The 60948-nt window shown below is 45.8% G+C and overlaps 1 protein-coding gene across 1 annotated transcript; it reads right to left on the bottom strand.

Annotated features, from left to right (window-relative positions):
* Positions 1-11898: 11898 nt before the first annotated feature.
* C18H16orf78 (chromosome 18 C16orf78 homolog) lies at positions 11899-33011 on the bottom strand. Its single transcript, XM_011759272.3, has 5 exons — positions 32717-33011; positions 28930-29049; positions 28173-28302; positions 14634-14889; positions 11899-12182 (listed from the first exon to the last, which is right to left on the bottom strand). Exons 1-5 carry the CDS (start codon positions 32864-32866, stop codon positions 12035-12037), a joined length of 804 nt encoding a protein of 267 aa, XP_011757574.2. The 5' UTR covers positions 32867-33011; the 3' UTR covers positions 11899-12034.
* Positions 33012-60948: the final 27937 nt, after the last annotated feature.

The raw sequence follows: 60948 nt of genomic DNA, 5'->3' as shown, positions 1-60948 counted from the left end.
GGGGCCGCTGTGTGCTGCACCCCTTTGTTGCTTCTACAGCTGGGGCCGGGTAGCCCCTTCCCTTTGGGGATTTGAACCCCTGGAGCCTGTTTCCCTACAGGCTGATCCTTCTTTGGCCAGTGAAGCCTGCCTAATGCACCCTGGGGAGGGTGATGCCTTAAGCAAAGTGTCTCGAGCTGGCCCTGCTGAAGCTGATCCCAGCTGGCCTGGAGCAAGTGGGAATTCATGTGTGTGTTGTAGCAGCAGGTGGGGAGAGCTCGGGAATGGCCAAGTGCAATGGCAGGACCCTGACTGGCTGTTATCAATCCCAGAAAGGGGCATGGAATGGTGGGGCTGGCCAGGGCCCAGTGACTCCGGGAAGCAAAGAGCTCCACTCCCCTGTCCCCTGCCTCTCAGCTGGGGTGGGTGGCAGGACCCAGCAGGAGTCAGGTCTTTCTCCCAGAAGGGCAGGGCCTGTAACTTGTCCTCCTAGAGGGCCACTTCACTGGGGGAAATGGGTCCTGGCTGCAGAGAAACCAGGCCCGTTCTCCCTTGGCAGTCAGAGATCTTGAGTTCTGGGGGCAGGAAGCAGAGGAGGGCCTGGGAGCAGGTCTCGCACAGGCAGATGGGGCTTGGGAGGCTTGAAAGTCTTTTTCTGCCCACTCTCCTGTGCTAGCCCCATTCAACCACTCAGCAAAGCTAGACTTCACCCACTTCCCATCTCCTGCCTTTGCCTGGGGTGCCCTCATCCCATCTTCTATTTCCCTACAAGGTCCAATGCAAATGTCACCACCTCTGCAAGGACCCCCGTGACTCCTCCAGACAAGGTCAGTTGCTGCCCCTTCTTAGGTCTTACCCTCTTTTTTCTTTTTCCCATTACTAGGGTGTTCTCAGCTGAGTAATTATGAATTACTGATGGCAGTGTTATCTTCTGTCTTCCTCTAGACTGTGAGCTCCAAAGACATCATCATTGTGGTCAGCATCTGTCATTCCTGCCTGCCTTGCCTCCAGATCCACTTCCTTCTGTAATAGCACCTGTGGTCTCCAGTCCCCACCATGGCCCCCAGTGATGCTTGGCTCCTGGTCTCCATACCCTTGTGTTGTTCCCTCCCACACTGACCTGGGCTGAGTTGTGTCACCAATAGGACATTACAGAAGAGATGCAATGCAGCAGGGTGTGTGACTTCCCAGGGGACAGCAGCAAGGGCCCTCTAGCTTCTGCCCTGTTCCCTTTTGGGCTGGTTGCTTGGATGAAGCCAACCGCCATGTTGTCAGGACACTCAAGGAGCCCCGTGAAGAGGCCCATGTGGAGAGGTGCTGAAACCTCCAGCCAACAGCCAGCATCAGCTGGCCAGCTGTGAGATTAAGCTACCTGGAAAATGGATCATCCAGCCCAGCCAGGCCTTCGGATGACTGCAGCTTGGCTGACAGCTTGATGCCAACCTCATCACAGGCCCAGCTATACCACTGTGTTCCTGATCCACAGGAACCATGTGGGATGATATGTATTTGTTATTGTTTGGGGAGAAATTATTAACCAGCAAAAGAACCAATAAGTATCTCAGTTCCCCTTAGGAACTATCCTTCTTCCACTGTGTGTGGCCTTGGTGGAACTGGCACTTTTGGTGTTCCATCTTCCTTGGGCCAAGGGATGGGAGCCTTGACCCTAGAGAGGACAATGAGACCCTCTCTCTGGAATTTGTATCTTGAGCCAGAGAGACTAGATCAGGAAATGATTGGACTGATTTCCAGAAGCTACTTGACATCACGCACACACATGTAGAAACGCACATGCATATATATGTATAGACACGTATACATATATACATATAAACACATACAAATATTTATGTACACCACATGCACATGCACCCATACATATATAAACATACATATGTATACACATGAACATATATTTTCCTTTTTCTGCCAAAGTTAGGTACAGCCATCGCTAGCATCATCTTCACAGTGTCATCAGCAACCACACCACTCATATTAGGCCCTGGAACACGTGTCATTCAGTAAGTGCCCAACCAGTGCATGTCGGATAAATTAAAATCCTAGAAATATGAATGAAGTCAGGGCTGCTTCTTGTGATTTTAACTTATGTTTTGTTCATCGTCTTGGAGAAGATTTTGAAAGCCTGAGAATTGATGACCTTTGTTCTCTGTCTCCCTCCCTTGCCCACCTTACCAGAGGAGAGTAGCTTTGCGCTCGGTTACCTGCCACAGAAAGGTTCTGCTGCCAGGCAGGGAGTTGAAGGGGTCCACAGACAGCCTGCCTGCATTGGTCTGGAAGCCCATACTCCTTGAGCTGAGAACTGGGGTGAGAGGAAGGCATAAGCCTCAGAAGATAATGTGGCAGCGGCGGGATTAGAGGGTAGAGAAGTGGTTGTTGTGAGTGGAGACTTTTTGAGCTTTTTGGGCTGTGACCTGCAGTAATTCAGCAGTGACCAGTGTAGGTTGGCACCAGACTCTGGGAATCCTACACACCCCAAGGTATTGCTCTGTCCAGGACCTTGGGAGTATAAGAGAGGGAGCCCCACTAAGGGATGGAAATTGAATTTCCACCAGTCCAGCTCAGCAGGGACCTGAAATCAGATTTTTAGTGATTTGATTTAGGGGGTATGCCTTTTCTCCTATACTCAAGTTTGTGGAATAAGTCTCAAAGTTACTACAAGGGCAGGAATTTTCATTTTTTTGGTCTTTGTTCATTACTGTTTTACAAAGCCTGGTACATTGCCTAAAACACAGTAGGCACTCAATAAATGTTAGTGCTTAAAGGCACATGTAGAAAATGAAAATTTCCTGGGTGCCTGCTAAGTGCTAGAGACTCTCGAAACTTCATTTGGATTCTTCTTTTCACACCAACACTTGAAACTTGGTATTTTCTTTCACATTTTATTTCTCCTCCTTTCCTTCCTTCATTTCTTCCTTCTTCCCTTCCTAATCCTTTTCCAGTTGTCTGAATGTATTTGCATGTGTTCTTGTAAGCAGTGTATTGTTATATGTGTGTATTTTCCATTTGTATTAAGACTAGAGTGTCACTTCTCATCCTGTTTCCCATCTTTTTCACTCACCTCGTTTTGCCATCCACCAGCACCCAGACACTCCTGCCAGTGCTGAGGTCCTTAAATAGATCTCCTGGATTAGAACTTTGGAATATACGTCCAGGAGTGGGGCTGCTTGCTAGGTCCCTGCAGTGTCCATGTGTAATTTAACCCAGAGCGACTCCAGTGGCTCACACTCCCTACCGCAAGGCATGAAGCTTCCTTCGTTTCCACATCTGTGCCAACATTGGCCTTCCCTAGCTTTCTAACATGTTTCAGTTTTATAGAATGATACCTCGTGGTTATTTTAACTTGTATTTCTTGCCCTGATTTGGAGGAAAAGAATTGAAGTCTCAGAAAAGTGATGTTAGTGAGTAGCTGGGTTTGTGTCCACCCACCCGAGGCTTAGGATGGAGGGCCTGGATGGGCTGATGGCTCGCCAGCAGCCGGGCCAGACTGTGTGGGCACCGTCAGGAGAGTAGCCTTCTGCTGTGATCGAGCCCCACCTGGTGGCGCGGGAAGGGAAGGGGACGGGGAAGAGGAGGGAAAGAAATGGAAGGGGAGAAATTTACCCCAGCAGCTGCACAAGGCCACGCCCAGCCAGTCATTGCACACATGGAGGACATGGGCCAGGCCTTAAGGGACTTAGGTTTAGCCTTTGCCTCTGGAAGGTGAAAGGAACTAGAATAGCTTCACCATTGAGGAGCCTATTGTTTTTAGCAAATGAAACCAGAACTTTTTTTTAAACAAAAAACACTTAGTATATTTCTTTTTAAAATGTACTTTAAACTAAAGTACAATATACACATCTAAAGGGCATAAATCCCAAGTGCACAGCTCAATGAATTTTCTAAGCTAACTGGCCTCCAGTCGGTCACATACCGCCTTTTCCAAGGATAGCCACCATCCTGACTTCCAACACTATAGATTAGGTCTAGGTCTTTTTGTTTGGCCTGGGTTGAAGGTTGTATAAATGGAACTCTACAGGTGTTCTGTTTTGTATTTTGCTGCTTTTGCACAATATGATGTGTATAATTCATCCATATTGTTTGGTCATTCTTGTTTTTATGCGGTATTCCATTGTATGATTATACTGCAAGATATGCTTTCTACTGTTGCCTGATGGATATTTGGGTTGATTCCAGTTCTTGGTTATATAGAATAAAATTGCTGCAAAATTTAGCACATGTCTGTTGGTGCACATGTCTATTGGTGCACACATCCACTGGCACACACATCTATTGGTGCACATGTCCATTGGTGCATATGTCTATTGATGCACACGCCCATTGCTGCACACGTCCATTGGCACACATGTCCATTGGTGCATACATCCATTGGTGCACACGTCCTTGGTGCATATGTCTATTGCTGCACACGTCCATTGGTGCACACGTCCATTGGTGCATACGTCCATTGGCGCACAAATCTATTGGCACACACGTCCATTGGCACACATGTCCATTGGTGCACACTTCTATTGGTGCACACGTCTATTGGTGCACACGTCCACTGGCGCACACGTTTATTGGTGCACACATCCATTGGTGCATACGTCTATTGTTGCACACATCTATTGGTGCACGTGTGCATGCAGTTCTGTTCAGCATGTATGCATAGGAAATACCAGACCATAGAGGAGTGTATATTCAACTTTACTGGATGCTCCCAGTTTTCCTAAGTGGTTGTGCCAACCTGCAGGGGCAATGGCAGAGTGTGAGAGTTCTGATTGCTCCAGATTCTCACCAGTGGGCGTTGCCATTGCCAGTCTTTAGCCATTCTACTGTGTGGGTAGTGATTCTGCATCGTGTTTTATAACTTGCATGTCCTGATGATTAATGACTTTTTTTTATGTTTATTGGTCACTTGGCTATCCTCTTTTGTGAAGTTTCTATACTAATAGAAGACTTCTGCCTGTTTTTTTCCCACTGAGTGACCTGCCTTTTTCTTACCAATATATAGGAGTTAAAAATATATCACCTGGATAGGAGTCCTTTGTCAGATATGTTGTCAGAAGACATATCTTCTCTTGCTTGTGTTGCTGGCCTTTTCACTCTCTTAGTGATGTCTTGGATAAGCAGAAATTCTTTTCTTTTATTGAGATAGGGTCTTGCTCTGTTGTCCAGGCTGGAGTGCAGTGGCATGATCATGGCTCACTGCAGCCTTAACCTCCTGGGCTCAAGTGATCCTCCCACCTCAGCCTCCTGAGCAGCTGGGACTACATGCATCCACCACCATCCCTGGCTAATTAAATACAGTTTTCTTTTGTGTAGACAGGATCTCTCTATGTTGCCCAGGCTGGTCTTGAACTCCTGGCCTCAAGCATTCCTTCCACTTCAACCTCCTAAAGCGCTGGGATTACAAGTGTGAGTCACTGCACCTGGCCAGAAATAATTCTGAATTCTAATATAATACAATTTATTAAATTTTTCTTTTATTATTGGAGCTTGTTGTGTTGTGTTCAAAATCTTTTTGCCTACCCCAAGGTCATGGAGATTGTCATCTACCAGTCTTCTAAAAACTTCCACAGTCTGCATCCATCTGGAATTGATTTTTGCATATGGTGGGAAGCAGAGGGTCAATATTTTTTCCATATGGATATTTAATTGACCAGCCTGATTTATTGGAAAGACCATCATTTCTCCACTGCACCACAGTGTCACCTTTGCCATAAACCAGGGGATAGTACACGCATGAATCTGTTCCTGGTGTATGTGTTTGTCTGTTTCTGTATCTGGTGGTAACTGTTTTAGAGAGGGCAATAGAATTATACTATTCATAAGGCAATTTCAGAGTCTGTAAAACACCAGTTTAGAGTGTGCTGCAGGTGGTGCTGTCTGCTGATGGACGCTGGCTTGGGGTTGTCTGATAAAAATTCCTTTCTCAATGTGACCTGTGACTCTTAGGGCTCACTGTGGGCTCGCCTAGCCAGGATGTCAGGAACATGAATCTGAGGCTTCTTATGTTTGTGCTGTCCAAGAATGAAAGGACTCTGCACCCACAGAGGGAGCTGTGTAGCCTCAGCTGTTTTGTGCGGGGAAAGGTCTCTTCTCTGCTTTCATTTTCTTTCCCTTTTCCAGTTCATGCCGAACCCCAGAAAAGCCTTCAGTCCGGTGCTACAGGTGCATCTGGCATCTGAGAGGTGGGCTTCCCACAGCAGTTCCTCCTTGGAGGTTCTGGAGGCACGAGTCAGTCTCTTGAGGATGTGGCATTCAGCTCTGCAGGGGCTGGGCTAGATCTCTTGCTAACATTACTTCATGACCAGGGTTTTCATGTTGATGTACAGGTCCCCAAACAGGGGCCTTGAAGTTGCAGGGGGAGAAGCTCCCCAGGCCTGGCTCTCAATGTACCACTGGAGGGGCAGTGGGATGGACCTGCCTCGCAGGGCCATCAGCCTGGGGCTCAAGCTCTGGCACTTTCACTGGGCACAGATGGGCAGCAGGGTGTGGCTCTGGGGGCAGGTCGAGGACAGTGTTAAGCATGTGGCTTCCAGCAGTGACTCTACCATGAACTCAGGGAATCACAAGGGGATGCTCCACCCGTCTCTGGGCCTCTAACTCCACCTTTGGTCTCTGTATTATGGGTTGGGTTGTGTTCTTCCAATTGATATGTGGAAGTTCTATCCCCTGATACCTGGGAATAATCTTATCTGGAAACAGGGCCTTTACAGATATAATCATGTTAATAGAGTGGGCTTTAATGTAATAGGACTGGTGCCCTTAAAAAGAGACAGAGGCACATGGAGAAGAGGGACTTGTGAAGATGGGGGCAGAGACTGGAGTTGTGCTGCCACAAGCCAAGGAATGCTTAGGGCTGCAATAAGCTAAAAAGATAAGAAAGACTCTCCCTGAGAGCTTTTGGAGGGAGCATAGTCCTGCCAACACCTGGACTTTGGACTTCTACTCTCCAGAACTGTGAGAAAAATGCCTGGGCTGGGTGTGGCGGCTCACACCTGTAATTCCAGCACTTTGAGAGGCCAGAGCTGGAGGATTGCTTGAGTCCAGGGGTTTGAGACCAACCTGGGCAATATGGTGAAACCCTGTCTCTACAAAAAATAGCTGGGTGTGGTGGTACATGCCTGTAGTATCAGCTACTTGGGAGGTGGAGGTTGGAGGATTGCATAAACCCAGGAAGTCAAGGCTGCAGTAAGCCATGATAATGCCACTGCACTCCAGCCTGGTGACAGAGTGAGACCTTATCTCATAAAAAAAAAAAAAAAAAAAGAAGAAACATCTGTTGTGTTAAGCTACCCAGTTGTCGTACTTCATTCTAGCAGCTCTGAGAAATGAATGTACCCTGTCTCCGGGCTTGCTTCTCCAATCTGTCCTTCACCACATCATTTCCTGCTCCAAACCCATTAGTGGTTCTTCACTAACCCCTGGAACATCATGGATGCTGGCAGCATCTCCCATCTAACCAATTCTAACCCAAATCCCAACTCATGCCTTTCTCTCTTTTGCTCTTTCCCACCGCATCTCATGGCACACCCGACAGTCATTCAGGCCAAACGATGGCTCAAGGGTCATTCCTGAGTCCTCTCCCTCATGTCCACACTCAACCCAGTGACAAATTCTTCCAGCTCTACCTCCAAAATATATTCTCAGTAATTTGCTTCTACCATGGTCATCCTACTTTAAGCCTCCAACCTTCTCTTTCTTGAACTGCACGCTAGCCTCTTGTGGTAGGCTGATTGCAGAATTGCCCACAGTCTTGGACTACTTCCTGCATCCAAGTTATTTGAAACTCTTTCCTTCTATAGGTACAGGTTATTTCTCCATCCTTGAATTTGACCTGACCTTGGGACTTGTGTTGGGCACTGAAGACTAGAGTGAGGTGAGAGTGATTGTGTGCCATTTCTGAGCCTAGTACTCAAGAGACCTTGTGCACTTCTTGGAATGCTGCTACCATGAGCACAAGCCCAGGCTAGCCTATTAGAGGAAGATCTGCATGGAAGAGAGGCCAGCCATCCCAGACAAGGCCACACTAGATCAGCCAGACCCAGTTAACCCACTAGCTGACTGCAGACGTGTAACTCCAGCCTTGCTCAGTTAAGCCTGGCCAACCAAGATCAGTAGAGATGCTCAAATGACCAGTGGAATCACGAGAATTTGTGTTGTTTTAAACTATATTTTGGAGGTTATTTGTTACATAGCTGTAGCTGACTGATATACCTCCACAATCATCTCCAGGCTTTCTCTTTCTTTCTCACAGAATATTTTCTTCTCTCAGAAGCCAGAGGGGCCTCTCCTGTACTTTTGCCCTCCAACATGATTTTCTGTTGCAACTAGAATTATCTCCAAACTCAGGGCCATAGCCTCCAAGGCCTGACTCGATCAGTTCTCCCAACTCTCTCCTTTGTTCACTCTGCTTCCACCACACTGACCTTCCTGCAAGTCCCATGAACATGTCTTGGCTTTTGCCATCCCCTCTGCTGCGGCTGTCCCTTCAGGTCTGCTCATAGTGGCTCCTTCTCATCTTTCAGGTACCAACCCAATTACTTCGTCCAGGAGGCCTGGCCTGACTACATTGACTAAAGCCATCCTCTCCTACCCTCCTCCCAGTCACTTTTCTTGCATCCCACCCTGTTTTTATTTTCTCATTACTTGCTAAAATCTTTGTCATTACTTGCACAAAAAAAAAAAAAAAAAAAAAAGGCCTTTGCTGAAGTGCGTATTATTTGTGTCCCCAACTAGAATGTAAGCTCAAATCAAAGCACTGCTTTGATTCACTGCTGTGTCCTTAGCAGTTATAACAGTTTCTGGCACATAGTAGGTGTTCAATAAATATTTGCTAAATGAATGGATAACAAATGAATAACCTTCAGCGGTGAGGGGAGCCTTTGTCGTGAAGCTTGCAAACCCTTTGAGCATGTTAGCTCCTGCCACTGTGCTTTCTGTTAATCGTCTACTCCATTCAGACTGACCTACCTGCAGTTTTCCCGCCATGCCACACTGTCTCTGGCCTCTGAGCCTTCGTACATTCTGTTCCCTCTGTCTGCTCTTCCCTCCTATACAAAGATCCTGGAAACTCCTATTTATCCGTAAAAGTGTTATGTTATACATCTCCTCCTTCAAGAAGCTTTTCCATCATCTGCTGCTCCCAGCCCATGGTGAAGGACCTCCTCCCCCTGTTCTCTGAGGACATTGGATTCCCTTCACCTCACTCATCACACGGTGCTCTTAAATAGCTGGTTATTCCTCTGTCTTCAGGACTATAAACCCCATGTGGGCAGGACCAGGTCTTCTTAATATCGGCATCCCTGGACTCCCATAGGGGCAGGGATGACACACCCATAGGTGGGTGCTTAGTAGCTATGTAATGGCTGAGTGTCAGGATTGAGGAATATGACTGGAGGCCAATGGACTAGAGGAGCTCAAGGTTTGCCCTCTTTCTCTGACCGCACATGAATCGAAATCTGTGAAAATTCAGGAACAATGTGGGCCCTGGGTGGATTTGGAGAAGTGGAGAGTGGATGCAGTGTTTGGGATCACATACATCCTCCTGCTACTACCAACCTCAACACAGTGAGGAGAGCTCCTGATTGAGGCCAGAATGCTGGCATCTCCCTCAGCTTCTCTGTGACATCAGAAGGGCTGGGCTTCCCTTTTTTCTGAATACCTTTCTACACATTGGGGCTCCTAGTGAGTTGTGGAGGAATGGAACTGATGTATGACTCCGGCTCTTCAGTAAATGATCCAGGGGTCTTAGTGGACCATAAGGGAAGTATAGCACATCAGCCATATAATACAGCTGGTAGAGGAGAAAAATGAATACATAAAATCTACATGTCATCTTGAAGTCAGTCCTTATTACAAAAAAGGAATCCAGCCACTGGCTTCATGCCTTATTCTGGCTCCATTTTTGGCTATTGAATTTTTAAAAGGGACACACTAAGGATACTGCAGAGATAATCAAACTGAATTGTGTCACAGAAAACTGTGGAAAAAACAAGTCTGAAGATGAAATGGTTAAATGGTCACTGTCATATTACATCACTATGGTTAATATATCTGACATTTAACTTTTTAGGGCCATTTTATCTGTTGTTTAATTTGTTCCTCATCACTAGTCCTGCCTGAATGTGAATATTTACCAGACAATCAAGGCTAGGGTCCTCAATGCAGGATAGTGGTTGGCATTGCTTTCCCTGGCTGCCAGATCTGTGATACTGAAGTGAAGGCTTCTGAGGATGCTTTCAGGTTTGATTTTGGTTGAGGTAATATTGACAAAGTGCCTGACACTTGTGATGCTCAGAAAATTCGTTTCCTTTCCCCTTTTTGCAGCGCCATTTCTACCCAAGGGACTGGTATTTGCTGGAGAGAGGGAGTATCTCTTAATCCTTTGCAGCTGTTTCCTTGGATTCTGGCTTGGGTCTCACTGTAGTTCTGTCTAAACATGGCTTGCTGGATCCCAAGTGTCCTACTTAGTAGCTGTGTGACTTTAGGCAAGTTACACGGGCTCACGCTTCTCTGGCCTGCTCGCTCCTTGGAGGGGGGTTGTATTCCTTAGTGGTGACAGCAACCCTAGGGTGGGCTGGCATGGGGTGGGGGAGGATTGGTCTGGCAACCTCCAGGGCCTCTCTCTGAGCCCCAGTGGCAATGACTTTCAGTGGAGAGAACTACTTACCTTCAAGGGATCACTTTAGAACCTCAGAGTAGGATATGGAAATTTAAAAGTACATGGAAGGAAAATCCCTGCTATTTTAGTACACGGAGTCAAGGAGTAAAACCTGCTCACAAGACTGGCTGGAGTAGTGGCTGCCCAGCGGAGATTCTGTATGGGAGTCTCTCTGGGGTGTGTCCTAGCTCATGGAGACCCAGAGATCATTAGATGTTTAGGTTTGCCATGAGCAGATATGGACTTGGTATTAGTAGCTTTTCCATGGGGATTGACGTGCCTAGTTTTGGGGATCCCTCTCAGAAAAGCAGCAGCTGGAAAATCAGCTCCTCGTCTACCCCAGCGAACTAGGAAACAGCCCATATTTGTATGGAGTTCTCGGTTGTCACTGACTGTGCTCCCTGCTTCACATGCAAGCTCTCATGTGCTGTTCACAGCACCCCTGCTCAGCACATACTGTCATTAACCCCATTCTACAGGCGAGGAAACAGAGGCACAGAAAGGTAAAGGAACTTTCCTAAAGTCACACAGCGATTAAGTAGAACACTTGGGATTCAGACTTGCTTGAAACACTTGCAGGGACTGGAAGGGCCTGAGTTTGTGACCTTGGTTGGCCAGCATACCCAGATGGGAAGGCTCTGTCTCAAAAGATTTCTGCAGGATTGGCCACAATCATGCAAAACAGCAGGGCAGGAGACTTGGGGAAGATACTGTTTTCATCTCAACCCTGCCATTTCTCATCTATGTGACTCTGAGCAAGTTTCTTGCCCTCTGCAGCTTCTTTTCTTGAAATGAATAAGGTCCTGGACTTGCTGATATTGAGGCACCTACCAGTTCTGAAAGGTTTCGGGCCTCTTTTGGGGTCTGTGGTTGTAAGCACCCAAAGGTCTCCTTCCTTGCCTCCATATGTTGAGAGCATTTCCCTCTCTCACTGCCCCTGATCAGTCCCCCACTCTGCACACAAGGAGGCCAGGTCCCCACAAAGCCAAGTCCTGCACATGGGCGTGGGGCATGTGTGTGTGTTCTCAACCAGCCCCTTTACACTTTGTCCTTTCTAATTTCCCTCTGAGGACCCTGGATCCCCCCCCAACTTTTTTTTTTTTTTTTTTTAATTCCTAAGCCTGCCTTCCTAAGAAGCCCTTTCTAAGGATTCTTCTTTTGGTCAGGAGAAAAACTACAGTTTCTCCTAAGCTGGTTCTGACTTGGATGTCAAGGACCAGTCTTACCGCAGCACAATGATCACACAACTGAGGCTTGTTTTCTGATTGCTTATTTTCTAAAGGGATGCACTAGGTTGGAAGGACCACTTGTAGTGTGCCAGAGGATGGCATCTGGAGACGAAGGGTCCCATGACAGAAGGAGCCTGAAGGTGGCGGCGAGAGGAGCTTTTTAGAGTGCCACACTGCATATTCCGGTGAACACCTTTTTCGCGTCTATGTCCCCTTCGACCATGTGGGGGTGGATATCCACATTCATTCCTGCATCCTTGCACAGCTTGAGCAAGGTCCGAATGTTCTCCTTGGACAACCTCAGGTATCTGTTCAAGAGAAGGCAAAAGAGGTCAGTTGAAGGTGGAGTCACAGCAGCTTCTAACTTTATTGAAAAGAGCTTAGATTTAAGCAGCAGTAAGTGTGGGTGCTCTGCAAGGGGCTGGCTCTCCCAGTCATCCGTGGAGCTGATAGAGACTTTATAAGACAGTGGGACACCCCACAAAGGAGGTGGGAGTTTGCATTGGTGTAACTCTTTTGGCAGTCAGTTGCCTCCAAAGAAAAAAACATTCATTATCTTTGACTCAGTAACCCCACTCAGGTTCTCGATGTATCCTAAGAAGAGAAGTCAATGGAAAGAAAAGCTATATAAATAAAAGATGTTCATTTTGGGATTGTCAACAACAGGAAAATGAGTAAATCCACTAACAGAGAAATAGTCAATCTGATAATGGACTACCTCATGTCAAGGAGCTTAATTAAAAAGCCATAGTTAGAATGGCATTAAGAAGAAGATGATGTCACATGGCTGTGACAGTACCAAGTGGTGAGAAAAGGCAGAATGTGAATTGTTACGTGATTTGTCACTGTCATGTGCACATACACTGAGAGAGGCCACGGGCCGAGAAAGATACAGACAGTGGAAATAACCGCTGAGCAAAGTTGCAGGCATAGCGGAGAGCATTTGTTTTTAAATAATATCTACACAATTTAAAAATCAGACCATTGATCTAGAATATTAGCTAGAGCCCCAAAATTCTGATTGATACTGAAGAATGGGATCAATCCCATTTATACTGTGTGATCCAGAGAGCTTCTTATTCTACCAGCAACCCTGACCTTGGTCCCAGCTTTAGTACAGAGTGTAGGCCCCTACTCAGGCTGCCTGCTGGTTGCTTACTTTGCCACAGACTATGGGAGAGGCACTGTGTGTTGATATAATGTGATTTTCTGCCTGTTAGGAATGGCCACTGTTCTTTAAGGTCTTCCCAGAGCCTATCTGTTCTTATGGCCAGCTCAGACTCCCTCACGAGTGCCCACACTTGGACTACTTTTTCCCTGATCAGCCTCTGAGGGTCTCATGCATAAGTATATGGGGACACTCGTTAAGATCTCATCCTGGCCAAGCACTGTGGCTCACACCTGTAATCTAGCGCTTTGGGAGGCCAAGGCAGGCGAACCACTTGAGAAGAGGAGTTCAAGACCAGCCTGGGAAACATGGCAAAACTCCATCTCTACTAAAAATACAAAAATTAGCTGGGTTTGTTGGTGCACGCTTATAATCCCAGCTACTCGGGAGGCTGAGGCATGAGAGTTGCTTGAACCTGGGAGCTGGAGGTTGCAGTGAGCCGAGATCGCATTACTGCACTCTAGCCTGGGCGACAGAGAGAGACTGTCTCAATAATAATAACAATAATAATAAATCTCACTCTGAACCACTCCATTCTTTTCTTGGTTGTTTCTTGAATGGTTTTGTATGCTATCTCTTCAAATATTCTTTCCGTCTCTTTGGAGGGCAGGAGTCCTGTCCAAATCTCTTTTCCCCCACCATGGAACCCAGGTAGGCTGCCTGTTGCCCAGAGTCAATTAGAACCACATGGTCCATCTGAAAGCCATGGCCAAAGTCATCCAGTCATGGAACTAACTAGCAAGGGCAGTCTGCTGAGGTCTCTGCCTGTTCATCTTGAAGCGTTAACCTTCTGCCAGTCAGTGAGCAGAGCAGGACTTTGTGATGGGGTTATTAGATTACCAGACATTTAAGGCCATCTTAAACCTACAGATGAGTTTACTGATGTCAACCTTACAAGGATGATAACAACTACATTACTTTGTTGTCTTGTTTCCTTCTTTGCTAAAGTTTCCGAACTTTGTCAGTTACAACTTTAGAGTAAAGGAAAACACTGGGCTAGGGAGAAGGATGCTTGTTTTTGGAAGGAGTGGGGGAATCTGGGCTCCACTGCTAAAACCCAGAAAGCCCTGATAAACAGGACAGAGAGCAAGTGAGAAGGGAGACTCTTTGGGAAGAGCAGTAAATAGCAAATGGTTTCACACTTTGTTCATGATCCCTTAGACAGTCTAAAAGCCCAAACATACAGCAGATAGGTCACTGGGGATGGTGGCTACCATCACCAGCAACTCAACCCCACAGTGCAAAGGATTGTAGGGAAATCTTCCTGTTAAGACAAAGCCACATCCTTTCCTTTTTGAGTAATATTGAAACAAATGGAAATATTGGGAGGGTTGTTGAAAGGTGTGGCATCAAAATGGCAGCACCTAAATGACATGCCCATTCAGGCGATGGTCTACCAGCAGGTGAGCTGCTGAAGACCCATTGGCTTGAGCCCCGGAGCAGTCCTTTGGGACCAAAGGGCAGAGCTCAGCCACGCCAAGCCCCTACTCCTAGATCTTCAGATTAAGCCAAGGTGTTTGAGCCAGAGACAGGAGTAAGCAAAGTCTGTTCTGGGATCCCACCCCCCTGCCCAGGGGGTGGCAGCTCTCACCGGCAGCTCAGCACCTCCTCTGGCTTCAGCATCCTTATGGTTTCCATCTTAGGCTCGGTGCTTTTCTCCATGAGGCTCTTTAGCTTGCGTTCGTAAGCCGTGTCAGGCATCTTGTTGGACCAGTCTCTCATGAAGGTTGCCCTCCGGCTGCTAAAGGTACCGTCCTGTAACATGGGATCTAAGACAACGCTTTGTCGACGGAATGGGTTTGGCCGCTGAGTAGACTCTGGGTCGACTGCATCCTTGATATCTGTAACTGAAATTGGACAGATGTCATCAAAGAGTTAGATAATGGTAGACTTGAGGCAGGAAGGGGATGAATGCTGGAGGAATGCATGGACTTCAAACAATACCTGTTCTGAGATATGAGGTCTTTTCATGGCTTTCACAGGTTCTCTACACCCCTTCCCTACTATCTTTTTTTGAGACTGAGTTTCCTCACTCTGTGGCCCAGGCTGGAACGCAGTAGCACAATCATACCTCACCTCAGCCTCTATCTCACAGGCTCAGTGATCCTCATGCTTCATCCTCCCGTGTAGCTAGGCCTATAGGCACATGCCTCCACTCCTGATAAACTTTTATATTTTTGTAGAGATAGGGTTTTGCCATGTTGCCCAGGCTGGTCTTGAACTCCTGGGCTCAAATGGTCCACCTGCTTTAGCCTCCCAAAGTGTTGGGATTACAGGCGTGAGCCACCGCGCCTAACCCAGGTTCTCCTTCTTTGTTTGTTCAATCCTTTTTCCCCTCCCTCCTTTCTCCTTGCCTTGTTCCAACTCCCTTCCTTTCCCTCCTTCCCTCTTTCTGCTTCTTTCTGTCTGTTCTCTCCATCCTTCCCAGTGGGAGTTCCCCTAAGTGGAATGAGCATAGAGGAGGTAGCCTAGAGGATATCTTCTGATATCCCAGGGAAGGTATCAGAAGAGAAAAGCTTTGAGCTGGGTTTGAAAGGGTGAATAGTTGATCAGTTAGAAAAGGAAGGAAAGGATCACAGGCAGAGGAACAGAATCTGTGAAGGCACAAATACACGAAATGAAATGGTGAGTGTCTGATGTGACCCAAATATGGGGTTTCTACCAAACAAAATGTTGTTGGACTTGCAGGGGTGCCCAACATTTTGACTTCCCTGGGCCACATTAGAAGAAGAAGAATTTTCTTGGGCCACACCTAAAATACACTAACACTAATGATAGCTGATGAGAAAAAAAAAACGCAAAAAAAATCTCGTGATGTTTTAAGAAAGTTTACAAATTTATGTTGAGCCACATTCAAATCCGTCCTGGGTCCCATGTGGCCAGTGTGAAGGTTGGACTAGAGCTTGGACACCTTAATATTTTTTTCTTGCTAAATTTCCTTCTAAGTGTTTTATGTATTTTTACTTACGAGGATGGAATATTTTGTATTCATTTCCATTTCTAACTGGTGTGACAAGTATATAGAGAAAAGTCTACCGTTTGTTTTTTTTTCTTGAGATGGAGTCTCGCTCTGTCACCCAGGCTGAAGTGCAGTGGTGTGATCTCAGCTCACTGCAAGCTCCACCTCCTGGGTTCATGCCATTCTCCTGCCTCAGCCTCTGAGCAGCTAGGACCACAGGCGCCCGCCACCACGCCTGGCTAATTTTTTTGTATTTTTAGTACAGATGGAGTTTCACCTTGTTAGCCAGGATGGTCTCGATCTCCTGACCTCGTGATCTGCCTGCCTCAACCTCCCAAAGTGCTGGGATTACAGGCGTGAGCCACCATGCCTGGCCAAATATACTGTTTTTTTGAAAAACTATATTTGTCAGCTGGGCATGCTGGCTCATGTCTATAATTCCAGCACTTTGAGAGGCAGAGGCAGGTGGACCATTTGAGCCCAGGAGTTCAAGACTAGCCTGGGCAGCATGGATTGAGGCCAAGAGTTCAAGACTAACCTGACAAGACTAACAAAGTGAGACCCCATCTCTACCAAAAAAAAAAAAAAATTAAAAAAAAATTAGGGGTGTGGTGGCACATGCCTGTCATCCTAGCTACTTGTGAGGCTGACTTGGGAGGACTGCTTGAGCCCAGGAGGTCAAGGCTGCAGTGAGCTATGATCACACCACTGCACTTCAGCCTGGGTGACAGAGTGAGAGACCCTGTCTCAAAAACAAAGAAACAAACAAACAAACAAACAAAAAACTGTATTTGTCTAGTATACCAGCAACCACGGTAAATTTTATTACTTTTTAACTAGAATTTCATGAGTTTTGCAGATATACAATCATATTAGGGGGAAAAAATGAACATATCATTCCTCCAGTATTTATCCAAATTACATATTCTTTTTAATATATATTACGTTTGACAGACCCTCTAAAACATTGCCAATAATGATGATAGGGATTAAGCCTCATTTTGTTCCCGATTTTAAGTAATTTGGGCATTGCATCTTTTAGAATGATATTTGCCCCTATTTGGGGTATATGTTTTATAATATTTTAGTGGTTTATCCCTGGTTAACATAGAGTTTTTACTGGTGATAATTGCTTGATTCTACTCATTGCATTTTTTTTTTTGCCATCTACTGATATAATCACATTTTTCCTTTAATATGTTGATGTAATAAATTGTGTTCTTAGATATCCTGATAATGAACCACTTCTTACCTGCTGTAATAAAGCTCACTTGTTCATGGTGGAATTCATTTCAGACATTGTACATGTGATGTATTTTCATACATCGAGTATATTTGCTAAAAATTTCTAGATTTTCGCATTTATATTATTGTGAGATTGGCCAACTTTTTTGCTATAAGTTTTAATATTAAAGTTCTGCATTAATTTAATAGCTTGTTAAATTAGTGCAGAAATGTCTATATTTTATACAGTCTGTAATAGTTGAAGTAACGTTAAAATTATTTGCTCTTTAAATGTTAAAACCTTGCATGAAACCATTTGTCTTAGTGCCATTTTTTAGTGGGAAAATGTTAATTATTTTTCAACCTTCACTGCAGAAATTGCCCTACTCAATTTTTCTGCTCTTTATTGTACCAATTTTGATAATATATAGTATAATAGAAAATCATCCATTTCCTTTAGGTTTTAAAATGTATTGTATATTGTATAGAGGTATAGTATTCTATTACAGTTCTTTTATTTATAATCCTTTCTCATATACAATCTTGTGTATTTTTACTCTTCCTTTTAACAAGGCTTATGATTACTTCATAGCAATTGCTTTCATGTCACTTGCTTTTTCAAAAAGCCAAAAAGCTAGTTTTATACTTAGGCTTTTAACAACTTTTGATCTTGATATTATTCATTAACCCCAGCCAGTATTTAATATATTAATTTTCTCTTTTTCATAATTCTTCTAAATTTATTACTAAATTAATAAAAGTGTTGGCAATTTCTTTTATTATGTGTTTTATAAAGAATTACTACTTTTAGTTTTTACCATACATTTTCTTCTGAGCATATATTTTGCCTTTGTCTCATAGGTTTTGGTATGAAACAGGCTTATTTAATTAGTTATTTTCTTTGACACAAGGGTAATTTGGATGTATGTTTTTTAATTTCCAATTTTTATAGTTGAGGGTTATTTCTAATTGTTGGTTTGGGATGATGTAGGTAGCCCTAAAATCTTTACTTTTGTGAATGTTAGTATTTTCTCCGTGATGAAGCACACAGGAGATTTTTGTAAATATTGTTTGGATATAAAAAAATACATGTTCTCTATTCAGATGTAAAGCTATGGTTTGTTAACTGCATAGTTACATTCTTCTATGTATTTCCTGTTATTGTCTGTATGATCTTCTATTTGTTTCTGAAGGAGATGTATTAAAATTTACCCCCATAGTGGGGAGAATGGGAGGGAGATATGGGTTAAAAGGCTACCTATCCAGTTACTATGCTGTGTTAGTCTGTTCTCATGCTGCTAATAAAGATGTACCTGAGACTGGGTAATTTATAAAGGAAAGAGTTTCATTGACTCACAGTTCCACATGGCTGGGGAGGCCTCACAATCATGGCAGAAGAGCAAGGGAGGTCTTACATGGCAGCAGGCAGGAAGAACTTGTGCAGGGGAACTTCCATTTACAAAACCATTAGATCTCATAAGACTTATTCACTATCACGAGAACAGCATGGGAAAGACCCGCCCCCATGATTCAATTACCTCCCACCAGTTTCTCCCACAACACTTGGGAACCACAATTCAAGATGAGGTTTGGGGGGGGACACAGCCAAACCACATCACATGCTCACTACTTGGGTGATAGGATCATTTATACACCAGGCGTCAGCGACACAGAATTTACCCATGTAATAAACCCACACATGTACTCCTAGAACCTAAAAGTCAAAAAAGAAAAATAAAATAAAATGGACCACCATAACTGTATCTTTAACAGGTTCTCCCTGCATTTCTAAATGTCTTGCTTTATTTATTTAGCTTCTACATTTTTTGATGCATGTAGGTTTATGGTTATTACTTATTCTAACATTTAAAAAGGTCTCTCTTTTACTCTATGTGTTTCTTTTAGCCTCAATTCTAACTCATCTACTTGCACTTCCTTGTTGTTTCTTTGCTTTTCCTTTTGTCGTCAACCTTTCTATCTCACCTGGTTTTAAATGTTTATCTAGATATTGATTTTAAATTACTTGCCAATATGTTGTTTCCAGTCTCTCCTAGAGAATTTTCTGCAGATGAAAGAATGTATGGCTTATAAAAATCCCTAAATATTTCTGAATCTACAAATATAATTCATTCATTTGATAGTGACTTATGTGAATTGGGGCCAGTATTATGGGAGTTTTCATTCTTAGCAATGCATGTGTGCTATTCCACTTCCAGGTTGATGGCAGGTTGATTTTTTTTCCCCTTGTAAGTAAATTATTCTGTCTGTAAGCTTGTAAGATTTCATCAACAAAGTTTGGGAATTTTATCAGGATATTCCTAGTCGAAATGCATCTAGACCTCCCACAATTACATAAATGTGGAGACAGTGGCCTGAGGAGTGGGTGTGACCTGCCCAAAGTGTCCCAATGAGTTAGTAGCTGAATTAGGACTCTTTATGGCACATGGTGCTCTGGCATTCTAGCTGGTCCTTGACAGGGTGATCAGGTCAGGTGGCCTCAGCAGTCCGTTTGTACGTGCAGGAAATTGGCGCTATGCTATGGGAGGATCATGAGCTGCACATTCTCCTTGACACAAATAAGGAAATTCCTTGGAGAAAGGGCAATTGCCTTTCCTGAAACATCTGATCCTCTTCCGTGCAAGGTGGGTCTCATGAAGGAAAGAGCAGTAGCAATATAAAAAGTAATGACAATTACACAGATTAGCTGACATGTGTTGAGTGACTCACATACCAGGCAGTGTTCAAGGGCTTTCTGGCAGTGGGGACACATTAGTCTCACAACCACGTCATGTCCATTTGACAAAGGAGAACACTAGGATCAGAGGGATTAGGTAATGTGCTCAAGATGCCACAGATTATCAGTGGTGAACTGAGGACCTGAGCCCACATTGTCAGAGCCTTTTTCTGGAAGCCTGTCCTGGCCACTCTTTTGGACAAAAGTGACCCACATTCCTCGGTTTGTGGCTGAAGAGATAGGTTATATTTCTAGTGAGCCATGTTCGGGACACCAGAAGCTCACTCTGTGCTCGTGGAGACAAAAGAGGGTATGGCCTTCTAGCCCTGTGCATTAGGGAATGTATCCTTGGCCTGGTGTCTACACAATATCCTGGACATAAGGTGCCCAGGGAGGGAATTCCCTTTCCCAGTCTAGCTACTCAGACTTTACCAAGATTTACTTTGGCAAGGTGTTACAGTTGTTTTCCCAGCATCTTTTCCTGGCTCATAGCCAGGGCAACCTTTCTGAAATTTAAATTCAACTTAGTAATTTCCTTCGTAAAACTTTTCAGTGACTTGTTATTGCATCTAATCAGGTTTATGTTGTGGAAAGGCCAATTTGAGACTTCTGCCTTCAGTCAAGATGGGGTAGCGGGGATTGGATTTATCCTTCCACCTTAAGCAATTAAAAAACCGGGCATGTCATATGAAATAGCAGTTTTTAGACATTGGACAACACGCGACACAGGGCAGTGATCCTTGAGTGAGGGGAAAGAAATGAGGGGAGCCTCATGATTGCCCCAGCCTTCAATTGGAAGATGCTTCCAGGTTGCAGCGTGGGGTAGCAGGGAAGCCTAGACAGAGCCTAGGAGTCCCCTTGAGTTGAGGAGAGAGACCAGATAGTTTAGGTAAACTGTAAGAGATAGAACAACAGGAAAAAGCTGCGCCAAGAACTGCAGAGTTATGCAAAGATTCCTCTCAGCTGAGGACTAGCCGGAACAAGCCAGAAAAGAAAGTACTCCAGTGAAAGAATTGGTAGACAAGAATACGGCAACAGCTAGTATGGCATACTCCTGTTATGCCCTCCAAGGCAGGGTCACATTAAGAAGAAACACAAAAGATTTAAAATGACCCAAATTGAAATTCTAGAGATGAAAATGACAATGTTTGAAATGAAAAATTCTATTGGATGGAATTAACAGCAGATTCGGTATAGAAGAGGAAAGGATTAGTGGACTTGAAAGTATAGCACAAGAAATTGTACGAGATGAAACTCAAAGAGAAAAGACTGAAAGATGAAGAAAAACACAACATGAATTTTGGGACTTTAAATATGTGTAATTTGGGTGCCTGAAAGAGAGGGGAGAGAATGGAGAAATGAAATAAATTTGTGAAGAAATAATGGCCAACAAATTGGTAAAATTTGATGAAAACTGTAAACCAAGAATTTCAACAAACCCCAAATACAAACACAAGAAACATTAAGCAAATGACACTAAGGCACATCATAAGCTCCTTTCTTAAAAGAAAATCTTAGAAGCCAGAGGAAAAAACATACTTTACAGAGGAACAAAAATTAAGAAGAGAGCCAGCTTCCCATTGCAAACAAGCCAGAGGACTGTAGACCAAACTTTAAAGTATTGGATGAAGAAAGGTTGACAGTCTAAAATTCTACACTCAGCAAAAGTGTCTCTCAGAAACAAAAGTGAAATAAAGACCTTTCTGGATATACAAAAGCTATACGAATTTATTACCAACAAAGCCACACCACAAGATACATTAAAGGAAAATCTTCAGGTAGAAGGAAAATTCTTCCAGACAGAAATCTGGATCCAATGAAGAGCACTGGAAATATTAAATGTGTGAGTAAACAGAAAAGTCTCTTGAAAACATAATTGCATAGGGTAAAAATCATAACACTTGTGGGATTTATAATATGGAAAAATATAATGTGTGGCAACAACAGCATGTAGAAGGGGAGAGGAGAAATGGAAGTATACTCTCATAAGGTTCTTATGCTTTACATAAAATGAAGATAGACTGTGCTAGTTTAAAGATATATGCTATATACATTAACATCATCACTAAAATGATTTTGTGTTTTTTAAATATGGAGTCTTGCCCTGTCTCCCAGGCTGGAGTGCAGTGGGGTGCAATCTTGGCTCACTGCAATTTCCGCTTCCCAGGTCTAAGCGATTCTCCTGCCTCAGCCTCCTGAGTAGCTGGGATTACAGATGTGCGTCACCACACTTGGCTCATTTTTGTATTTTTTTTTTTTGAGACGGAGTCTCACTCTGTTGCCCAGGCTGGAGCACAGTGTCACAACCTGGGCTCACTGCAACCTCTGCCTCCTGGTGATTCTCCTGCCTCAGCCTCCTGTAGCTGGGACTACAGGCACGCGCCACCATGCCTGCCTAATTTTTGTATTTTTAGTAGAGACGGGGTTTTGCCATGTTGGCCAGACTGGTCTCGAACTCCTAACTTCGGGTAATCCACTCACCTCCGTCTCCCAAAGTGCTAGGATTACAGGCGTGAGCCACCACACCCGGCTGCAACAAAGAGTTATAAATAGGAAGCTAATGAAGGAGATGAAATGGAATCATAAACATTATTTGGTCTAAAAGAGGGCAGGAAAAGAAGAAAGAGAAAGCAAAGAATAGATGGAACAAGCTAGAAACACATGTGAAGATATGTGTTGTTTAATTTCCACATATTTTTAAATTTTCTAATTGTTCTCATTTTATTGACTTTTTGTTTTATACCTTTGTGGTAAGAAAAGATAGTTAATATAATTCTAGTCTTCTTGAGTTTGTTAAGATGTGTTTTGTGCAGTGCGATAAAATTAGAAAAAAAGACCAAGAAAATCACTCAAAACCATACAATTTCGCTGGGCACAAAGGGTATGCCTATAATTCCAGCACTTTGGAAGGCCAAGTCGGGCAGATCACTTGAGCTCAGGAGTTTAAGACTAGCCTGGGTAACATGTCAAAACCTCATCTCTACAAAAAAATACAAAAATTAGCTGGTCATGGTGGTGTGCACCTGTAATCCCAGCTACTTGAGGGGCTGAAGTGGGAGGACTGCTTGAGCATGAGATGTCGAGGCTGTAGTGAGTCACGATCCTGCCACTTCACTCCAGCCTGGGTAACAAAGTGAGACCTTATCTTAGGAAGAAAAACCCCATATGATTTCATGGAAATTAAATAGCCTGCTCCTGAATAACTTTTGGGTAAATAATGAAATTAAGGCAGAAATCAAGAAGTTATTTCAAACAAATGAAAATAAAAATACAATATACCAGAATCTCTGGGACACAGCTAAGGCAGTATTTAGAGGGAAATTTATATCACTGATCACTCACATCAAAAAGTTAGAGAAATCTCAATTTACCAACCTAACATCACATCTAAAAGAACTAGAGAACCAAGAGGAAACCAACCCCAAAACTAGCAGAAAACAAGAAATAACCAAAATCAGAGCTCAACTGAAGGAGATTGAGACACACACACCCAAAAAATACATTTATAAGATCAAGGAATCCAGGAGTTGTGGGGTTTTTTTCTTTTTAATTTTTTTCTTAATACAGACAGGATCTCACTATGTTGCCCAGGCTGGTCTTGAACTCCTGGGCTCAAGGCATCTGCCCCTCTTGGCCTCCCAAACTGCTGGGATTACAGGTGTGAGCCATCACAGCCGGCCTGGTTTTTTGAAAGAATTAATAAAACAGATAGACTGCTAGCTAGACTAATAAAGAAGAAAAGAGACAGGATCCGAATAAACATAAGTAAAAACTACAAAGGAGATATTACCACTGACCCCACAGAAATACAAATAACCATCAGAGAATATTATGAAAACCTCTCTGTACACAAGCTAGAAAATCTAGAAGAAATGGATAAATTATTGGACACATACACCCTCTCGAGAATGAACTGAACCAGGAAGAAACTGAATCCCTGAACAGACTAATAATGAGCTCCAAAATTGAATCAGTAATTAACCTACCAACAACAACAAAAGAAGCTCAGGACCAGATAGATTCACAGCCAAATTCTACAAGATGTACAAAGAAGAGCTGGTACCATTCCTACTGAAACTATTTCAAAAAATTGAGGAGGAGGGACTCCTCCCTAACTCTTTCTTTTTTTTTTTTTTTTTTTTTTTTTTGAGACGGAGTCTCACGCTGTTGCCCAGGCTGGAGTGCAGTGGCGCGATCTCGGCTCACTGCAAGCTCCGCCTCCCGGGTTCCCGCCATTCTCCTGCCTCAGCCTCCTGAGTAGCTGGGACTACAGGCGCCCGCCACCGCGCCCGGCTAATTTTTTGTATTTTTAGTAGAGACGGGGTTTCACTGTGGTCTCGATCTCCTGACCTTGTGATCCGCCCGCCTCGGCCTCCCAAAGTGCTGGGATTACAGGCTTGAGCCACCGCGCCCAGCCCTCCCTAACTCTTTCTATGAGGCCAGCATCATGCTGGTACCAAAATATGGCAGGGACACAACAAAAAAAGAATGTCAGGCCAATTCCTTGAACATTAATGCAAAAAGCCTCAACAAAATACTGACAAACCAAATCTGCACAAGAAAAGAAACTATCAACAGAGTAAACAGACAACCTACAGAATAGAAGAAAAAAATTAAACTATGCATCTGACAAAGGTCTAATATCCAGCACCTATAAAGAACTTTAACAAACTTACAAGAAAGAAAAACAAAAAAAAAAGTGGGCAAAGGACATGAAAAGACACTTTTCAAAAGAAGACATACATGCAGCCAACAAGCATATGGAAAAAAACCTCAACATCACTGATCATTAGAAAAATGCAAATCAAAACCACAATGAGATACCATCTCACACCAGTCAGAATGGCTATTATTAAAAAGTCAAAAAATAACAGATGATGGTGAGGTTGTGGAGAAAAGGGAATACTTATGTACTGCTGATGAGAGTGTAAACTGGTTCAACCATTGTGGAAAGAAGTTTGGTGATTCCTCAAAGAATTAAAAATAGAACTACCATTTGACCCAGCAATCCCATTACTAGGTATATACCCAAAGGAATATAAATCATTTTACCATAAAGACACATGCACACATACATTCACTGCAGCATTATCACGAAAGCAAAGCATGGAATTAACTTAAATGTCCATATATGGTAGGCTGAATAAAGAAAATATGGCACATATACAGCACAGAATACTATGCAGCCATAAAAAGAACAAGACCATATTTTCTGGAAGAACAGGGATGGAGCAGGAGGCCATTATCCTTAGCAAACTGATGCAGAAACAGAAAACCAAAGACTGCATGTTCTCACTAATAAGTGGGAGCCAAATGATGAGAACACGTGGCCACATAGAGGGGAACAAAGGAAACTGGGGCCTACCTGAGGGTGGAGGGTGGGAGGAGGAAGAGGATCAAGAAAAATAACTGATGGGTACATCACCTGGGCGATGAATAATCTCTACAACAAACCCCCATGACACAATTTACCTATGTAACAAATCTGCACATGTACTGCTGCACTTAAAAAAAAATGACTTGTGGTCCAACATATGATCACTTCTGGAGAATATTCTACTTACATTTGAGAAGAATGTGTATTATGACGGGATGTGTAAACATATGTTAGGTCCATTTGGTCTACAGTTTTGTTCAAATCTGCTGTTTTCCTTATTAATTTTCTGCCTGCATGACCTACCCATTGTTGAGAGTGAAGTGTTAAAGTCCCCTACTATTATTGTGTTGCTGTTTATTTCTCCTTTCAGTTCTGTTAATTTTTTAAACATATTTAGGTACTCTGATGTTGAGTGAATAAATATTTCAATTGTTATGTCTCCTTGATGAATCAATCCCCTGTTATATGACAACCTTCTTTTTTTCTTGTGACAGTTTCTGACTTAAAATCTGATATTAGTATAGCCACTGATGCTCTCCTTAGGTTACCATTTGTGTGGAATATCTTTTCAGGCGTTCACTCTCAGACTCACACTAGTGCATGATTGGCATCTGAGAGTGAGTGCTTCCTTAAATTTGGTGGCCTCAACTCCAGGCTCGCCTCGCCTTACCCAGTCTTGGAGTTGAGAAAAACATCAGGGGGCTACTTCCTGCAAAGACATGTAGCTAGGGAAAAATCTCCTGGTGGCAGGGTCGGATAAAGGACTTTGAAGAACAAGGGAGTCTAATCATCAACCTCTAATTTGTTTGCTGTATGATTCGTGATGTAATTCTTTCCCTCTGTTGGCCCCAAGCCTTCAACAGAATGTATTTACACACAATGACTTCCATGTAAGAGGTTTTAGGAGAAATCAAAGAGACAAAATAGCAGCCACTGGAAGCAATATTTACAGAAGCTCCAGGGCCCAGCAGGACCGGGATTTTGGAGCCAGACATTACACTGGTAGTCACAGAAAGTTTGGGGAAGGTATGGGGCTTCCCATAAGGCATAAGGCAATCTAGTTTATTTTTAAAATAAACTTCAAATATTTTAGAATAATTGTGGTGTATTAGTCAAGGTTCCATCGAGGGTCAGAACTAATAGGATAGATGTATATATGAAGAGGAGTTTATTAAGGAGTATTAACTCACACGATCACAAGGTGAAGTCCCACAATAGGCAGTCTGCCAGCTGAGGAGCAAGGAAGCCAGTCCGCGTCCCAAAACCTCAAAAGTAGGGAAGCCAACAGTGCAGCCTTCAGTCTGTGTCCAAAGGCCTGAGAGCCCCTGGCAAACCACTGGTATAGATTCAAGTGTCCAAAAGCTGAGGAACTCGGAGTCTGATGTTCAAGGGCAGGAAGCATCCAGTACAGGAGAAAGATGAAGGCCAGATGACTCAGCAAGTCTGATCCTTCCGACTTCTGCCTGCTTTATTCTAGCTGTGCGGGCAACTGATTAGATGGTGCCCACTCAGGTTGAGGGTGAGTTGGCCTCTCCCAGTCCACTGACTCAAGTGTTCATCTGCTCTGGCAACACCCTCACAGACACACCCAGGAACAATACTTTGCATTCTTCAATCCAATCAAGTTGACACTCAATATTAACCATCACATATGGATTTACAGAAATGTTGCAAAGAAAATAAAGAGGATTCCTGTATATCCTTCATCCATTTTCCCTTAATGGTAACATCTTACGTCCATGACATGTTTGTCAAGACTAAGAAATTAAGATTTTTTTGTATATTATAGAACTTCTTCAGATTTCACCAGTAATGCCCCTAAAGTGCTATTCTAGGATTTAATCTGGGATCCTAAACTGCACTGAAAGCTGACTGCATTTAAATCTTAAAGGGAAGTGACTGCAATTTGGTCACAATGGCTTTGGTATATTAAATGAAAAGGGGAAGAAAAGATTTTGTTGTTTTTGTTGGGCACAATGGGGGCAATTTTATGTATGAGAATTGACAGCCTCTGCTTGAAGGCTCCTGTGCACTTTTCTCCTGGGCTAGTTGGAATCCCTTCCAGATTTCTCTTTTACCCTACACCTCTGTCCCAAAGGGCCTGACATAACAAACGCATCTGTTTTTCCAACACCACAATAAAGACCACCTGAAACTTTAGCAAAATTTTTACTTAGAAAAAAACCACTAATATTCATTCAGCTCCTCCTCTTGGTCAGGCTAGTTACTTTTCATGCCTCATCTTGCTTAAACCTCACAACCATACTATGAGGCAGGTATTATTATCATCCCATTTTACAGATGAAAAACCAGACTCCGGAGGTGGAATAAGTTGTCCAGGATTATACAACTCTGAGTTCCTTATAAAGTGGTAGAGCCAGGGTCAGGACCCAGGCAGTCTTTGAAATTGGGGATCTGGCACAGCCTAAGCTCATCCCTTCCTAGAGGTGAGCAACTCCTGGCAAGTTTCAGGCCAGCAGGAGTGGTACCTTCTGTAGTTGATATTGTCACAGTATCTGAATTAATTAGATGATTTGTAACTCATGAAGTTGATGTCACCAAAATGGCTTCAGGAACCTGGACACATGAGGTTGGTTTCCTGAGAAGGGAACACTTGGGAGGGCCAGGGCCTTGACAGACATTCACCTCCTGTTCACGTCACATCCCGCTTGCCAAGAGCGACCCCAGGAGCGTCCCTCCCAAGCCTCCATGCGGGCTTCTGACTCCTGTGTGCACAATGGTTGGATTGCGGTGGAGGCTACTGCTCTAAGGATGGCGTGAGAGGAAGAGATTATGGAGGAGGATTCTGGCGGCTGGGCCAAGGGTTTTCCCTTACCAGATTTCTTGGGGCCATCCTTGATGTAGCTGCCAGGGACCATGCTGAGGCGTTTTCCCTTTTGCTCCACTCCATAGAGCCTTCGGTAGGAGACCGCGTCCTTGTCCTTCCTGAACCTCTTTCCTAAGGCCTTGGAGGGAACAGGTGAGAAGTCACACCCCAGTTACAGGACCTGGCTCACCCTCCCCACCTCCATCCCAAGCAAACAAACAATGATTTCAAAGGTTTGCTGAAAGGCAGGCAAAGGCAACCAAGGAGGGAGCTTCCCCGGGCCCTGGCAGAGGTCGGAGGGGCAAGGTCTGCCCATGGGCGCTTGCTCACCAACGCCTCCCTCTTCTTCCCACCATATATCAGAGGGGTCCCTGGGGGCCTTGGAAACACAGGCCCTTGGAGGCCATTAGGTCTGGGTGGGTCTGCCCTGTTAGCCGCCTAGCCAGAAAGCTCCTGTCCCTCACTGAGCCACTGTGTTCTCATCTTCCAAGTGGTCTTCCTGAATGGTTTCGGGGGACAAATATGGGCGAGGGAGGATGTGACACTAGTGAAGAATGAAACTACAGGGAGGCAGCAATTGAGTAGCACAGCTGGACAGGGTAGGGAAGGGTGGAGATTTTATATGAGTGTTAATGTGGGGCCAGAGTGAATTTCAGAGCCTTAAAATTTAGAAAGCAGGCAGACATTATACAGGAGAGAAGCGGGGACCCCCTCCTTCATTTGAAGACCCAGTGCGGGTGAGGGGAGGATGGGGGGGCCGCATTACCAGCTGGGAAGTCTCCGTGGCCTTGTGGTTCCCTCCCCGTGCCATCATGAGGCCTTTGCCTTTCTTCTCTTCCTTCTTCTCATTTCCTTTAACGACTATCACCACTTTGGGCTTTTGCTTCTGAAAAGCCAAGGGAAGAGAGCCCTGCAGCCATCCCTGTGTTGACAGCGTCCCCTCCCTTTCCCCGAGGAGAAGGCTCCCAGGTGAGGGGCTGCCCCTCCCCTCCACAGGCTTCAGTGCACACACTCTAGGTCCCGTTGTCACTGTCCCTCTGCTTCCGGATGCACCCTGGTATACATGTCGCCGCCCATGGAGCGACGTTGTAAGCTTCAGGCCTGGTCCTGTTCCTCTCAACCTCAGAATCCATCAGGGGCTCTCCATCACCGCCCCCACATAAGGGCCTCACTCCCTAGCCTGGTGAGAAGCCCCTCCAGCCTCCATGTGGCCTTACCAGCTGTGACTTTCCTGCCCCTGCCTCCAGTCTGGAGCCACAGGAAGGCTGCCCTGACTTTGAGCAGGTGCTGCTGATCCAGACCTCTGGGCCTTTGCTCAGCCCGGCCTCTCCCTTGGTCCCGGAGCACCCCAGGCACCCACCCCATTCAGTCTTCCTGGAGGGGTGGTCATCACTGACCTTGTCTTTCTCTTTCCCCAGGTATTCCTTACCACCCGCCCAAGAGCTGAGCACACCCTGCCGTGAATGGAGTTCCTTGTGCATGGCACATTCCTGGCCCTCCTGCTCTTACAGGGGATGCAGGGAGGGCAGGGTCATTAGGGATCTCCAGGATCCCACAGTCCAGGAGCCCAGCAGAAGCACATAAAGGGCGGGCCACCCAGGAAGCATCCCGCCTAGTCTATAAGGAGTAGGGGTGGGTGCCAGAGTATCATGGGAAAAACTAAATAGACTGGGTCTCCTCTGGGAATGTGCTGCTTATGGTTACGGGGAGACAGTGGCCTGGACTGCAGTCTCCAGGTCAGACTGCCTGGATTCCTGCTCTATCCACGGCTGAGAGCTGAGTGACCTTGGCAAGTTTCTGCTTTCTCTGTGGCTTAGTTTCCTTGTCTGAAAGGTGGGGATAATAGGAGGACCTACTTCATAAGGTTACTGAGAGCAATAACCGAATTATGACATGCATGTGCAATGCCCTCCATGAATTATCGGGGGTGGGTTATTATGTGGGGTGGGTGGAAGGGAAGTTTCGATAAGCCATTTGGGAGTGTGGAAGGAAGCTGTCCAAGGCTCTGCTTCATGTTGCAAGTTGCCTTCTAAGGAAGGTAATGCTGGTTAGCTTTGGGGTTTTGTTTGGCTTAGTGGAGAAACAGTGCAACTCAGAACCAAGGCTGCATTTTCAGGCTATGAGGAGCTAGGATGACCCATCTCCTCCAGGGCAGCTCTTTCCACCGTCCCCAGCTCAATCCTCAGCCTCCCCCGAAAAGTCGTCTGAGTAGCTCCCCACACAGCCCCCATTTTGGGGAAGCCTGAGTGGAATCGACATGGCAATGCCTTAGACTTAAGGAAAGTGCAACATTCACGGATTCAGCATCCTCCATGGCTGAGACTTCAGACCTCAGTGGTCTTCACTGATGCCAAATGGCTCACAAGGGGAAATACCATGAGCAGTCTGTTGTGGGGAGATCTGGATGGCCAGGCCAGACCCCAGGAGACGAGGCCACAGAGGGCCCTGAGTGGTGAAGATAGACCCCAGCCTTCTCACTAGAGGGTCCTCCGCCGTCACCTGCTGCTATCAGAGACCTGCCAAGACACGTCATCTTCCTCTTAGAAGCTTCTTTAAAAACCCAGATGCTTCTGGGAAAGGTAATGATGCTTGATGACTTAATTATATTTCCCATGTAAACTTTCTCCCTCTCTAGGTCCAAAGTTATTTACAATAAAAGCCACTTTTAAGGTAAAGCTGTTAAAATGTGATGATTAGAATCTTATCCTGGTAAAAGGAGATAGACCTGAACATATTAACCATGGAAGTGAATGTAATTCCTGTGATCGATACTAAATTGAGTTTGGAGAGACCCAGAAGTCAAGCTTCCCCTTCGCCCCCAAATCAAGGCAGTGGGTAGGCTATCTGTAAATCATTAGCACCTTAGAGTAAAATATGTTTGTCAGATGAGTCTGATGGAATTGGCACTCGAGATCTTTCTGACTATAAATGGTAAGTGGTATGGTTTGGATCTGTGTCTCTCCCCAAATCTCACGTCAAGTTGTAATCTCCAGTGTTGGAGGTGGGGGCCTGGTGGGAAGTGATTAGATCTTGGGGGCAGTTTCTCATGGTTTAACATGATTCCCCTTGGTAGTGTTATGAAGGAGAGAGTTCTCGTGAGATCCAGTCATTTAAAAGTGTGTGTGGCACCTCATCCTCCCACTTCTTGCTCTGGCCATGTGAAGTGCCTGCACCTCTTTTGCCTTCTGCCATGATTGTAAGCTTCCTGAGGCCTCCCCAGAAGCGGAATCCCCTATGCTTCTTGTACAGCCATGAGACAATTAAACCTTTTTTTTTTTAAATAAATTACCCAGTCTCAGGTATTTCTTTGTAGCAGTGTGAGAATGGACTAATATAGTAAGTAAGTACATGAACAGAATGGAAGCTTTCCCCAAAGGCAGGTGCTGACCTGGATAAAGCAGAGGAAGTGGAGGCAGTTATGGGGAGTTGGCCCAGCAAAGCCCATGCATTTGGGAATTGGATAAATCTGAGTTTGAGCCCTGGCTCTGCCCTTTATTACTTCTGTGAGAGCAATAAAAAGACTTATTTTCACTTTCCTTATCCTTCAACTGGGGGTAAAAATAGCGCCTCCCTGGTGGCCTGACTGGGAGCAGTTGACCACATAACCCAGGTACAAATCTAAGCACAGGGCCTTCACCACAGTAAACATTAAAAGTTAGTGATGTGATGAGCATTGTCATTAGTAATGGCATTTTTTACTCATTTTGCTCTAGGGTCGGGAGATTCAAGACCAGGTGGCATCTTCTGCAGAGGACACCACTTTCCAAAGACATGGCTTGGTTCTTCATAGATGATGGGTCTTGGGGGAGCTCTGGGAAAAACTGAGGCAAACTTGGTTGCTATACTTCTTGGAGAAAGAGGGAAGGGCAGATTAGAACTAGCTCGATGTAGAGTAGAAAAGAGGGGGTATGTTAGCTGGAGTCGCAGTGGCAGTAATGGCAGTGAGGAATGAATGTTCTTTGATTCTGAAGGCATCACAAGGAGGGAAGAGCTGAGGGCAGTAGGAAGATCCCATCCTGCAATACGGAGACCCAGAAGCCACTGCCCCTTGGCCCTTCTAGAATTCTGACCAATACTAACATTTGCCCAGCTTAACTAAACTTTAGACAGGTTTCTTCCTGATGATAGGTCTTTGGCCTCCTTTTCCTGAGAAACTTTCCTCTAGAAAACTTGCATTTGTAAATTTTTCTCTGCCCCTTTGAGATGTAAATTTATCAGCCTCTTGCTAGTTTTACAATCCAGGAATGTTTTTCTCAAGGACCTGGGAGGACCCTTTGAAATATAATCATCAAGAAAGATTGTATCCTGTCTCTCAGTCTCTGTGAGAGGATGGGAGCCTAACATTGATAAGTGCAAATTAGCAACACAGACAGCCTAATCATATTAACTAATCCCCCCACCCCCTTAATGTCCTTGGGTACTTCTCACTAGCTTATCCCAGCACTTCAAAACCATCCCGCCTTTGGTTTCAGGAGAGTCAAGTCCAATCTCTCTCCCCTACTGCAACTATCTTGAGCAAAGTCTTCCTGCCATTTCTCTTGGATGGTACCCACCTCGGGAGCTTGTTTCTTCTTCCCCTGCCTCCGCTCCAGCCACTCCAGCACACGGGTGAGGTCAGACATGCGCCTCTCTTCGACAGTCTTCCACATGGATTTCCTCTTTGTGGGCATTAAATCCTTCAGGTACACTGGTTGCTCTGACATTGTGGAGTCTTGCTAGTGGCTTGGGTGGGAGGCGGCTGGCACTCTCTCACTCTCTTGATCCCTTTATCTGGACTCGATGGCCTGGTGATTCAGAAGGTAAGGTGTGGCCTCCAGATGTGAACATAAAGGGCAGAGTGAGCAAAGACACTGGGATATTGGCTTTAAAGGGTGGAGGGCCTGGGGAGTGATTGTGAGGTCATTGCCAGGCTTGGTAGCTGGCTCTGGGGTCAGAGTAGAGGTGAGACATTGGTCACCTCCCACTGTTCCCCATGTGGCCACTACCCCTCTTCAGGCGTTATGTCTCCTCTGGACTCTGCCACAGCCTCCTTGCAGCCTTTCCACCTCCATCTCCACACAGATCTTACTAAAATAAAGGTCAGCCCATGCATCTTACTTTCTCAAAAACCTTCAATGGCTCCTTGTTGCCTATCTAAAAAAAGTCTAAATTCTTTAGTTTGGCATCCTGTCTTTCTACAATGTACTCTAATTAGAAGAAAGTTTTTTATAAGCCCAATTCGTCTATGTTCATTTATTCATCCAACATGTGGTTATCAGGCACTTACTAAGTATTGGGAATGGTGCTGGGGATATGATGCAGGAGAAAAACATAGGCAGACTTCCTAAGACATATGGGCTAGTGGAAAAGCAGGGCAGATAATTACCCTATGAATCCATAATGACAAGTGAAGATGAGTGCTCTCAAAGAAAGGAATGTAGTTCTAAGAAAGGCCATAGCAATGGTACTAGACTTGGATGGGATGGGGTGGTGGGTAGGCCACTTTTGAGCTCTGAGCTAAAGGATAAATAGACTTCAACAGGGCTGCTATGGACTGGACATTTGTGTCCTTCTTGATGGCATTAAAACGTGGGGCCTTGGGAGGTAATTAGGTCATGAGGGCAGTTCTCTCATGATTGGAATTGGTGCCCTTGCAGAAGAGACTAGAGAGAGCTCCACCATGTGGAGATGTAGTGAGAAGGTGTCACCTATGAACCAGGAAATGGGTTCAGCAGACATAGAATCTGTCAGAGCCTCAATTTTGGATTTCCTAGACTTCAAAAAGGTGATAAATGAATGTTTGTTGTTTACAAGCTACCCACTTTGTGCTATTTTGTCATAGGCCCGAGTGGATTAAGACAAGGGCTTTGGACCAGAGACATACGCCTGTGCAAAGGCCCTGTGCAAAGGCTTTAGACCAGAGACATATGCCTGTGCAAAGTGGGAGGCATAGCACTAACAGCAGAAGGCAAGAGTGGCTAGAGTACCAGGGGGAAAGAGGCAATGGTACAGAGGTGACCAGAGGCCAGGCCATCCAGGAACTTGGTGGCCACGGGTTCTGCTCAGACTGGGAAGGGAAAGGGAGCAAAAGGAAAACAATAAAGGAATTCAAAAAAAAAGGGGGAGGGAGTGGCATGGTCAGGTTTCCCTTTTTTGCTCTAGTAAACTTCTACTGAAGTAAATTAAGTATACAGAAATGTGCCAGAATCTCAAATGAAGACATCTATGTAACCAGTACCCCAGAATCTCCCCTACAGCCCCTGGTAGTTATTAGCACCCTCCAAGGGTAAACATCATCTTATCATCCAATTTCTGCCTTTTTTTTTTTTTTTTTTTTGAGACAGAGTCTCTCTCTCTGTTACCCAGGCTGGAGTGCAGTGGTGGGATCTCAGCTCACTGCAACCTCCGCCCCCCAGGTTCAAGCGATTCTCCTGCCTCAGCCTCCCGAGTAACTGGGATTACAGGCACTCTGTAATTTTTGTACTTTTAGTAGAGATGGGGTTTCACCATGTCGGCCAGGCTGGTCCTGAACTCCTGACCCTGAGCCACATGTCTCGGCCTCCCAAAGTCTGGGATTATAGGCATGAGCCACCGTGTCTGGCCTTATCATCCAATTTCAAACTTTTTCTTCCTGTTATTGAGTTTTATATACACAAAATAATATACATGTGATATTTTACATCTGAATTTATTAATTTTGCAATATTTTTGTAAGATTTTGAAATAGTGAATTATTTTGTCTTTGTTTATGTGGTCATATGTTTATTTTACCTTCATTCTTGAAGAAAGATTTTCTGGATAATGGAACTCATGGTTAACAGTCTTTTCAACACTTTGTATATGTCATTTGATTGCTTTTTGCCCTCTATTGTTTTATTTGGGAAGTCAGCTGTTAATTGTATTGTTGCCTCTTATAGTAATAAGTCATTTTTCTCTTTCTTGTTTTTCTCTTTGTTTCTGTCTTCTGACTGCTTGCCTATAATTTGTCTAGGTGTGGATCTCTACATATTTATCCTACTTGAGGTTTATTGAACATTTTGGATATGTATTTAATTTTTTAAAGTCAAATTCTGAAAGTTTTTGGCCATTGGTTTTTCCATATGTTTTCTGCTCCTTCCTTTTTATTTTCTACTTCTGGTTTTCTCATTATACATCTGTTGGCTTGTTGTTGTCCCACTGGCCCCTATGGTTCTGTTCATTTTATTTCAATCATTTTTTTCTCTCTGTTCCTCAGATAGATACTTTCTATCACTCTGTCTTCAAGTTCATTGATCCCTTCCTCTGCCATATATAATCTGTTGTAATAGGTCTTTACAGTAAAATTGTAATTTATGCTTTTCAACACCAGAATTTCCATTTCTTTCCTTATACTTTCTATCTCCTTATTTAGAATCTTTCTCTGCTGATTCTTTATTATCATAATTTTATTTAAAAATTTAAACAGTTCTTTGAACATATTTAGAATAGCTATTTGAAATCTTTGTTTGCGAAATACAGAATCTAGGGAAACTCAGAGACAGGTTCTACTATCTGCTATTTTCCTCAGTATGTGTCACACTTTCCTATTTCTTTGCATATCTTGTAGTTTTCTGTTGAAAACTGGGCATCGAAAATATTGCAATGGATATGTTAATTGATATGTAATGGATATGTTAATTATCTTGATGTAGCCATTCCATAATGTATCATTATGTTGTACACCATTAATATATGCAATTTTATTTGCCAATTAAAAAAATTGCAAAAACTTTGGATTCTGATTTTCCCTACTCCATGTTTTATTGTGAATCATGGAATTGCTATCTGGGAATCTTGTCTTCTCTGTTGTGTGAAGCTGCTGAAATTTCTGATGACATTTCTTACATTCTTGCTTTTTAAAAATATTTAAGGCTAGCTTCCTAAGCATTATCTCTGTGTCTGCATATCTAATTGGACGGAAATTGTCCTCAAACACCTTAAATGAGTAACGCCATCTGAGATCTGCTGATGAATCTACATGTGCGTATGGGAGCTGTATCAGTTATCTTATTGCTGTTTAATGTTATCTCAAAGTTTAGTGGCTTAAAACAAGAGAAAGATTTTACAGATTTTGTGGGTTGGGAATCTGGGTGTGCCTTAGCTGGGTTCTCTGGCTCAGGCAACAATCAAGGTGGTGGCCACGTTACAGGTTTGACTGGGGAAGGATCTGCTTCCATACCCTTCATGTGATTGATGGCAGGATTGGGTTCCTTGCAGGCCATCGAACAGAGAACATCACTTCTTTGTCACAAGAAACCCTTTGTTCCTTGTGACATGTGCCTCTTCATAGGATAGCTCATGACATGCAGCTTGCTTCATCAGCACAAGAAGGGGGAAGAACCAGAGAGAGAGTGAGAGCAAGGCAGAAGTCAGTCTAACCTTGGAAATGACATCCACCATTTTTGCCATATTAGAATATGATTTATTGGAAGCAAGTCCCTATGTCAGCTGCACCCAAAATGAGGGGATTACACAGAGTGCTAATACTGAGGACAGCATTTATGGGAGCCATTTTAGAAGCAGCCTACCATAGGAATACATTCAAACTTCAGTCCATTTTCATGCTTTCCTCTATTTTTTGCTTTCTACTGGGCTCTTTTTCATCTCCTCTGTATATCTGTGTAGCCTCAGAGTTGGCCAGCAGAGTCTGGCTAGACTGGGCCCTTTCTGGTTTCTGCTATGCAAGCATGCAGCTTTAGCTAGAGACATTTGCCCCAGTCATGACTAAAGTGATGTTCTCAGTCTAAAGGACCTTTTGGCCCTCCTGCTTTTCTACCTTGGCAACTTTTACTTAAACCAACATGGCTGCCAAGAGTGGATGTGGCCCAGTGCTCTAAGTCAAGTAAGCTCCCTTTACAGCCGAGAAACTGTGTCTCCTCCCAGTCTGCCCCACCCTGGAGGAGCCTCCCTATTGACTTAGCTAGGAGCAGGAGATGGGAGCAGCCTTAGGCTAGAGTGCCAAAGATTCTCACTGTTGTTACCCAGACTTCTGCAGTTCTCAAGCATAAATGTTACTCCAACTGTTACATGCCTCCAGTTGATTTCTGGAGTGCTGTATGATGGTTTTGATCAATGTTTTTGAGCTTTATAGTTGCTTTTTGGGAAGAGGATTTATTATTGCTTCACTTGGCCATAGACAATTTCCCTTGCTAATGCCCTTTTAATACATTTTGTAATACCCTCTTTGCTATTTGGAAATGAAATCCATATAAAACTTATTTGCATACATACATTTAAAAAAATTGCTATAATCCTCTAAACTAATATAAAAAAGAAACTTTTAAACAATACAGTCTCCCTTTTAGTATATTTCAGTATTATAATATCTGGTCACAACTAAAATAATTGATAATAATTTAGTCATTCCACAATATATCATCATGTTGTTTATTATTAATGTATACAACTTTATTTGCCAATTTAAAAATATTGTAGCAAATTTGGATTATGATTTTCTCCTAACTAGAGTCTTAGGATCTCTGTTTTAATGTTAATGCTGGTCAGTTGTGTTGACCAAAAAAAGAAAACTCTGTAGTATAAAGAGATTTATTCTGAGCCAGTATGAGTGACCATGGCCCAGGGAAGAGTCTCAAAAGATCCTTAGAACACGTACTTGAGGTGGTTGGGTTACAGTTTGGTTTTATACATTTTAGGAAGACAGAAGCTATAGGCAAAGGCATAAATCAACATATGTAAGACATATAATGGTTCAGCCCAGAAAGCTGGGATATTTATACACACACACACACACACACACACACATATATACACATATATATTTTTTGTTTGTTTGTTTTGTTTGAGACAGAGCCTTGCTTGGTCACCCAGGCTGGAGTAAAGTGGTGTGATCTCAGCTCAGTGCAACCTCTGCCTTCTGGGTTCAAGCAATTCTCCTGCCTCAGCCTCCTGAACAGCAGGGACTACAGGTGCATGCCACCATGCCTAGCTAATTTTCTGTATTTTTAGTAGAGACAGGGTTTCATAATGCTGGTCTTGAACTCCTGACCTCATGATCTGCCTGCCTCAGCCTCCCATAGTGCTGAGATTACAGGTGTGAGCCACCAGGCAGGTGGGACATCTTGAAGTGGAGTGGGGTGGTGCTTACAGGTCACAGGTGGATTCAAAGATTTTCTGATTAGTGATAGGTTGAAAGAGTTAAGCTAAAGACTTGAAGTCAGTAGAAATAGATGCTTGAATTAAGATAAAGGGGGTTGTGGAAACCAAGGTTCTTGTTATGTAGATGAAGTCTCCAGGTGGCAGGCTTCAGAAAGAATAGATGGTAAATGTCTCTTTGTAGACCTTAAAAGGTATCTAATTTCTTCTAGATCAGGGATAGGCCTGGCTGCATTAACAGAGGTTCCTTACAGATGCAAACTTTCCCCTACAAAAGATGGCTTTGCAGGGCCATTTCAAAGTATGTCAAAGAAAAATCTCTTGGGATAAAATAGTTTCATTTCCTTCAGGGTCTTCTATCTGTCATGTGATGTTATACCAGTGTTAGGTTGGAATTTGGTATCTTATTGCCAAAGAGTCTGTTTTGTGAAACTTGGGATCTCTTTTTTTTTTTTTTTTGAGGTGGAGTCTTGCTCTGTTGCCCAGGCTGGAGTGCAGTGGCGTGATCTCGATTCACTGCAAGCTCCGCCTCCTGGGTTCACGCCATTCTCCTGCCTCAGCCTCTCGAGTAGCTGGGACTACAGGCGCCCGCCACCACGCCCGGCTAATTTTTTTGTATTTTTAGTAGAGATGGGGTTTCACCATGTTAGCCAGGATGGTCTCGATCTCCTGACCTCGTGATCCACCTGCCTTGGCCTCCCAAAGTGCTGGGATTACAGGCGTGAGCCACTGCGCCCGGCAGGGATCTCTATTTTAATGTTAATTCTGTTCTTTTGTGCCTAAACTCCGTAAGGGAGGGACCATCCTGAGGCATATTCAATCTTCCTTCTTATCAAGACAAAGAATTCAATTTTTCAGGTTTCTCTTGTCCCAGAGAGGTCTGTGCAGTCAATTAGGGTGACTTAGGATTTTATTTTTGGCTTACAAAGGTAATCCCCCAAATTTCCTAAATGTCTCTTAGAGAATGGTACAACCCCGCTGAAAACTAACAGCATAATCAAAACTGTCTAGCTCTATTTCTGCAGTTTTTGTGGGGAGCAAGTTCTGTTTTGAAAGTTTTCCATGGATGAAAGTTTATCTTCCAAGGTCTATTTTTTTCCCTGAACATTCATGCAAACAAATCAACCTTGAAAAAGAAATGCACTTTCCTCAAAGGATATTAACCTTGGGCTAAAAAGCTTTATTACATTTTTTCTGACTGGAACACCTCAGAAACACTGGTGGTAGGAGGGAAACAGAAGCCTAGGTTAGTTTCCCAACAGGACGGAGAGGCAGAGTGGGTCTGGAGTGACTTGGCCCAGGGACTAGAAGGCACTTTTAGTGGGCTCCTGGCCTCGTGGGATAAGGGTGTATTTAGAAGCCATCAAAGTCAAGCCATGATGTTAGTTATGTCTCCAAGAGTAGAAACTTTCTTCCAATGATCTGGGCTCTTTAATCTCTCAGATACCCTCTCATTTCACAAATGGCTGCTACTATTAAACTTAAGAAACATCACTGGCTTTTCTTATTTTCCCTTCTTTCTAATTTCCAAATTCAAACTGAAGTAGAAGCTCTTTTATGGCCTAGTCTCTCCAAGAAACCTTTTCTGATTTTTGTCCTGAAATCCTTTCTTTCTACTGAATGTACAATGCACATTGATAAAAGAAAATTTCAGCTGAATTAAATTTAAGAGTTTAATTGAGCAATGAATGATTTGTGAATCAGGCAGCCTCCCAGGCCAGAGTAGGCTCTGAGAAGTGAAATACAGAAACAGCTAGATTGGTTACAGGTTGGCATTTGCCTTATTTGAATATCGTTTGAACAGTTGGCTACATTTGATTGCCAAAACTCAGTAATTGGCACAAGTGTAGGCTATGGTCTGTTTACACTTCCATTTGTTACAGTTCATGATATACAGAAAAACCTTTAGGCCAAAACTTAAAATATGTAAGGAGGGAGCTTTAGGCTAAACTTGACTTACCAACATTGATATTTAGTAATGTCTACCTTATACTTAATTGCATTCCATCCATGTTAGTATTCATGAGACTTTGAGAGTAAAGACCACACCTGGTTCATTTCCACATCACCTGGGGTGTCAAGCACAGGGTCTGCCACATAGCAGGTGCTTGACAACTATTTTTTGCTATAATAAATAGCAAATCAATGTGTAAATGAATGACTGAATTGTCCAAATGAAACATTGAGTAGATAAAACCAGTGAGGGCATCAATCAATGAGTTAAGGTTAGAATGAATCACTGTATCAATATCTGTACTAGTCAAAGCATTTTTAGATGCAGAGAACAGAAACCTACTCAGACTAGCCCAGGTAAAAATAGCACTAGGAGAGGGCAGGCTATTGCTTAACAACTTAACACAGTGTTTCTCTGTTGAGAAGGAAGGAAGTTTCCACAAGAACATAGAAGTAATGATACCGCGTGAACTGGGATGGAAAGCCCACAACCAAAATGTCCACTCGGAAATTTTACTGATAATCTTAGAACCCAAGGCTCCAGGGTACCCAGCTGGGCCTCAGGGTACTGGAACCAGAAACAGAATAGATGGGAGCCAAGGCTGAGGGCTCCACATCCCTCTCATTCCTGTCCATCTGTCTGTCTAGCTGTTGTGCCTTCTCTCCTTTTATTCTGGCTTTCTGCTTCTGTCTCTATCACAATTAGTGTCTTCTAGATCATTTTACCTACATCCTTTTCTTTACAAGACATTTCAGCGTAGGTGCCTACCATTGTAACAGTGAAAAGGAGGTCTAGCATCACAAACTCTATTTTGATTCTAACCTCCCGCCTCATGTAATGATTATCTTTTAGGTTAACTGCTTTTGCTTGCCTCTGTACGTAGGCCAAGCCAAGTATGAGAGGAATTTTAGCTTATAGTTTACCTTTAAAGCAAGGACGACAATAGCCCCTTCCCAAAATTAACCCCTGAGAAGATAAGGAGGGTATATACATGGTTAATAGTGTTGTGTTAAAGGTTTATAGGAGCATAGTGACCTAACCAAGGCCAAAGAAAGTTACCCTTGCCAACGCACAGATGTCTGTCGTCATCAGTCACCTTTTGACCACTACCCTCTCCCTCCTCCCTTCCCATAATATTAAAGGAATCCCAAATTCATATGCGCGTAAGATGTCTTTAGGACACTAGTCTGTCATCTTCTTGGTTTGCTGCCTCTCTGAAATAAAGTCACTTTCCTTGCCCCAAGACCTTGTCTCTTGACTTATCGGCTATTGTGCTGCAAGTGGTGTGAGCTTTGGACTTGATGACACCAAAAATTGCATTTTCTCTTGGTTCAAATCCTCCCCCAACAGCCCCCTGAAAAGAAAGAAATCTAAAGGACTCAGTCCACTCTCTTTGGCTCAGACCTGATTTTCTTTGGGTCAACTGTTATCCCAATCTTTTCAAGGGTGGTGGGGGTGGGCACAGGCTGGCAGGCCACAGTTACATTGTCTGTTCCCATTCAGCAGGTCTGTAGGTAGGGGAGGCGATGATAAACAGGCACAAATACAGCCAGCGAGTGAATGAATGAGTGAATGAACAAGACGTGGGGGTGACTCTCAGGCTTCTTCACCCAAAGTTTCTCTTTCCCAAATCTGTAGTAGAGACCAGCAGCTACATGTTTTGGAAGCCTTGCCCTTGTCTCCACAGAAGGCAACTGGAGGCCTTGTCGGGGGCTGGATTGGGGATTGGGTTACCAGAATTCTACTCTTGCAAATACAAAGTATTAGCTCTCTCTTTCATCTTTTAGAGACAGGGTCTTGCTCTGTCTCCCAGGTTGGAGTTCAGTGGTGCAATGATAATTCACTGCATCCTTGAACTCCTGGGCTCAGGAGATCCTCCCACCTTAGCCTCCTGAGTAGCTGGGTCTGCAAGCATGTGCTACCATGCTCAGCTAATTTGTTTACTCCTGGCCTCAAATGATCCACTGATCCACCCACCTCAGCCTCCCAAAGTGCTGGGATTACCGGGGTGAGCCACTGTACTTGGCCTTTCTCTGTTATTTTAAAAGACACCAAAGGCCAGGCCCACCATGCTCCAGATGGTCATCTGGTACTGTTAGACATAGTTAGACAGGTATGAGTGGGGCAGGAGCGGGCTCTCTCTCATGCACTAGGGATGTTGGGTGATGGTTTGGCAGTCATCACGTTGCCTCTCTAAAAGTGATAAATTGGCAGCTGGCACTAGGGAGAGGCCATTTCTTGATGGCCCACACCTGTTGCACGAAAGTGTTAATTGAATGCAGGTACCAGGGAGAAGCAACTTCCTGGGCACATGCCTTAAGAGATAAAATGGTGGAGTATAACCTTCCAGGGCACACCACAGGTAAAGGGAAGAAAGCCTCAGATGGGCATGCATACAACTTCCTAGACACACTGTGTGTGCTCACCTCCCAAAGGTAAGGAGGGCACAGCACTCGTGGGCAGCCCACCCTAAGGGAAGAATCATGGGAAAGGGGTACAAGATGCCAGAGGTGGGCAATATGAAGACTTTTCATATCTATTGTGCTAGGTCATGGGTCTCAAATTCAGGTGTCATGCAGGTGACATAGAGGAGTGAAGCTGGCTGAGTATAAGGCAGTAGGAAGTGTGTGGAGTGAACTGTCAACCACATGCCCTTCCTAAAAGGGTGGCTGTCACTTGGTGTCAGGTGGCCGTGGCCATGTGAGAAGGTGAGCCCAGTGTGGTCAGATCTTCTAATTTTTTTTTTTTTGGGAAGCTAGAAATTTTGATTTGTATGTGACACTAGTTGGAAACTGTCTTGGTTCATTCTGTGTTGTTATGAAGGTTACCTGAGGTGGAGTAACTTATGAAAAGGTTTATTTGGCTCACAGTTCTGCAGGCTATACAAGAACCATGGCACTGGCATCTGCTTGGCTTCTGGTAAGTCCTCAGGGAGCTTGTATTTGTGGTAGAAGGAGAAGGGGAAACCAGTGTGTCATATGGTGAGAGAAGGAGAGTCAGAGAGGAGGTGTCAGGCTCTTTTAAACACCCAGCTATCATGTGAATTAATAGAGGGACTACACACTCATTAACTCGGGTGGCACGAAACCATTCAGGAGAGATCCAACGCCATGACTCAAATACTTTTCACCAGGTGAAACATTGGAAATCACTTTCAACATGAGATTTGGAGGGGACAAAAGTCCAAACTGTAACAGAAACCAATTTGAAAAAAAATGTTGGCAGAGATCAATGACATATGCCTATAGTACCAGCACTCTGGGAGGCCGAGGTGGGAGAACTGCTTGAGGCCAGGAGTTTTGAGGCCAGCATGGGCAACATAATGAAACACCTATATCTACAAAAAAAAATACAAAAAATTAAAAATTAGCTGGGTGTGATGGTGTGCACCGATAGTCCCAGCTACTCAGAAGGCTGAAGCAGGAGGCTGAACCCAGGAGTTCAAGGTTATAGTGAGCTATGATTGTGACACTGCACTCCAGCCTGGGCAATGGTGAGACCTTGTCTCTAAAAAAAAAAAAAAAGAAAAGCATGCTAATTTATTGTTATTATTATTTGGACAAAATTCATGTGATCGTGCTCAGGCCGATCTGCAGTTTCTGCCTCGTTCAACCCTCACCACAGCTAGGAGGCACGTCAGGCCAAGTGACTGCAGAGGAAATTGAAGCACAGAGATGGGAAGGCTACTTGTTCAAGTCTACTCGGCTGGGAATAAGAACAGTCAGGACTCAAACCCAGTTCTCCTGACCCCCAGTCTAGTGGGGTTCCACAAGAGAAGAGTCTGAGAAACAGGACTCAGGTAGCAGTCATCCCTCAAGGATGAGGGGGCCTTGAAAGTGGAGAAAGGTCTGAACACATCTCCAGCCCTGGGGTGTTCATGAGAGTGAAATCCACAGGATTTTTCACCTTGGTGCTGCACAGTTCCGAAAAGATGGGGCAGCTGTCTTGTTTTTATTTTGTACTACTTTCTGCTGTTTTAATATCCGGTATCATTGCAATAAACAAAAACCATCTAAAGAACATATAATCTTATTAGTGAGAACTGGCTTCCTTGTTGCTGGTCTAAGTTCCGGAGAAAAGCCATTGGTCCCCCGTCTCAGCAGGGCATCTCAGGCGAGTGGCTCTGACTCTTGGAATGTCACATTTGCCCTATTTTCTAGGACATTACAAACAAATGTCTCAATTAGGCCGCAGGATGGATGTGCTGTGGAGTGCACTGTGATTTACATACTCAGAGCCCTGCAGTCTCTTTGGCTCTGGAAATATCCTTCGTTGGCTCTGCAGGGCGCTTGAGGAGACTACTGGCTTCCCAAGGGGCACAGGCCTTGGAGATGGATGCCTTTGAGGGTGATGTTAAAGACCAGGCAAGGAACAGCATGTAACTGTGGAGATCAGGCTGATCCAGGAACCAGAGATATGCTATGAGGCCTACTGGGCTCTGTGTCCATTCGCTGGATGACCTTGGGCTTACTACATGGCCTCTTTAGTCTTGCCCTTCTGCTATGAAGTGAAAAGGATACGTTTAGGGGTTGCAAACTGGCACAAGTTGTATTAGTTTGTTTTCACGCTGCTAATAAAGACATGACCAAGACTGGGTAATTCATAAAGGAAAGAGGTTTAATTGACTCACAGTTCCACATAGCTGGGGAGGCCTCACAGTCATGGCAGAACACAAATGAGGAGCAAAGTCACGTCTTACATGGATGGTGGCAGGCAAGAGAGCTGGTGCAGCGGAACTCCCACTTGCAAAAACATCAGATCTCGTGAGAATTAGTCACTACCACGAAAATAGTATGGGGGAAACCACTCCCATAATTCAATTATCTCCATCTGGCCCCACCCTTGACACATGGGGATTATTACAATTCAAGCTGAGATTTGGGTGGGGACACAGAGAAACCATATTAAAGTGATATTTAGTCCACACATATATTTTATTCAACCTGCAAAGTGTTTTAGAAATCAGGGAATAAAACACACACACACACACACACACACACACACACTCTCTCTCTCTCTCTCTCTCTCTCTCAGATTTCTGATTTAAGTAAATAAATAGTCTGATATGATGGCCTGGATAGCACTGGCCCCCTTGAGCAGTGGGGGTGCCACCTGTTGCTATAATCCCTCCTGGCCAGCTTCACCCATCTATGGAACCTACTTATCCCTTGAAGACATATGTGTTTGTGACCCCTGGATTAGGTAATAATTCCACCCACTTTACTGTTACAAAGACAAAGTTGTATCTCCCTATCTTTGATCTGGAGAAGTAGAGATTCTTATCCCATTTTATAGGTTTGGAGCCCAAGGCTCCAAGACATGTGTTCACTCAGGCTGTCAGTTACTATACGGTGCAGCTGTACTCACACCTGTCTGAGCTCAAGCCCCACCTCCTTCCAAGCTCTCATTAGGTGGGAGATTTATCTGCAGTGCATACCTGAGCTGACTGAGGCTAAGGGTCCTTGTAGGTCTCATTGCCAGTGAAACCCTGACACTTCACTGCTTGCCACTGGGAGGAGAGAGGGAAAGGCTAAGGGGTTGGGAACACATGTAAAGTTCTCTGGTGCACCTGTTTTTGCATGCCATAGGGGAACTAGAAGGGAGAGGGAGGCCTTTGGGATGAGGGATTTATAGAGAGGCTGGGCAGGGTAGTGGGCAGAATGCAGGGCTGGGCATCAGGGGATTCACGGACTCTGTTCCTTTCCTTGGGGCCTCCTGATCTCTTGACTATAGGGAGGCCAGTTTTTCATAGACCTCATTTTCCTCATCTGTAAAATGGCATTAACATCACCCTTGCTTCCTTGTGGAGGTGCTCATGAGACAACCAAGGGCTTCGCAAAGTTGCAGAAACTCAGGGCACATGACAGCATGATGATGATAGCATCAGAGTTAAGAGCACAGGCTCTGTAGGCAAATCCACCATGTGCCAGCTGTGTGCCCTCAGACAGATTGCTTAATCTTTCTGGCCCAAGTTTTGTGTTCTGTAAAATAAAGTCAATAATAATCCCTATTCCAAGCGACTGTGGGCATCCAATGAGATATCTCTACCAAGTGCCAGGCTTCCAGTAGGTTCTTCATACAGAATATGGACAAACACATGGGCCTATGATGACCAAGGGTGGGAATGATGCTGAAATGCACAGAATGAAGGCCCTGGGAAGGCCAAACCAGGGGGACCAGTGCAGGGGGATAAGCACAGAAACACCTTCAGCAAAGTCCAGGCAATGGCCTTGCCCTGGTTCCTCCTCCCGCAGGTCATCAGCACTACAGCTGGAGCAGGGAGGCAAGAATCCATGAGGAGGTGCTTTGGGGCCGGGTGTAGGCTCTCGGAGGGTTTGTCCTGCTGTCCAGGATGATAACTCAGGGCTCATTTCCCTCTGTTACCAGTCTCCTAGAGAAAGCCCAGCCTGGTAGCCTAGAGGTCTGGCCCAGTGGGTAGACAGAGGGTGACTGAACCCAGATTCTTGGTAAATTGATCAAGCGGGGGTGGTTTAGTCTGGCCACCTTAAGCTAGTCCTGCTCCATACTGGTGGCCTGGTTGGCAAGTCCCAGCCCGGTTATAATCATTGTAATTTAAGTAGTAACAACCCCCCACCCTCTGCTGCCCTCAGGGCAGTGGCCGCTTACAGCCGCGCACACTGCAGGAAGGCATGCCGGTGACTGCCTTTCTGTTTTATAGGAAGCCATCTTGCGGAACCAGTCTTGCAATTCTCTCCTTGAGAAAAAAAGCCCTGGGTGTGAAGTTTTTGTGCATAGGGGTGGGGAGAGGAGGCTGAGCTGACTCCTGCTCATAGGTGTCCCAGCTTTCTTGTTGTTTGACCCTAGGATATGAGAGTTGGGTTGGGAGTGAGGGTTGGAGCTGGGGTTAAGGCTGCCAGGCCCTGGAGGAAACATCTAGGGTGTGATACGAGGCTGATACTGGTTCTTGGGTGGTCTCATTCGCGGCCAACCAGGTGCTGTGCTAGACGTTTCCATGTATTCTCTCATTTAATTCTCCCAGCGAACTGGCAAAAGAGGTACCATAATCCCGACTTGATAGCTGGAGAAATCAAGTGTCATGGAGGTGAAGTTGCTGACTGAGGTCCCACCAGTGGCAGGGAGTGGAGTCCCCATTCCTCTTGCTTCTCAGGAAACTGGAATTCTTTTCCTCATTGCATAGATGAAGAGACTGCAGCCCAGGAAGGGAAGCAACAGTGCCATAGCTGATCAGTGGAGGGTCAAGAATTTAAGCTAGCCCCCAGGTCTCGAATCCACAGCCGTTTCCAGTTAGCCCAATGGGGAAGGCCCTCACGATGGAACTGCCAGCCCCTTTCAAAAGCTTCACACAGGTGTTTTGCCACTTCTTGTCCCCAGAGACATCTCCTCTATGCAGTTCTGCAAAAAAGAGGCCAGCTTCTCTGTCCTCTGGCAGGGGCCAATGGAGTGTAACAGGCACGTGAATGAACCTGGGGGCCAGGTCACTAAGATTGAAATCCTAGCTCTGCCACTGGACATCTTTGACAAGCACAGAAACAACAACAACAAAACCCTTTCTGCCTCCCTCTCCTCCTCTGTAAAATGGGACAAAACGATATAACAAACCTCATAGATCACTGTTTAGAGTTCTGAAATCAGGCCATAGGTGTGAAGTGCTTGCAGCGGTGCCTGGCATATGGAATTGCCGGCCGCCATTGTTTTGGTGCATGTGAACAGTGGTGTGGAGCTGCAGGGAGAACATGGGGAGCTGGGACTCTCCACTCCCTGAGTCTGAATTTCCTTGCTGCTGCTCAGTTTCTTAGCACCCACTTGCCTCCAATTCCGAGTCTGCGATTTTGCTGTGCCACAGGAGTTTCTCAGTGACCCAGCACAAGAATTCATCTTTCCAGTGCACGGGACACACAGCATCACATGGGTCTCCCTCTGTAGCGCGTGAGCCCATGTGCTTGGCTCCCCCTGGCATTCTCATGGCTGCATTTATTTCACCTCCTCCCTCTCACCTTTGCCCACAAAGCATCACTGAAACCCCGTGGGTGTCAGGCCCTGCACCAGAGATAGACGCTGCCCTGCAGGAGCTCTCATGCGGGGGTGATTTCCCCCCTCCAACCTCCAGCAGACAGTTAGCAATGAACATTTTTGGTTTGGTAGGTGCTACTGGCATCTGTGGAGCTCTGCTTACTTAGAATGCGAACTGGAGGGAGCTCCTACCTGTCTTTTCTTGCTGCCCTAGCCCTCCCTACCCCAAGGCTCTGTGGCTCTCAGTCCCCAACTTTCTTCACCTAGAAAGATCACCTGGGACATGGGAGCCTAAGTCACAGCTCACGTTTATGGCCCTTCCTTTCTTTCCTGTGAAGAAGTGTCTCTCTGCTTTGCAAGCTAATAGTGTTGTTAACAGTTCCCACATGCTTATTGTGTTCAAACCTTTATGTGGAGTAATCCTCACCACCACCCTGGGAGGTAGGTGTTATGATTAACCCAAATTTTGCAGGTAAGGTCATTGAGGAAGAGAAGTTAAAAATTGTGTCTCTGGTCACATGGGCAATAAGGGAGCCATGGTGTGCACTCCAGCCAGGGATGCTGCTAAACATGCTGCCAGGCATGGGGCAGCCTCCACGACAAAAAATTGTTCAGCCAAAATTGTCCATAGTGCTGAAATTGGGAAATTCTAGTCTGTTGGACAACACAGACATGTGGCCGAATGGTTAAATTAAATGTGAGAAGGCTACGGCAGAAGCAGGGACAGAATTATTTCAAGGTCCAGAAGTGAGGGGAATAACCGCATCAGAGGAAAGCAAAGGCAGCGCCCATGGGGGAAGTGACAATATCCTTGTCTCCTCTGTGTCTCAAATATGTTCCCGAGCTTCAGTTGATTTTGTCAAACCTGCAAATACAGCCCTTCTGACAGTTCAAGCCCCATCTGCTCTGGTAATTTCATTTGTACTCCTGGAGCCAGCCATACCTGAATTCTTGTACTCTCTGGTCATGTGGCACCTCTAGGTTTCTTTATTCCTTAGACTTGTTTGAGTTTAGTTCTAATAAGTAGATAAACATTATGCTAGAAACACACTCACATATCTTGAGCAGAGTTTGCTTCTCCCCTGTGCACCTGATGGCCCACCAACTCATAGCTGCTCTCTTCCTCCATACAGAATACGGTGTATTCTTTAGTCTATGGTTGGCGGCTTCCATTACGGCTGCAGAAGTGGCAGCTGCCATCCCTGCAGCATCAAAATATCCAAGCATCAATTGTGTGATTGAAGTGTTCTATTAGCCCGGACTGGGGATGCCATGATCAGATGTGGTTCGTGGAACAGCTGCCCGTGCAGAGCTGGCAGTTAATTAAAAGCTCCACACACTTAGTGATTAACTAATCACAGCATGGTGGCAGTCGGTGATGAGGCGGTGACTTCTCTGCTGGAGTCAGCTGAGAAGCTCCAAATGTCTGCCTTCCGGCGGCCAGCCCCAGCAGGGGGCTTTGGGAGCCCCAGTGTAGGCATCCCAGCAGTTTGCTGAGCAGATTCCCAGCTGTGCCTCTTGTTTAAAGCTTACAGGAGAGAGTGAAAGGGGACTCTGGTGGGAGGAGGAAGGTGTGGCCATCACTGCAAGGGCTGGGCAGGGTGGGGCTGGAGAGGAAGGGAAGGGGGCACTGTCAGCATCTAGTGACCACCATGCAGGCGGAGGCTGAGCCTGATGAGATGTCAGGAAGGTGGCAAGAAGGGAGGGAGTTAGCCATAGGTCCTGGGTGGAGTCTCAGGTTGAGCTCAGGGTTGGGAGAGAGGGCACAGCCCTCTTTATCTCAGGGCAGTGTGGTCCAAAGGTTAGGGGGCGTGCTAGAACCAGATTGCCAGACTGCACAATACAGCTCTGCTTCTTACTGCCCATATGACCATGGACACAATTTTTAACCTCTCTTCCTCTGTTTCCTTACCTTCAACATTTGGGTTAATAATAACACCTAGCTCCCAGGTGGTGGTGAGGATTAATCCACATAAAGGTTTTGAACACAGTAAACATGTGGGAAATAGTAATGATGCTATTAGCTTGCAAAGCAGAGAGACACTTCTGCCCAGGAAAGAAAGGAAGGGCCATAAGCCTGAGCTGTGATTTTGGCTCGAATGTCTCAGGGGCTCTTTCCAGATGAAGGAAGCTGGGGACTGAGAGCCATGGGACCTTGAGGCAGGGAGGGCTGGGGGGCCTGAAAGGCAGGTGGGAGCTGCCCCCACGTTGCATTCTAGGCAGAGCTGCAGGGAGCAGCTCAGGCACTGCGTCTCCATGGAGGACCCTGGGCTGGCACCCCTGGAGCCGTGTGGGCTGTCATGCCCTCCAACCCAGTTCCCTGGCTCCTGATTCTGATTAAGTGCCACCGTACATGATTGGGAGTAGCTGTGACTTCAGCATCATGAATGCTGCCCCCGCCCTGCCCCCCCCAAGTCCCCATGGTCCAACAGGAAAAGTTCATACAAGGCTTGTGGCCCTGTGGCCCGCTGGGTCTGAACTCCGCCATGTCTCCCTTTGCTGGGCCTGGCTGGGCCACTGGGCAGGCACTGGGGTTGCAAGCCGCAGCCACTGGCCCTGACTCACTTGGACCAAACACATTTGTTGGAAGGAGCTGGAGTAGCTCTCAGAGCAGCAGGAAAAGGTGGAAATCTGGGTCTTGGGAAGCCCGAGCTGGGGACAGAGCCACGTGCCATCTGCTTCCGCTGGCTGTTCCATCTGTGTGTCCCTCTGCTCGAATTTTGGTGGGGGACACAGCTGGTCAGCTTGGCTGCTGGTCACAGGATACCCCTCTGTCAGGGGAGGGCAGGACCTTTGACAAGAGACTCAGAGTGTATCCCATAAGGAGGGATGGTTCCCCAAATCAAGACTGGGGTGCTAGCATCAGAAGAGGGGAGTGGATATTGAGGCATTTCCTCAACTAAGCTAGGTCCAGGTTTTTGGGAGGAGCATGTGGTGGGGCCTGGAGCCCCAGAAAGATGCCCTCCCTCTGCCTCTACATCTGTTCAGGCCCTTCTTTAAGGGGCCGGGTCACAGCAGGGAAATGGTCAGCAGGTGCATGTCCTTTCCTGTCCTTCCTACGTCTACCACCAAGGGCCCGAGTATCTGGACCATTTTCCACATTCTGAGGAATGTTGAAGGTGAGTGGACACAGTGTCCTGCAATCAGAAGACGAGGAGGGACACCACCGTTCTCACTGCTGTGTGACCTTGGCACACCATCTGAAGTATCTGAACCCTTGTCTCCTCACTGGGGATAAGGAGACCGTGTAGACAGGGAGTGCCTTGAAAAGTGTGAAGTGTGTGGGTTTTGTGACACCTTAGCAGGGAGTTGCTGGTGTCAACCCCACTCCCCACAGTGTCCTCCCTCTCTTTCCTTTCCAGCTCTTCGCCCTGGGGGCAGGACCTTGTCCCTGCATTCCTGCTGAGGAGGCTGCTCTGTGAGCTGCCCCAGCACCTTGTCACTTCATTGCCCAGTGAGGAGACCTGGCTGAGAAGTCAGCAGAACTGGCAGCACACAGGGTGCCTGCAGACAGAGGCCAGGTGGCCACGGGTGAGGGTGTGGGGGCATCTGGGGAATGGCTGATGGGATGATGACTGTGGAGGGCAGGCAGGTCCTCGGTACCTCGGACAAGCCGGTCCCCACAGTCTTGGTGCCGCACAGAGGACATTCAGGGCATGTTCCCCATAGAACAGTCTGAGGGATGGATCTCTCAGCCAGAATTGCTGGAAATAAATACACACCCTGGGCTCAGAGACCGTCACTGATTTGGTGGAGAGCTGTTGGTTTTAAAGACTGGTCACTTACCAGATCATACAAATAAGTACCTCATCTTAACCACTTTGGGCTGCTGCAACAAAAATGCCATAGGCAAGGTGGTTTACACAGCAAACATATTTCTCACAGTTCTGGAGGCTGGAAGTCTGAGATCAGGGTTCCAGTGTGCTCGGTTCTGGTAAGGGCTGTCTTCCTGGGGTGCAGACGGCCATCTTCTCCCTGTGTCCTCACCTGGCAGAGAAAGGACGAATGCTCTCTGTGTCTCTCTTTTTTTTTTTTGAGATGGAGTCTTGCTCTGTCACCCCGGCTGGAGTGCAGTGGCGTGATCTCTGCTCACTGCAACCTCCGCCTCCGGGGTTCAAGTGATTCTCCTGCCTCAGCCTCCTGAGTAGCTGGCACTACAGGTGCCTACCACCACGCCCAGCTAATTTTTGTATTTTTAGAAGAGAAGGGGTTTCACCATGTTGGCCAGGATGGTCTCGATCTCCTGACCCTGTGATCCACCTGCCTTAGCCTCCCAAAGTGCTAGGATTATAGGCGTGAGCCACTGCACCCAGCCTCTGTGTCTTTTTTTATAAGGACACTAATCCCACTCGCAAGGGTTCCACGCTCACGACCTCATCCCCTTCCACAGGCCCCACTTCCTAATCACATTGTGGGATTAGAATTTCAGCATAGATTTTTTGGGAACAAACATTCAGTCTGTGACATGACTCTACATTTTACTTAATGTGTTCATGCCAACTTTCTCATTTAGCTTTATCTGCATTTCACAGGTGAGAAACTTAAAGCCACCAAGGCCAAGAGGCTTGCCCAAGGGCACACAGCAGTGACTTACGCTTGGTAGAAGTTTCTGTCTTCACTTACAGGGTAGGGTGATCCAGAGCTGGCCCTCAGCTGTACTGGACACCATGTGGCCTATGAAAGACCAGTTGGGAAGGGGAGGGAAGTCTTATGTTGGGCTTCCAGAAATCCACCCAGAGAGGACTTGTGTGAAAGTGATTCACTGGGAAGTGTTCCAGGAAAGACCAGCAGGGGCTGGAGAATGATCTACATACTGTCTCCATGACACAGGCCTTGCCCTATGGAGAGGAAAGCTATGGTGGCTGCTGTCACGGGGCTTATGGCCTTATGTCCTTCTGAGACCCAAAACTCAAACAGAAGAGAGCAGGTCGGTGGTGCAGGGCTGGCCCAAGCCCCCTTTATCCTGGGCTCCGCTGTCCTCAGTACATGGCTTCTTCCTATGTGGCAGCACGTGCACTGGCCATCACACCTGCTTTCCCAGACAGCAGAATGAGGGAGGGAGAGGAAAGGGGGCGCTGCTCTTTATAAGGACACTTTTCTGAAGTTGTACATGAAGTTTTGACTCTGGGTTTTTGGCCAGATCTAAGGTCGCAGGCAGCCACAGCCAGCAAAGGAAGTTAGGAAATGTGGGCTTTGTTTCCCAACAGCCTGTGTCTAGGCTAGAAAACATGGATTCTGTTAGTGAAGGAGGAAAAGAGAAGGATGAAGGATGAAGGAGCATAAGTCGCAGCCACTGTCACAGTCAGAGAATGCAAAAATTGGACTTGACCCAGTTTGATTTCCCCATTTGTCCAGCAACCCTGCATCTGCCCAGAACTTTCTCTGTGGGGTCGATGTGGAGACCATCTTCAAAAGGGGTGGGCACAGCTGGACCCTAGGAGTTCTGGGTCCAGTGAGGCCCTGTCCTGTGGAGTTAGTCTCCCCTCTAGGAGCAGCAAAGGATGGTGGTGTAGACAGAGCTCCTTGTAAGCTTCTTGGGGGTGGGCAGCAGAGGAAGCTGTACCGGCTAAGCCCTTAGCTAAGAGCTTGACTTTTGAGTTTCTGGTTTACCTCTAGTTTGCTAGATGGCCTTGGGCAGGCCTCTTAACTTCTCACATTCCTCAGGCTCAGCCCCACCCTCTGTAAAACAAAGACGACATGGAGAATTCAAGGCCAGACATGGGAGAGACAGGAAGCGCTCAACTCATGCGTAAAATTCAAGAGGGCAACAAAAAAACTTGGTAATGAAGATAAATAATCAAGATGAAGAAATCACGCAGTATTTTTTATTGTGGTAAAGTACACATAACATAAAATTAGTCACTGTAACCATTTTAAAGTGAACAGTTGAGTGGCAGTAAGTGCATTTCCATTGTGCAACCATCACCACTACTCATCTCCCCAGCTCTTTCTCTTCCCCATTAAACAAAAACTCCACCTTCCCCCTCCTGCCCAGCAACCACCATTCTACTTTCTGTTTCTATGATTTTATGACTCTAGGTACCTCACAGCAGTGGAATCATACAGGATTTGTCTTTTCGTGACTGGCTTATTTCATTTAGCATAATGTCCTCAAGGTCCAGCCATGTTGTAGCCTGTGTTAGGATGTCCTTCCTTTTTAAGGCTGCATATTATTCCATTGTGTGGATAGACCAGATTTTGTTGATCCTTTCATCTGATGATGGGCACTTAGGTTGCTGACACCTCTCAGCTGTTGTGAATAACATTGCCAGGAACATAGGTGAACGTGTATCTGTTTGAGTACTCACTTTTGTTAAAGTAATTTTTTAAAAAAATCAAAATTTGTGCAAAAAATCCACAATGAATAAAATATCATTTTTTTTTTGAGAAAGGTATTGCTTTGTCACCCAGGCTACTGTGCAGTAGCACAAATATGGCTCACTGTAGCCTCAACCTCCCAGGTTCAAGTGATTCTCTCGCCTCAGCCTCCCAAGTAGCTGGGACTACAAGTGTGTGCCACTACACCCAGCTAATTTATATATATATATTTTTTGTAGAAATGAGATTTCATTATGTTGCCCAGAATGGTCATCTTGAACGCCTGGGCTTAAGTGATCTGCTGGCCTCGGCCTCACAAAATGCTGGGATTACACACATAAGCCATGGTGCCTGGCCTCAAAATTTTAAATAAAGACAAGATCAGTAACCGTGGTCACTGTACTGAGCCATATCAGAGCACAGGCAGTGGAGGATGGGCAGTGCTCACTGTGCATGATCCTGTTATTATGCCCCTTTCTAGGCTGAGCCTGAGGTGGGCCCTCCTCTCCTTACCCTCTGCCTGGCCCTCCCTCCAGAGATTGAAGTGAGACTGTGCTGAGCATTCCAGGCCTGGGAGCCTCATCTTCCCCAGCCTCACTGGGCTGATTTAGGAGCTAGGGCCACGGAGGAGGCTCCAGGTTGCACAGTGAAGCTGGATAGATCCATCTCCCCTTGGATAGATCCACCTTCATTAGCCCACCAGATAACAGCACCTCCCAGGCAGCTGAACTGTGGAGACAGCCACTGTGTCTTCCTTCCCTTTGAGTTGCTTTGCCAAGTGACAAAGCAAGAGGTATGTGTCCCGGCTCAAAGCTGGTTTGCAGAGATTGGTTTGGGGCTATTCTAATGAGACAGGAGACAATGTTCTTGTCAGTTACTCCTTAGGTGGCCCGGGGCTGTGTGCAGGGGCTCAAGTATGGGGACACCAGCTTGTGAGCCTGGGCTCCAACCAGGAGGAAGATGCCCACTTCTGAGCTCATAGCCCCAAAGAGATGAAAACCAATTCAATCCCCCAAAGAGAACTGCCTCCTTTAGTCATTGAACACTCAGTGCACTTTTACTGTGTGCTAGGCTCTGAGCGGGTGGCAATGAGGGTTGATAAGGAGAGGAGCTGGCCATGGTCCTGACTTTAAGAAACTTGTGGCTCAATAAAAGGAGTTTTGCTCATTCCTCAGGAATTGAGATGTGTGGGGGAAAGTGTGCGGAGGGCAGACTAGGGGGTGGCGAGAAGCCAGCTTGGTGCATCCTTGGCTGTGTGTGTGTGTGTGTCATATGTGAGTGGGGTGGGTGGTAGGTGTTTGTGGAATGCATGTATGTTAGTATGTGTGCACATGTATGAATGTGTTTGCATGTGTGAATGTTTGTGTGTGAGAATGTGCATGTGTGTGTGCGAGTATATGATTGTGTGTTCACATGTGCCAGAATGTGCAGGTGTGTGTGTGAATGTAATTGTGGGCATGTGTATGAGTGTGCACGTGCACTTGTGTGTGTGCATGTTTCTGTATGCGTGTAAGTGTGCAAGTGTGCATTGTGTGTGTACCTGTCTGCATGTATGAGTGTGCGTGTTTGTGCTCTTCATGTGTGTGTGTGCATGTGCGTGTGCGTATGAGTGTGTGCGTTGGCGGGGGTTGCTGGCTGTGGAAGGGCCACCCTTGGCTTGGGCTGCCCTAGAGGAGACAGAGCGGCTCCGAGGCACGGATCTTGCCCGCTATCTTCAGACAGACCAGCAGATGGCGGAATTGCAACGGGAAAGTCCGGGACCTCTGGTGCTGGGGAGTCGGTGGAAGGAAGGAATGAATGAGAGGGAGGAGGGCGAGCATCTGAATCCGTTGGAGCTGCCATGACAAAATATCATAAACTGGGGGGCGGGGTGGGGGGGGCTTAAGCAACCGAAATTTATCACAATTCTGGAGGCTAGGAGTCAAGATCAAGGTGCCGGTGAAGCAAAGCTTCCCTCTGAGGCCTCTTCTCTGGTGTGTAGGTGACTGTTGCCTCGCTGTGGTTGTCCCGGCATGGGGAGGGACCGCTTTTCCTCTTCTCATAAGGACCCCAGTCCCATCGGATCAGGGCCCCATCTTTACAACCTCATTTAACCGCAGTTACCTCCTAAAGACCCTGTCTCCAAACAGTCACTTTGGGGATTAGGAATGCATTTGAGGGGAATGCAAACATTCAGTCAATAGCATGGAGAGAGGAGAAAGAGACAGGGAGAGAGGGAGAGCGAAGGAAAGGGAAGAGAAGGTGGCGCAGAGCCCGTGGCACTGGTGCAGGTCCAGACGCCTGGTGTGAGCAGCCTGGCTGTGACTCCACTGCGACGCTGAGTAGCTCCTTCTCCCTTTGGGTAGCTCATCCTCACCTCTAAAGAAGGTGAGGGCCCACCTGCACCTGCTGAAGTAGCGACAAACTTGCAGACAGTAGCTCTCCAGTGCCTCCCCGCTTTTACACTGAGTGACGCAGCAGCCCGGGAGGGGCACTGCCGCTGTCTCCACCTGCAGAAAAGGTCCGCCAAGTGAAGTGGCTGCCCACGGCCCCACAGCTTCGTGTGGTCTAAGCCGTAGGGCGGGAGCTCTGAGGGGGTGGAAGATACAATACAGACCTGAAGGAAACTCAGAACTCCTTGGCACAGCCCATGTTGACAAGCTGGGCCCCCACTGGGGGTCCTTCCTGAAGCTTCCCCAAAACCTCTGAGAAAGGGCTAGCTTGATGGGTGTCCCTTGCAGTGAGCACAGGCCCTGGAAGCCGACCGAGAGATGGAGGGTGCAAGAAAGCACACTCCCTGGGCACTCGGTTACCCAACAAAGCTGCCTGAGATGGGGGCCTCTGTCCAACCTGGGTGTGCTGGAAGGAGAAGCCCATCCAGCTCTTGGCTTTCACTGTCGCGTGTGCAGGGCCAAATGCAGGGAAGAGAATCTACTCCTCCTCTCTCAGAGACACACGAGGGATGCCTAAATCTAATAAGTTAATCTAGACTCCTAGAAACAAGATTAAATTTTCAAATAAAGGCAGGCTCTGACAGCTAAGGCATAAATCTTTTATTTAAAATAGAGACTAAACCCATTCAAATGCGATCAGCGATGACAGATGCAGATAGAAACAAGCTCTGATGGGACAGACACGGTGCGGGTTTGTCTGGTCCTGGTGACAGATCGCCAAGGGTGACCTTAAGGACAGTGTATGATTGTCAGCAAACAATGGTGCCTCTGTATCCATTTCCATGTGGCTTGCTGGCCCTAGGTGGTGCAGGGAGCAAGGATGTCCTAAGGAAAGTGTCCATGCAGGTGGGAAGGAGCCTGTCTTGGACGTCTTGGTCCCACTCCTGCCAGGTCAGCTGCCACAAGAGGGCAGGGGAGAGGGTCTCGCCACGTTTGGAGGTGCCTGGAGCACCAGCAAAGGAGCTGGAGATGTAGGGAGCTGTCAGGAACCAGTCAGATGTGGTTAAGGCAATAGGAGCTACATGGCAGCATTTCCTGGAGCCGCCAGGGCAGAGGGTAAACTCTGCACAGACCAAACCCAGATGGGCCATCTACTGCCTTGACTGTTTATGGTAGACACTTCCAAGCGCCAGACACTGTGTTCCCTGCATGATCTCATTCAATCCTCATATCAAGCCATTTTTACAGATGGCAGGCTGGGGCTCAGAAGGGTTAAGGGCCATGCCCAGAGATGCACAGCCAGTTAGCAACAGGGCTGAGATGCAGCGCCAGGCTGCTGGTTCCAGTGTGCACGCTCCTCCCTCTGACACTTCAGGGCTCCCAGGCACCAAGAGACACCAGCGGCTGCATTTGTTCTAACTCAGGCTGAGCGATTTCTCCTAAATATCGCCCCCTTTTGGAAGTGTTCAGATGCTTGCTGCCAGAATGCTTCACAATGGCACAAACTTGAAGACACCACCATGAACATACATCTGTGAGGATGAGGCTTCCCCAACGGATAGTCTATGAATCTGCATTCAGGAAACATGTAATAAGATGCTGTGAACCAAATGAAACTCCCACAGAAACAATGCTTTTATTAAGTAAATCTGGGAAACCCTGCCTACTCTAGCCCCTTTTAGAGAGTCACAAAGCATGTTAGAATATTAAAGGCTCTGAGAAGTCCTGCAGAAAGAAGAATCCCATCAAACCTTATTTAGTCCAGCATTTCCCCAACTAATTTGAACATGAGTATGTTTTTGTTTCCCTCACTGGGCATCATATCACATCAACCTGTATTCGAAGGAACACACTTGGGAAGATGTTGATGTGAGATTTTCATCTCAAGTCGGCCTGTAGCTTCCTGCTTCTCCAGAATGTGTATTATGGTACATGACATTTAACCTTGAAAATCTTGAAGCTATTTACAGATGTCCATAGGAGCCAAAATTGATGTTGGTGGTTTTCAGTCTCTTTAGCATAAGTCTCCCTGAGTAATTTGATGAAAGTTGTGGATTTTTTCCTGTGGGGAAAGGAGAGGCACTCACATTCATATACACAGACTGATGAATTCAGATTCAGGTACTCCTGGGTTACCCTGAGGTCATGAACCCCTGCTTCAAGTCACTGTCAGCTAATGTCCTTGGCATCATTGGCAGCCAAGCACTGGGCCCTGCTGCGGTGAGCCTGTGGGGGCAGGGCTGCTGAGAGGGTCTGGGTAAAGGGGTCAAATCCACTCCTTGCCTTCTGACAAAGGAATCCAGGAGATTCATGCCAATCACACATGTTCAGTGAACTGGCACCTTCCAGTTGTCCACGGTGTGGGCCACAGTGCTTTGAGCAGGTTGGTGAGCAGAGACCCCCCTGAAGGTCTGAAAGACCATCCCACACCTTGTGGGGACATCAGGGCTCCCATGCCTCTCTGAGCCCCCCACAGTCTAGTGCATAAGAATTCTGCTGCTGATACTGGCCCAGCACCCATTCCCTGCCCCCCTTCTTCTAGGAAGGGCACCCCAGTTGTCCTTGGGGAACCACCATGCCCCACGCCTAGCTCATGTGCATTGCATGGACTGGACCTCATATCAGACTCAGGGGTGGGCTCATGACTCAGGCCTGGACAAGTAGAGGATACCATGTTTTTGGTCACAGTGGTTGGTTCAGGATAGGAATGGGACCAAGCCAGGACAGTTAGTGCCAAAAAATACATTGTGGGATTTTACTGAGAAAGAGAAGTTCTCCTGGGGTTGTTGATTAAAAGATGTATCTGGAGCTACTGGTGGCCACCCTGACCCATGAAGGGAGCCTTCCTGGGATGGTCAGAGGTGGGAGGATTGGGTGGGAGTCCCAATGAGACTGTTGGAGTCTGCATCCAGCTGTGCCTGACAGTGGACCTAGACCCTGGTGCACTTACAGGAGTCAATACATTTCCTTTCTTGCTTAAGACCGTGTGAGATAGATTTCTGTCACTTGCAGCTGAAACAATCCTAATACCCCTGTGTCAAAAACACATTCCCAGGCCTGTGAAGGTAGCTGAATTAGAATCTCCAGTAATGTGACATTTACCTGTATCTGTATTCTTCTGGGGAATCTCATGATCTAACAGATCTCGCTTGAAAAAATTTCCTCTGACGTTCTACCATGGAGTGTGCAAGAAACCCAGTTGGCAAATCCAAGATTATCCACAGGTAAAGATGGCTCAGGCTGAATGCACTGGCAAGCCCAGGAGTCCACGTATTTTACATGATTTGTTCTTAATCTATTCCTGCTCTTAAACTCTCAGATGGGACTCACACTTTCTGATTGTGGCAATTTCTCAGCTTTGGACAGGAGGGAGACACAGTTCTGTGGTTGTGTTCAGTAAGACCCATTTCCTCATCCTTCTGCACTCCAAGTCCTCCATGTGTGAGCCAAAGTGATGTGTGCCAATTTCAGACTTGGCTCATACAAATCTCCCTGGGTTTATTTATTCATGATTTTTTTCCTGTGGCTTGACACAGATAAATACAGTGACCTTAGAAGCCAAGTCAGAGGTGGCAGAGCAACAAGGAGCAAGGGACCTGGGCGCCAGAGTGTGCCTCATGACAAGTACCAGGCAAGCCTTTGGACAGGCAGCAATCCCTGTTTGGGGCTTTACACAAGTCAGAAAAAAATGTCTATTGTGTTAAACCACTGATTTTGAGATTTGTCCGTGACAGTCGTCTCCTTAACAGTGAATTTTTATAAATTTCAGATAACTTTCCCACCTATTGATTCATCTGTGCCTTTTATGAACTCTGGGTGGCAGTCTGGGAGTGGCACTTTACAGATGACAGTGCTTGTCCTGTCTTGTGTCCTTGGTGGGAGGCTAGAAAATGGTTCTAAACAGAACACAATTTGATACAGATGTAAAGAGATGACCATGATGTGTCCTTCCTCAGCCCTGACTTCCCTCTCATCATTCAGGCATTTTGGTGGATACATATCTTGCCTGGGATTCAGCACCCATCTTCCCACTGTCTGC

The sequence above is a fragment of the Macaca nemestrina genome, chromosome 18, assembly GCF_043159975.1.
Source record: "Macaca nemestrina isolate mMacNem1 chromosome 18, mMacNem.hap1, whole genome shotgun sequence".
Classification (NCBI taxonomy): domain Eukaryota; kingdom Metazoa; phylum Chordata; class Mammalia; order Primates; family Cercopithecidae; genus Macaca; species Macaca nemestrina.
Note: the sequence above shows the minus strand (reverse complement) of the source record. Positions and strands in the feature narration are given on the sequence as shown.

Excerpts from the sequence above, each read along its gene's own strand:
- C18H16orf78 (XM_011759272.3), bottom strand. The coding sequence starts at position 32,866 with ATGTCAGAGCAACCAGTGTACCTGAAGGATTTAATGCCCACAAAGAGG. Across the intron at positions 29,050-32,716 it reads AGAAGAAACAAGCTCCCGAG|AAGCAAAAGCCCAAAGTGGT; the intron begins GTGGGTACCATC and ends TTGGCTTTTCAG. Across the intron at positions 12,183-14,633 it reads GAGGAGGTGCTGAGCTGCCG|ATACCTGAGGTTGTCCAAGG; the intron begins GTGAGAGCTGCC and ends TCTCTTGAACAG.